Source organism: Alnus glutinosa, chromosome 5 (genome assembly GCF_958979055.1).
Source record: "Alnus glutinosa chromosome 5, dhAlnGlut1.1, whole genome shotgun sequence".
In the NCBI taxonomy this organism is placed as follows: domain Eukaryota; kingdom Viridiplantae; phylum Streptophyta; class Magnoliopsida; order Fagales; family Betulaceae; genus Alnus; species Alnus glutinosa.
In genome coordinates, this window is record NC_084890.1 from 12726704 (window position 1) to 12798792 (window position 72089).

At 35.7% G+C, this 72089-nt stretch overlaps 3 protein-coding genes and 1 pseudogene across 3 annotated transcripts; 1 reads left to right on the forward strand and 3 right to left on the reverse strand.

Moving 5' to 3' along the window:
• The first annotated feature begins 12574 nt into the window (after positions 1–12574).
• On the forward strand, positions 12575–14458 carry LOC133869783 (protein GRAVITROPIC IN THE LIGHT 1). Its single transcript, XM_062306856.1, has one exon. The coding sequence runs from the start codon at positions 12862–12864 to the stop codon at positions 14284–14286; it is 1425 nt and encodes a 474-aa protein (XP_062162840.1). The 5' UTR covers positions 12575–12861; the 3' UTR covers positions 14287–14458.
• An 11823-nt stretch (positions 14459–26281) lies between these two features.
• Positions 26282–28059, reverse strand: LOC133868984 (zinc finger BED domain-containing protein RICESLEEPER 1-like). Its single transcript, XM_062305971.1, has 2 exons — positions 27395–28059; positions 26282–27239 (listed from the first exon to the last, which is right to left on the reverse strand). Exons 1-2 carry the CDS (start codon positions 28057–28059, stop codon positions 26282–26284), a joined length of 1623 nt encoding a protein of 540 aa, XP_062161955.1.
• Positions 28060–40132: 12073 nt separating this feature from the next.
• LOC133869963 (small nucleolar RNA R71) lies at positions 40133–40230 on the reverse strand (annotated as a pseudogene).
• A 19875-nt stretch (positions 40231–60105) lies between these two features.
• Positions 60106–65711, reverse strand: LOC133869390 (probable alpha,alpha-trehalose-phosphate synthase [UDP-forming] 7). The gene is made up of 4 exons (XM_062306367.1): positions 65517–65711; positions 63137–65234; positions 62784–63057; positions 60106–61077 (listed from the first exon to the last, which is right to left on the reverse strand). Exons 2-4 carry the CDS (start codon positions 65116–65118, stop codon positions 60766–60768), a joined length of 2568 nt encoding a protein of 855 aa, XP_062162351.1. The 5' UTR covers positions 65119–65234; positions 65517–65711; the 3' UTR covers positions 60106–60765.
• Positions 65712–72089: the final 6378 nt, after the last annotated feature.

Below are 72089 nucleotides of genomic sequence, written 5' to 3' on the forward strand. Positions count from 1 at the left end.
TTAAAATTTAAATTCTACTCAAATTTTGTTCAATTTTTTTTTTTTTTTTTTTTAAAAAAATTGTTTCATGTTTTTTAAGGGTCTGTTTGGATTTGCAATTTCAAAAAATGCGATTTAAAATAACAATGTTAAAATGTGTGATTTAAAAAAATGGTTTTTAAAAATTAAGTTATTCGTTTGGCAAAATCACAGTTTAGCTTTAAAATCGCAAACTCGTCTTTAAAATTCTGCGTTTTCAAAAAAGCTCATTCTGACATGTGATTTGAAAAGGCAAAAAATCTGCCTTTTCGAATTGCAATTTTTAAAAAAGCAGTTTTCAAACGATTTATATTCTGCGATTTGATTTAAAATCGCACTTATTATCTACAAAATCGGAATTTCAAATACACTCTAAATCATCGAAATATAATTTTAGAATTTACCTTCAATAAGGATGGGCTATAAAACCTTTATTTTACAACATCCAATTATAAGTTAACAACTCATAAAAAAGTAAAAATTACAACAAAAATACTATAAACCTAAAAACACCAAATTCATCACCTTCTTAGCACTCTCACTCTCTAAGAAAACTACCGACCATGTTTCCAGACCAATAGGTCGGAATCCTGCCGGAAGGAAACTCCAGAGCACATTTCCCAGGCCTATTAGCCGGGGAAGGGATCGATCCCAGCCGTTCTAGCTGGGGGAGTGGCCAGATCCAGGCCGATTGGCTGGGATCCATCAGTTTTGGCTGGGGAGGGGCCAAATTCGGGCCGTCCAGGATTCGGCGTTCTGGCAGGGGAACGACCAGATCCTGGCCAGTCGGCTGAGATCTAGCTGTTTTGGATGGAGAACGGGTCACCATGACGTTGCTAGAGGATTGGTTGTCGGCGAAATCTGGCAGTGGGTGGCTGAACAAGTGGTGGTGGGTTTAAAACCGATTGAAGTCTTTGAAAAGGAAAAATATTTGGTACTTTTCATGCATAGTATATTTTAGGTTTTTAATGATGTGTCAACTCTTTAGTGGATGCAGTAAAACATCACTTTCACAACCCTTCCTCGTAGAAGAGACTCTCGTAATTTAAAAAAAATAAAATTTATATTCATAATTTTTTAAAAAAATCGTACCAAAAAACGGGCCCTTAACTTTCACTCATTAAAAAACAAAAAAAGAAAGACCTATCTTCTGCTGCTCATCATAGCCGTTTTAGTCCGATTAGACCTTTGGGCTTTTGCGAAACCAGAAGACAGAAAAGCTGATGGGATCACCATTAAAGTACTCCCAGATGGTCCTCCTGAATCTCGATTGCAAAACTGAAACCGCATATGAGCACCATTAAAGTCCTCCCAAAGGCTCCAACAGACCTTTGGGCCTGTTGGAGCCTTTGGGGGCGGGGGGGCTGTTTCCCTTCGCTCTACAGTACGCCCCACTTGGGCATTGGATACTGTCCTTTCTTCATTTTTATTTTTTATTTTTATTTTAAAATATTGATTAAATAATTAAATTTATCATTAATCTCTCAATTATCAATATTTTTTATAAAGCATTATAAATTAACAAATATCATGCTTTAACCCTTTAAATGGTCAATTTGTTGCAACTTAATCCTTTTTGCCGGTCTTGACCGTTATGTTAAATAATAAATTAAATTTGATCAAAATATTTGAAAATACTCTTATATTGATGATTAAAAAAACCAAAATTACCATTTTTTTTTACTAATTAATAAATAAAAGGAGTAATTTTAATTTTTTAATGGTTAAAATAAGAATACTTTTGAAATATTTTATTTGATTTTAAGACCTAAAAGATATATAATTATATTTTAATATCACTTCTGTTATTTTTATTTAGCTGAGAAATAAAGAATTTAGTTTGAACGTAAACTCTGATATGGAAATGGAATTAATCAAATTAAAAACCAAAAAAATATACGAGTATTATCCTGATTTCTCAGTTTCCTTTGCTTTCTCACTATTTTGTTTGAGTTCACAATTCCACTAGAAAGAATTTGTGTAGTCTAATTTGGATAAATTTTGCATGTTATATAAATATCTATCAAATATTCATCAAATGATAAAATAATTTTTAAAATTATTATTAAGAGTGTAATTAATTAAATAATAAATTTCACCGAATGATAATTTTAAAACTCATTTTATTATTCGACGAAAAGTTAATGTCTATGGCCTTGTTTGGTATGAAAAAGAGAATTGATAGTGGAAGTTAAAAGTAATAGATATAATATTAAGTAAAATGAATTTGTATAGAAAAATAAAAAAAATTTGTATTGTAATAATTTTTTTTTATTTAAATAATAATAAAAAATTATTAATATGATATAAAGTTAAAATATTTTGATTTTAATTATTTTGGAGATAAATGAAGAAGGCGAAAGAAAGAGAATGAGAATGTTATTACTCTCGCCAAACAAGCCCCGATAAGAATTATATGTCTAATACCTCCTTTTCCTCTGCGATTAGACGTTGCATTTATGTCGTACACTCATTGAAAAGATGGTGAAAGGATGACAGCTCATGCTGAGCCTGATTTTTCACCGTACACTATTTTTCAGTATATCACTCTCTTTTGACGAAAGTTGTAAGATTTTTCGGGATTTCTATGAGCAGCTATGATCTATCACGTTCCACGAAAGATGTGCAATCTATCTTTCTATGAATTTGTTTGACAAAACTTGTCAACATCTGTTTGGATTCTATAAATTAAGCAAAAAATACAATTTAGTCCTTCGCACTGTTATTTATTTTTTAATTTTTTTTGGATGATCTCTTAAGTTATCAAGATTTGTACTTGGCAAACTACTAAAATTATTAAAAAAAATGTTATTTTTAAATAATAGTTCAAAAAAAAAAGAAGCTATTTTTAACGAAATATCTTCATAATACCTCAGTCACGTGTCATTTTTTAATTAAAAATAATAAATTCAAAAAATTAATAAAGAAAAATTATTATTTTTTTTTAAAAAAAATAAATAAACTAAAATTTTATTTCTTATTTATTTTTTTTTTTTTTAAAAGATGGGTGTTTGGGGTGGCGTTATTTTCGAATCGTGATTCGATCTTCCTGACACCCCTCAGATCACCGTCCGTTTGCAACGCCGTGATGACCGATTTTATAACCCAGCTCGGCGAGTTTCAATTCGCAATCATCAGCTACCTGATCTTGGTCGAGCTCAAGCTCGCCCCGCTCTGAAAAATATATTTTTTTAAATATTTTCTAAAATTTTTATTTTTTATTATTGAAAAATGACACGTGGCAGGGGTATTATGGGGATATTTCGTAAAAAATGACATTTTTCAATAGTTTTGGTAATTTGGGGAGTCGGCGTGCAAACCTTGGTAATTTGGGAGGCCATCCGAAAAATATATTTTTTTTAAATATTTTCTAAATTTTTTATTTTTTATTATTGAAAAATGACATGTGGCAGGGGTATTATGGGGATATTTTGTAAAAAATGACATTTTTCAATAGTTTTGGTAATTTGGGGAGCCAGCGTGCAAACCTTGGTAATTTGGGAGGCCATCCAAAGAAATTGTGGTAGTTTAGGAAGCTAAATTGTATTTTTTCTATAAATTAACTTTTCTATTGTGAATCCCATTAATAAAACACTTTTAAAAATAATTTTCATATTTATATCACGTTACAACATTTTTTTTAAATTAAAAGTACTGTTCAGTTTTATGTTGTTGGCAAATCCAATGTTAAAATTTGTTGTGGTGTAAGTCTAGGTTTAGCGTTTAAGTCAATCTTCAAATTAGGTTCTAAACTTGGTTCAAATTGAAGATTAAAAGAGCTCGATTGCAAACCCGTTTAAAGGTGTTCAAATGAGAACATGAAAGGCACTTCAAGAACAAGTTCTAGAATAGATCAACGATCACAGGCGGTTCGAACCATGACTTCAAGAAATTAATTTTTAAGTTTCAAAAAAATTAATTTTTAAATTCCAAAAGTTCCATTATTCTTGAACCTAAACAATTTCAAGCATTGTTTTAGTTTCACTCTTACGATTGACACCACAAAAAAGATTACAATCACAAAGGTAATTCTTATAGGAGAAGGCCAAGGGTTCTAAAGCTATTGTAGTTGAGGTGAACTAGTTGTTTGTTAGGATTATAAATTGATCAGTCTTGAGAGTTAAAAAAGGATTTATAAGTAAGATCAATTTGTAATGCAAGTAAGTTTTCTATAATAGATGCCTTTGAGATTAGCTGAACCCTGAAGTAATTTTATTTTTGGGGAAATTATACTTTACCCCCTGATATATCCACCATATGGCGGTTTGGCCTTTAATATTTAAAAATTGTTAGATGGCCCTCTTAATGTTAACAATGTGTGGCACTTAAAACCTTCCGTCCACTTATCCGTCTTTTTGGACGAAAAAAGGCCACGTATATGGTTTTTAAAAGGTCACGTGCAACGTGGCCTTTTTTCCGTCGAAAAAGACAGATAAGTAGACAGAAAGTTTTAAGTGCTACACGTTGTTAACATTAGGAGGGTTATCTACCAATTTTTAAACATTGGAGGCTAAATCGCCGTATGATGAATATATAAAGGTATAAAGTGTAATTTTTCCTTTACTTTTGAAAAAAGTTTTCGCTTTCATCATTGTGCTCATTTAGAAATTAAAGCCGTTGTATATGGTTGCTTTATGAATTCCTTCCTTGAGCAAAGACAGGGATGGATAACATTTTTCGAAAGAGAGGTGTATTCCATACATGCCACGAGGCTTGTTCAAATATCGTGTAAATTTTTTCCAACTCCATGAACTCATTGAATTTGAAAAAGAAAAATCCATTCTTGGTGGAGAGAACATCTCTTAAAGTTTGAGGGAAATTATAGTGAGGGAAATTATAGTGGAAGCAAGCTAGAGGAGAGAAAAGAGAGACAAGAAATTATGGGTGGTTCGATGTTAGACACTTGTGTCAACCACTCTGAATAGTCCTTAAGACTACATTATACTCTCGTTAACATGATTATTTATAATACATAACTTCTTATTTATAATTAATAAGTCGACCTAAAAATTAAATAAATAAAACCCTAATCGACTGATAAAAGTAAACATAATTCGCCTTCTACTAGAAAATATAACTTAATCAATAAACATTAGGGGCCAAGACTGTCCCAAAGTTGATGGCATGCAGCAGCATTAACAGCAGAGTAGGTGGCTTGGAGCCACTAAATTAAAATACCCAACAACAGAGTGGGTGCACTGGGTGGGGGGCTTGGAATCAAATTATTATCGTGTTTAAAAAATTAATTTTAGACCCCCAAGTTGTACGTTAGTGTTACGCAAGAAAAAAGCAATATTATGTGTCACGTAGAAGCTAGTCATGAAATTGCATGTATTTGGCCAGGAAGAAAGCATAATAATTGTACACGTCGATCATGATGCTTTTATAATTATCTGCTTCACATTAGAAAAATTAGTTGTCACGGCTAATAATTTCTGTATATATACCTGGAAATTAGTTGCCATGGTACTTAGCGATTAATTAAACTAGCTAGATAGCTTCAATTCCTTCAGGTAGACGCTTGTTATATATTGTAATTTATGCCAAAATGTAATCAAAGTGTCTTCATTGTCTCTACAGGGAGGCGTATTCCATAAGGATATAATATGCATGGTTGGTGTTAGCAAATAGCAAGAGAAGGGATATTTTATATATATGTTCATTTTGTTTAGGGTAGAAGTTGTAATATTGGTGCTTCTACCATTCTAATTAATTAATTGATGTACGTGATCACTTTTGAATATATATATATATATATAATACAAACAACGATCAAAAGTACCCATAATGGAGTTCGACAAATGGTTTATATAATATATACACCTTTAAGTTGCATGCCAAGAAAGAAAGAAAGAAAGCATAGTTTAGTGTGTGTGTGTGTATATATATATATATAATAAGGAGGAAGTTCCTATAATCATATATATCCTAGACGAATGATTTTAATGCATGATATATATATATATATATATATATATATATATATATATATATATATATGTTCAAGATGTCAACATACAAAACAAACATTATGCTAAAAATCCGCAGTGGAAAACATTTAGAATTACCCCCAATCATATTTGCTCAAACATGTCTTCTAACTTAATTATGTCTATGCCTAATTTGCACGCGCTCTTTAATTTTCAATCAAAATTTCACCTTGTTTATTCCTCATATCGAAGAATAAGAATCATAAGAAAAAAAAAAAAATCTATTTTAATTTTGATTCTACAAATAATTTTTTGTTCCGAAACATATTGAATTTGTAATTAATTAAACTACGTGGCATATGGGCCACAGTTTATTAGAAAATTGCTTACAGAAGAAACAATTAAGCAACATTAATTGGCAGCCATGCATGCATGTAATTAAGATCACCTAACTGAATAGAAAAAAAGAAAACAAAATGTAAGATCAACTAACGATATTAATTACTTCCCATCTACGTTGGAATTAAAAACTTGGGAGGAGATCGATCGATGTTCTTCATGTGGTCCCAAATGAAGAAAATAAGTAGTCGACAGGGCTCTTACTGAAGGCTTACACTCACTTAAATACAGTGCCATAATGTTGAATGCATGTTCACATTCTTATCTCATACTAAAACATGCATTGTCATAATTTTGTATGTCGGACGTGACCAAGACCCCATAATATAATATAATATAATAAATATTTTGTATCCCTTAAACTTGTCCAGAAACAACGACTTAAAGTAACAAATAATATAATAAATTAATAACAGTCCCATAATATATTATATTGAACATACTTAAAGAGATTGTCGATCAATATGCTTGACAGATACCGTGAACGCAATTTAATGCATGTAGGGGTGTAGAAATATATAATAGGATATAGCTAGGAAAGAGAAAAGAAGAAAGAAAGAATGAAATCATTGAGAGAAAGAGACAACGTTAGGGTTATATTTTAAGTATATTGATGAGATTTCGATTCCCTGCAGGTAGCTGGATGAAGGGAGCTAGACCCCTTAACGTCCGGATCGGAGGGCGGGTGCAGAATTGATCGAGGAAGCAATTGGAAAAATTGCTTCAAGATATTGCCTAGCAGTAAGACATAAAATACTGAGCGTTCGAGTGATACGATGTCGTTATCTTTATGTGGATGACTCTTAAGAGATTTTTTACGGGTGTAATTTCAAATGTCATAAAAAGTTTTGATTTTTTTTTGCTGGATACTGATTAATTTTCAAATGAAATAGTCAAAGCTCCAATATCGGACACTAAATTTATGACAAGTGATGAAATCATGAAAATGTAGCAACTGGGGAATATATCAGAATGTTTTGTATTGAGTAACGTGGTTATTTGTTTGTAGGTATAGTAGTAGGTATGTATAGCTTTGCATTGAGTAGTTGATGTTAGTTTGGTGGTCGTTTGTATTGACTATTGAGTGGTTGATGCAGTATGGTGGTAGATGCTTGGTATAATAGCATCGGTTGTTCGTGCTTGTTTGCTGGAGCTATAGAGTATTGTAATTTTGTAATTTGTTGTTCATATATATATATAAAAAAAAAAAACTTGTCATTTGAATATTTGTAAATGACCAAATCATAGAATTTAAAGCCTCCGCGCAAACAAAAGGCAGTTTTTTCGCATTTTTTAATTGTAGGTAAAGATGTAATTTTTTTTTCTTCACAATTTTAAAAGTTAAACTGTAATTTTAAGAACTAAATTAAAATTTTACTAAACGTTAAACTGCGTTTTAAAAATTCATAGTTTTCAAATCGTAAGCATTTTTTTTGAAATCATAAATTCAAAGGAATCCGCGTTGTAGTGATTGATTTTGCTAAGGGTCACATCTTCTGATTTCAATAATTAAGCTACTTTTTGGGTTGGGCCATCGACAGCATGAATAGAGAGATGTTTCACTATTATGGTTAGTGGTCATTGGGCATGATTAGCGGACAGTAATTTTTGAGATCAGCTTATGTTGGGCATGGCCGAGGTTAGCTCGAGCTAAATTGGAAACCATCCAGGATTAAAAGGGTTATTTTGTTTCACAAGTTGAAACCTTGTTGGCCCCGCTTAATTGCTAGTCCACAGATCACGCATGCATGCAGTGTTAAAAGTGTTAACCCAACCACCGTCTAATCATTCTTAACTCTTCCAATTCTGCTTATGATGTTTCTTCAGTTTCTCTTCTTTATTTTTAACGTTCTGTTGAGTTATTATTTGGAGAGATAGAAAAAAAAAAAAAAAAAAACTTGTTTTAATGTTAATTTGGACTTCAAATTAAATTTTTTACAAACTGAGAAGTAGGAGACTCCTGCAATTTGTAACTTCTAAAAGTGACATAGGTTCAGGGTAATCGGCATACTCCAATCAGTGTGAAGGAATCGTTGGCTCTATTGATCGACCATATATGAAATTGGTTCCTTCAATTTTTTTTATTTTTTTTTGGTGCATGTTCTCTTTGCATGTGTAAAGTAACGTACTTCTCATATGTCAAAGGACACATGTTAATTCTAGGATATAAATTGTAAGAATTTTTATAACTTTTGTAAAAAATTTCTGTTCATACTTTAGTGTGTTTTGATTTTTTTTTTTTTTTTTTTTTCAAGAATTGGAAGTAGATAATCCTGAACATTCTTGGATCACATTAGGTTTGTATTACTATGCATATATACCACAAATTTCGCTATATTTTCTGTAATGTAAATAAATAAATAAATAAAAAGGGGGGGCTGGCTGCTGAAATGCATCTTAAAATAAATAAATAAAAAAAACAACTTACTAAAAAACGTGTTTAATTAATAAATTGAAAGTTTTAAAAAGTTTAGTAGACTTATTAGTTCATTGTGGTGTCCCACACCAATGGAATCAAGAGCTGTGTTTCCGTCACCATCTTCTTTCGGCTCTGTCCCTTTTCTAAATTCTAACATTCTTCTCTCCAACGCGCGTCCCATGTTTTTTAGTTATTCCTCAGGTTTTTTTAACAACGCTCTCAGTCTCAGCAGTTTTTTTATTTATTTATTTTTATTTTTTATTCAAATACTAGAAATGCTACGCTTTTTAAAAAATTTCTCTCAAATTTGTTTCCTAAATAATGTATCATAATTCTATGAAATGACAACCAATTTCTCAAAATAATAAATTACAGGAAATAACTTGTAAATTAGATCAACCACAATGAGTACTGATGATGCATTTTTTTTTTAAATTACATGTGATTTTGACACATTACTTGATGAGCAAACGTGAGTGAGAAATTTTGAGAAGCGTAGCATTTCTCTTCAAATACATTTAGCTTCATTATTTTTTTTACAAAATACAAGTTTCCTAGCTACTTACCCTCTCAATTTTACAAATTCCAACACACTCCAATATAATAAAAGGCAAAGAGTTAAAAAAGAATTATTTTTTGTTAAAATAATTGATAAAAAAGCTATAGGAAAGCTAAAGTGTATTTGGCAGCACTATACGTTGTAGAATACCCAATGTTTAGGGAATGTATATGGTATCTATTAAATCACCACTTGTCTTAGAATCTTAAACTGATAGGAAGAGGCAAATTTAATCACTTAATCAATATTTTAACACTCACTCTTACGTGTAGGCTCAGACTTCCTTTTAATAGGTGAGGTCTAACATGTGGTATATTTCATTGAAATAGAAGATAAATGATGGAGTCAAAGTTTGAACTCCAGACCTTGTAGTTAAACACATCCTCTGTATATAAGGCCACTGAATGTGACATCGAAGAAACACTGAAATAAAACGATTTTATTCTCTCCCCAGTTCTTGCCCATGTGAGGTTTTATGTTAATTTTCCTAAAATTTTTCTATATTTAAGGAATGAGACATATTTTATGGAAGCTGCTGAGAATGGAAAATATTTTTTTGTTATAACAATAAAACTGAGAAATTATTAAATACAGAAACAAATGAATAAATAAATCCCCAGAAATTTTCTAATTTGATGCAAGTGCTTATAAGGTCCAATTAATTCAAGAAAAGGAATCTATATATATACATATAATATTTCTTTAATTATTTTAGAGGGCGGTGGATAAGAGAAATAACTCCTGAACAATAGTTATGCATATGTTGTGTACGAGTGTAGATACATGGAGTGAGACTCATATAGTATCTACGGTTATGTACATATTATGCACAACTGTTATGCAAAGATCATTGCTCAGTAAATAATATAAAGTAGAGTTGTGATTGATGCACAACATATATATATATATATATATATATATATATATATATATATATATATATAAATCTTATTTATGTGCCTTATATTATGCATGTGTCGTGTAAATTCGTTGTGAAAAATCTTTTACCTATGGAGTAAAGGCGACACGGAAGGTGCTGACAGTTGTTTTTCTTGTCTGGTAGTGGTGTTGCTTGTAAAAACGAAGTTGAACAAATCTGTAGCTAAACTATTTTGGTTATGACTTGCAGGCTGCATGAGTAAAAACATTGGAAACAGGACTTCGTAGTTATCAAAACATATTCCCCCACCAAGATCCTGACTATCCTTTTAGTTATTATATTTAAAATATTATTTTTACTATTTTTAAAAAGGAGAGAGAACCAGATTGTTTTTTTTTTTTTTTTTTTTTTCCTTAGTTTGTTTTTTTAAAAGCATTGTTGAGTAATAACGCTCAATAAATTTGGATGTTGAATTTTCTTTTAAAAAATATTTTTTGCTAGAAGGTTGCCAAATAATTTTTTAACTATTATGACTAACTTAAATGCAAGTATTTAATTTGCATATGGGCAATTGGCTCATGTTGCCAAACCTGTGGTTAATGCTAGTAGAGAGAATTTAAAAAAAGGATTTACGGGCAATTATTCATTTGAATTGTTAGTAATTTAAACAGATAGTACTTTAGACAAGTAATATGAAAGAATTCATATAAGATTTATTTGTCGAGTAAGCGGTTGAATAGCTCAAAATTCATTTGAGCATATAAAGATCCTATACGAGCTGCTCTCTCATATTTTTTATTCAAATTATTAGCAATTTTGAATAGATAATTGGTTTAGATTCGAATTCAATAATTTATTGAGACGTAGCCAAACAGTAGTTTTTCCTTGTAAATTTTGTAGCAGAAGCATAAATAATTAAACACAGTTTCTTGATCCTAAAGTCACGAGAGCCTATGATGATCAGTTGGAGTCGCAGCCAATTTCCCAACAGTAGATTAACGAAACACGGTCTCATTTCTGGCCCACCGGCCATGACATTCACTGAATCCTAGTCATTGTTCGATTCTAAGAGGCAAGCCCCGTGATGGCTTGGGAATTAGCACGGCGGGTTAGCCGTTGTTGTGGTGCCCCACCACCCACCTAATAAATATATACAGTAAATGTTATAATTTTTTTTTTTTTTTTTGGAAGTTTAACTTGATTTACACGATTCGTGTTTGTGTGTTTGGTTCGAATCATGTCAAGACATAAATATAATATCATATAGGTCAATTCTAACCTGATTCATTTAATTAAACAGATCAAACATTTTTATTTTCGTATTAAATTTGCAGGTTAGGTAAAAAAATGTTTGCCATTATGTCATGTGTCAAGTTCGAGTCATGTTGAAATATGTGTATAAAATTATATAAGTCAAGGACTCAATCCATTGAATTAAACAAGTTAGACTCCTTAAGCTTAGCTCTTTAAATTTGTGAATCGTGTAAAAAAATTGTCAACTCTAACTTCATCGAGAGTTATCGTACTCAATTAAACAAATATGTATGAACAATTAAAAATATTAAATACAATTTGAAGATTTATTTATATTCTAGTTTGAGATATGTTAACTGGACAATTTTTATATAACAATTGCATAACAATGCTTATGTGTAAGTGAATTTTAATTTTATTTTTTAAAACAAAAATGCTAGATAACATTAGGAGAAAGGAAAGCTCATTTACACGTAAGCATTGTTGTATAATTACTGTGTAAAAGTTGTACAACTAACAAATCTCTTCTAATTTACATAAACTCCCGTAATATTTTATAACTACGTTGTAGATAAAATTAGTGGAGCATTGCAGTTCAAAAATGCATAAAATTAACTAATAGAAAGTTAAACTCCTCTCTCCTATTTTTAGAATAATAAAAATAAATAATTAAATAATATTTTAAATTAGATAGTAAAAATGAATAAGTAAAATGGTGATAATTTGAGGAGTATGTATATATATTTTTTTTCTTAAAAAAGAAATATTATCAAATAAAAGTTTTTTTTGTTTTTTTGTTTAAACTTTTATATTATATTAGAGTGTTTTTTGAAAAAATAAAAATAAAAAATAAAAAATCGAATAACAAATACACCCTGCATTTGGCACCACAAATTTTCAGATTCCTAGTCGTTGCAGGGACGTTAATCATGCAGTCAAACAGTCACACACTACGATCTCTAGGCATGGCAATGGCTGTGGAAGGTGGGGTCCACTATTAGATGGTAGCCATCAATCAATTTGCAGAGAAGGACCCACAATCATCATCCCTCTGTATAGCATTACCATTACCCACTGTACAACAAACAAACATCCAACATCGGCCATGGTGTATGAGTTTCATGTCCTACTAGTACTTATTTTCAGTACCTTATACTGTTCACCTTTAATCTTTTACCCTTTTTCTAATCCTTCCCGCGCTTTAAATCCCACTTTTCCCACCTCCATCTCCGGCTTCAATCTGCTTATGGTCAAAGTTTTGTGCCTACTTTTCAGCTTAAAATCTTATCTTTGAGGGACTTTAAGCCCAAAACCCTTTTCTTGGATTTCTTCCTTGGTATCCAAGTTCCCTATCTTCACTGAATACTTTCAAGTTCATGCCGGCTTATTTTTTGCTTCTAAGATGGATGCAGTGAAACCCAAATCATCAGCCTTCAACAATAAGAGCAAGCTAGCGCGTACTTTTCATAAAGTTATCAACCTTCGGGCGGCAACAAGAATTGCCTCAAACAATGGGATTTGCATGCTCACATCGCAAGCAAAAGTGAAGGAGGATTTTTTCACTGATAGAAAGTCGCAGCAATTTGACAAGAATGAAGATACAAGAGGCCGGCAGCAGAGAGCTGTACTGGAAGCTATGGTGGCGAAGCTTTTCGCCGGCATTACTTCGATCAAAGCGGCTTATGCCGAGCTCCAAATGGCTCAGCATCCTTACAACGGCGAAGCCATTCAGGTTGCCGACCAGGCCGTGGTGGACGAGCTGAAAACGATATCCGAGGTCAAGCGCAGCTTCTTGAGAAAAGAACTCGATATTTCTCCCCAGGTCACTCTCATGCTGGCGGAGATTCAAGAGCAGCAGGCCTTGATGAAGACCTACGAGATCACCATCAAGAAACTGGAGGCGGAGGTCGAGCTCAAAGAGTACGACATCGCTTCGCTCCAGAACCAGCTCAACGACGCCGTTGCGTTCAACAAGTTATTAGAAAAGAGGTTAAACTCAAGTGGGCCTTTGTCAATGTTCGACAGTCTTCGGCTAACGAGACTCAACGTGACCCATTTCGTCCAGTTGCTTCACCACGCGCTAAGATCCATTCGTAGCTTCGTCAGGTTGATGATTCGTGATATGGAGTCAGCGAACTGGGATCTTGACGCCGCCGTCAAATTCATCGAGCCCGGCGCCGTTTTAACAAAGCCAAGTCACCGCTTCTTCGCTTTCGAATCTTTTGTGTGCGTAACCATGTTTGAGGGCTTCAATTTCCCTCAATTTGATCAGTCTCAACGACAACCTCTCGACAAACACCGCCACCGCCTCTTCTTCGACAAGTTCAAGAAGCTGACAAACGTAAATCCCAAGCATTTTCTTTCCCAGAACCCAAACTCGTCGTTTGCGAAGTTCGCGAGGTCCAAGTACCTCCGCCTCGTACACGCGAAGATGGAATGCTCTCTCTTCGGCAACTTGAACCAGCGGAAGCTTGTGAACTCCGGGGGAGTCCCTGACTCCGCGTTCTTCGTAGCGTTCGCTGAGATGGTTAAGCGCGTGTGGCTTTTGCATTGCTTGGCATTCTCGTTCGACGAAGAGATTACCGTTTTTCAGGTGAGGAAGAACTGTAGGTTCTCTGAAGTCTACATGGAATGCGTGGCCGAGGAAGCGTTGATCTCTTCCGGTGAAATTGCCGGTGACGATAGCGGTGGCGGTTGCGGTTGCGGTGGCGGTGGCGGTGGCGAGCTCCGCGTGGGTTTCACGGTCGTGCCAGGGTTCAAGATTGGAAAAACCGTGATACAGAGTCAGGTTTATTTGTCTCCGACTACTACTCCGGCGAGTTGCTAAAATTTTTTGTATATTGCTTGTCAAAACGACAATACTCACGCGCTATATCACACGCTCCGCAGTTAGTCTGCTAGTTCTTTTATATAATGGAGTTTTAGATGCATATCATATATAATGTATAATTGTATCAAAATGATTGTAATCAAAGGGCCCGCGTGAGGAAATTGACCCATCGGTGTATCGGAGACACAAAGTCGGTAGCTTTCTTTCTTCTTTTTTTTTTTTTTTTTTTTTTGAGACAAAGTTGGTAGCTTTCGGTGTATATAAAATGTTGCTTAAAATTAAACTACTCCCCCAATGACAACATGTGTTTGGGAGGTTTCAGTATTTCTGGAAAATATGGGGTGGCGCGTGGTTTTTAGGCATTTCATGTTGGGGTATTAGTCTATTAGATAGCTGATATCCTGATACAGTAGGGAACAGGCTGAAATGCATCTGACCCACGTGTCAAGAGATTATATTCTTTATAATTATTTATTTAAATTTGAGAGAATTTTAACATGTGTTTGTAAGAGATATTTATACAACTCACTTATTGAATAAGTGGTTAAATTACTCAATTTTTATTTGATAATGTAAGTTTTATAAATAGAATTCTTGTCCAAAATTTTCTTTTAAATTTAAACAAAGATTGTAAAGAATCATATGATAAAGTCTAAGGTGATTTGGGGAGATATGGTCTGGATTTGGATCGGAGTGACAGGAGCAGAGAGACAGACGGGTGGTCAGGATCAGAAGTTTATGACGTGGAAGGACAAGTTTTAATGTTGTTTTGCAATGTTGTATTTGTCACTGCTATTTGCATAAAGAATCAAAAACATTATACTTTTAGTGCGCGCAACTTGCTCGAATTAAATGAAGTACCATTATACTTCCTAAAAAAAAAAAAAAAATGAAGTACCATTATACATAATCATTACAAGTATGCTTTAAAAGCATCCATTTTTTTTTTTGAGTATATATATATATAAATACAAAGGAATGCCACGTTTTATAAACAAACATGAATCAGGATTTTTTTTTTTTTTTTTAAAAATAATGACTACTAAATCTTGTCACATCAGTCTTATGTAATAATTGTGTAATACATAGTAATACTCATAAATATATCATCATTCAATAAAATGTCTAGCTAGAGGATAGAGAAATTAGGGTATGTTTGTTGAGGTCCTTTTAAATGCTTTTTTTTTAAAAAAAAATTTAAAAGAAAGGGTTTAAAGTAGTGTTTAAAGGTGACAAAAGAAAAGAAAAGAATAGGATAGAGTGGTCATACAACCACCTAAAGGCTGAAGTACATCAAGATAGCCGCTCGGCCAATTCCCGACCAGATCAAAGTGGTGTGTAACCACCCTAATTGAATCAAGGTGGCTGCGAAACCAACCATGACGACCATAGGGGTGGCTACGTGGCCACTCCTCCACTTATGGTGGCCACACACCAATGCGGCCACTCTAATATTTTCATTCTTTTTTTTTTAAAAAAATATATTTTTTTAAAATAAGAAATTAGCTCTTATCTTTATAAAAGTTATATATACACGTGTTTTATCAAAATATTTTTAGAATAACACAAGAAGACAGATGAGTTGTTTTATATTTTGAATTATTTGTTCTACTTATCTTAAGAATAGAAAACAGCCTCTCAAAAAAAAAAGAAAAAAAGAATAGAAAACAGGAAAAAAAAAATAAAATAACAAACATGTTTTCTGATTTGTTTGGTGTCCATATTTGGGTAGACCATTGGGTATACTTCTTCATGGTTGATGCCTCCAAAACCCCACTAAATTTATTTACTGTTGGGTATACTTGTTCTGTTCTTCACAGTTGATGCGTCCAAACCCCACTAAATTTGTTTCCTATAGGGAGATGCGAATGTGTATATATATTTTTTCTGAAGAATACAAAGAAAGGGGAAAAGGGGCAGAGATGCGAATATGTAAATAATAGAGCTTAATTAGCAAATAATGTAGTTTGGGTTGGTTAGGAAAATGGTGTCGGAGAGTGAGGCATCAAGTGAGGCATTTGGCTGTTGGTCGCTAGCGGTGGCAGTACGTCGTAGTACTCTGTCAATTAATCGTCCACAAAGTGCCATACTTCTTTCGGTGAGGCTACGTAGGATTTTGTGTGGAAGAACTCTGAGCGTGGTTCACGTGCTCTGCATCGTATGCCTGATTGAACCTGTTTAACCTTTAGCTAATGTCTCTCTCTCTCCCTCTAGTCTCTACCTTCCAAGCACAATTTACGAGAACTTCCTCCACCATGAGTTGCCTTCCCTCTTTTTGCAACACATTCTCAAACAGTTTGATAGTAATTTGGAGAGTAAATATGAAACAGTTTTTTAGACAGTAAAATTGTTAAAAAAAAATTATCTGTCTGATGTAATATTGCAGTAAGTTCAGTAAAGAAGAAGATATATGAGCATAGCTAGGTTAATTAGTCACATGTGCACCTCCCTCTAGTCTCTACCTTCCAAGCACAATTTACGAGAACTTCCTCCACCATGAGTTGCCTTCCCTCTTTTTACAACACATTCTCAAACAGTTTGATAGTAATTTGGAGAGTAAATATGAAACAGTTTTTTAGACAGTAAAATTGTTAAAAAAAATTTATCTGTCTGATGTAATATTGCAGTAAGTTCAGTAAAGAAGAAGATATATGAGCATAGCTAGGTTAATTAGTCACATGTGCACCTCCCTCTAGTCTCTACCTTCCAAGCACAATTTACGAGAACTTCCTCCACCATGAGTTGCCTTCCCTCTTTTTACAACACATTCTCAAACAGTTTGATAGTAATTTGGAGAGTAAATATGAAACAGTTTTCTAGACAGTAAAATTGTTAAAAAAAATTTATCTGTCTGATGTAATATTGCAGTAAGTTCAGTAAAGAAGAAGATATATGAGCATAGCTAGGTTAATTAGTCACATGTGCACCTCCCTCTAGTCTCTACCTTCCAAGCACAATTTACGAGAACTTCCTCCACCATGAGTTGCCTTCCCTCTTTTTACAACACATTCTCAAACAGTTTGATAGTAAATTGGAGAGTAAATATGAAACAGTTTTTTAGACAGTAAAATTGTTAAAAAAAATTTATCTGTCTGATGTAATATTGCAGTAAGTTCAGTAAAGAAGAAGATATATGAGCATAGCTAGGTTAATTAGTCACATGTGCACATGGGACAAATAATGGACATAGGTTGACACACCCTCGATACTTAAATAATAAATATGGAACAATGATTCGAGTAAAGAGAGCAATCTGGATGCTACTTGTCGATTGCAGGCAATGGGCATCTACCGTCAGATTGAGAAATAAATGTTGTTCTAATCAGCTCTGTCAAGGGCCAAGGCTGGCACCTATGAAGGATGCTGCTTTGGCACTTCTGGTGTGATTTTCAATCTGAGGCAGCCCGGCTCTTTGTTTATTTCTGGGTTAGTTTTTTTTTTCTCTAAAGCACAACTTGTAATCTAGTCACACCAGCTGTTTAGATATGCTGGGCTAAGTCTCTAATCTCAAAATTGACATCGGATTAATAGGTAGATTAGTACTGATTATGCAGTTGATCGCATTATCAGACGCCAATAGACACTTGCGAGAAGGAGTAAGATCTATTGAAAGTTTGCCGGCAGCGTCGGCGGAGAAAATTTTCGAGGAGGATAAGCTAGAATCTTGGTGTTAAGTACAGTTATGTGATTAACGTAGCTGAAGCGATGGCGTATCTTCTCCCAATGTGAAGCATCCCCATAACGGGATATCGCCTTAGGTTTCATGTATTGGGAAGTGTGTCCTAACTCTAATTGTTTTGGTTGACTCATTAGTTCTAATAGAATAAATATGTTTATTCACCGGTTTATTTAAGAACATCGGGCATATATAAGATTTTGATGTGTATTATTAATTGCTTATTATTCTATCTTATATATGTAAGGTCCTTAAGTTACATTAAATATAATTTAAGTGTGATTAATGAGATTATCACCCATAAAATCTAAGTCATAAATCTTGTAGCTTATAAATTGTTGGGATAATTATGTTTTCCTTCTATGAACTACCAACTCGACCAAAATAGAGCATTCAACTATTAAAGTTACTTGTATTCCCCAATTCCGTCAGTCAGAAAGGTTAAATCCAAGGGTCAACACGTCATGTGCAAGTCACGTGCGTTTTTAATGTATTTTCTCACTATTTTACCCTCATCTTCATCGGTCCTCTTCCTCTCTCTTATCTCTTTTTTTTCATTTCTCTCTCAGGCGCACATGCTCGTTTACCTTGAACCCCATGGACTCCGACTCACCCAACCCAACTACTCCGATCTCAACCAGACCAAAAGACTCCTTCATGACACCAGCGTAGGTTGTTGTGTCACCCGAGTGAGTAAACCTCATCAAGAACTCCACCGAGACATCACCCAACAAAGCAATAACCAGGATCAGCAAAAAAGCAGGAATAACATCGAAGACCTTATGCATGGCCGGAATGGACATGATGCCAGCGCCAATTATGCTTGTTGACACGTTGAACACCGCCCCACATACCGATGCATGCCTTAGCGTAGGTTTGTGTTCCGATAGAAGTGGCACGTGTAGTTTGGCTACAGGAGACATGTCGGCGATGAGTTCTCACTTCTCTGGCTAGCTAGAAATAGTTTTGTTTGAGTTTCTAATTGTCTTCATGTACATGATGATGCATTCAATATATAAATAGAGAATGGTGGGGTGGTCCATGTAGTTTGCCAAATGTCATCGTTAAAAGGGAATACAATTGGTTAAAGTAGTTAAAAGGAAGGCTAAGATGGGAATTAATGTTGATAGGGAGAAAATATATTAAAAACGCACGTGACTTGCACATGACGCATTGACCGTTGGATTTAACCCCTCTGATTGATGAAAGGAGGGAAAACGAGTAACTATGGTAGTTGGATGCTCTATTTTAGTCAAGTTGGTAGTTCATGGGAGATTTGTGCAAAAGTTGGCAGTTCATAGGGAGAAAAGGTAATTACCCATAAATTGTTTGTTCATAGTCAAAATGGAACTGGGTATTCCGTTTGATAAGACTATAATACATCAACCATGATGATCTATCTTGATCATGTGAAGTAGAGAATTCGTGTTGATGTGTTGGTCCAGATGCAACGCACTGAACATGCTATTTGAGTCATCATTCTTTTATTACACAGTTTTAAACTCAAATGTGAAATAGAGATTGCTAAAACCCAAGGAACAATTCAACCCCCAACAACAAACGCAATGATAATATATAAGGAAAATAAATTGCAATGATCAATAATAAAACAACACAACCATAAAAAACATTTGCACATTCACAACACAAAGATTTGTTGACGAAGTGGAAAACCCTTTGAATAAATCAAAGGTAAAACATGCAACCAAAATATAAAGCAGAAAAGTAAAGGACATAGATATTTTGGTTATGAAGTGAAAACTCTTTGAATCAAAGAGAAAAACCACTTCAGGGCAGCCAAACTCAAGAAATTCACTATTCAGAAGAAAAAACTAGTTACAAGATAGTAGTACTCACAAACCCTTTTGCAGTAGTCGTACCTTGAACTCTGACACGCACGTATACGTGAACGCCTCTCAACCAGACTTCCTATCTGAAGAGTTCTTCAATGGATTCCTTTAACTTAGAGCTCCTCTCTAAGTTAGACTTCAAACAGTTGAATCAATACAACAAAATAAAACTCTAAGAGAGTTAGCACATCTAACAATTTCTGCCGAAACACTCTCTTAGCACAATGAAAATTTAGCTATGAAATTCTTAAAATTACATAGCCTATGAGCCTCTTTAAATAGGCTTCAGAAATTCTAATTCTACACAAACTCGGATTTGCATAGGCGGCGTCCGCACCTGCAACTAAAACTTCTAGTAATCACTGAAGCGCATATGGACTTGCAACCATAGCGCCCGGACAGTTGCATAAAGTACTTCCATTGTCCACAGTCATCGCATCAGAGTCCGAACCTTCTTGTAGACGGGTGCTCTCTGTGGCTCGCATCTGCTGCACTGTTCAGACCTTCATAGGACTATGAGATTCTGAGCTAGCCGTTCGGATTTTGGCATCTGGGCGTCTGGACGGGCTGTAGGGAAAATCAACTTTTTGAGCTGTAAAGTCTCCAGAATCTTTCCTTGATTAGGAACTTGCCTTCTTAGAGATATTATGTGCAGATTCAAGCCTTGATTAGTCATTTCCATATTTGAATTAATATTCTACAATATTCTTCTGGAAGATTCTGGAAATACGGTGTCCCTGTTATGGAAGCATTTTTGTCAACCAAAATGTAGCCACTTAAAATAAACCAAAAACTCTCAATTTGTCCATTCTGTGACAAAAACGACTTATATCCAAAAATAAAAATTACTCCTCATTTTTGTCTCAAAATGACAAAGGGTAAAATAGAGTAATAAAAAGCCAGTAAAAATAAACCACAAGGTTTTAAATGTAACCAATAAACAACAATGTTTAAAAAGTAGCCCAGAAATAATAAAATAGTATATCAAACAGATGATAAAAATAAAAATAAATGACACGACACACATAATCTTCTTCATTGTTTGATCCCCGACACCGTCGATATGCCTCTACGTTGATGTTGATCTGCTCCACCTTAGCACCTAGCACCTGGAACCACTCGTCAATGGTCTGAAAATGCTCAGTCAAATGGGTATCCATAGAATGGAACTGAGCATCCACAGACTGCAGCTGACTTGTGATCTGCTCTAATGCACTCATGATTGCATCACTGGGAGGGATCGCCTGAAAGGAGGAAGCTGCTGATGACTCTGGCTGGGCACGTGGAGCTGGATGAGCGTGCTCCTCTGGATCCATGTGTGTCTAAAGTTGAGCATTTGACTTCATAACCTATGCTTTTTGAAAGCTCCTTCAAGTGAATCTTCAGGCTTAGATGCAGGAATGTTCTACACAAACCTCAGACAGATTCGAGTCACCGAACTGCCATAGGGTAAACCTATTTGATGTTCCTTCAGCATCTCCATCATTATTAGAACTATGTACTTGCACAGGGAAAAAAGAACTCATCGGATGATGGCTTACAAAAATCTGGCCCTACGAATGGCGATATTGCTATTCTTGGAAAGTGGCCACAGATTTTGCATCATGATGCGAGCTAGTAGCCTGTGAGGAGATTGCAGCTAGCTGGTTGGGATGTTCATGTCTTCATGCCAATCTTAAGCCCCTTGAGGATCAAACAATAATCTCAAGTCTTCAATGGAGGGGGGATCCACAGAATCTGGATACGGAAGTCCAGGAGTAGGAACTAATGGGATATTAGCCACTGTGCCGATAAGAATAGGATCAACAATGATTGTTTGCCCACGCACCTTGTTCTTCAGTATAGGATGAATCTGGCTAATCTGATCAACTTTCAAATTTGCATAGAATTCTCACACCAGTCTAGGATAGATCTTGTTGCAAGTAAACATGCTCTGCCATCCATTTTCTTGAAATATCTGATCAATGAAGCCAAAAGGAGGGACCATGACATCTTGCCTTACAACGGCCCCCTCTATCACTATGGTCTAGCTCTTAATCCTAGCCAATGCAACAACAATCTCTTTATTTATTTATTTATTTCTTCATTTGGCTAGACATAACTGTTAAACAAAAAAAAGAAGAAGCCCAAAACAACATTGAAAATACATGTTACGAGTCAATTATCCCAATAATATGCCAAAAAAGAAAAGAAAAAGAAAAAGAAATGCATTATAACACCTATGAAATACATGCCTTAATAGTATGACCAAAAGTATAAGCATGCAAAATTAATCTAGTCCAAAGAAATTGCACATGCAAAACTAAAATAGGACAAGAAAAAAATTAAAACATACATAGTTAATCTAGTCCAAAGAAATTGCTCATGCAAAACTAATATAGGACAAGAAAAATAAAACATGCATGCATGTGACTAAAAGCCAAAATAAATTACCAATCCCAACAAGCAAACATTAATCTCAGATAAATATCTCAAAGTATTCCAATATTTAGAATCCTTATGTTCTAGAAAATATAAATAATAAAATATTAAGAAAGGGAGTGGGAGGACATACCTGGAATAAGGAAAAAGAAATAAGATAATGCACAAAAGGCCAAAAATACCCAAAAATCTCAAGAGAAATAGAGAGAAAATGAGAAAAATTACAACTCAAGAGAAATATGAAAGGTGCGGCGGCTGGGAGAGAAAGCGACAGGTTTTATAAACCTAGGTTGCGCATCCGAACAGTCAAGTTACCTGTCTGGACGGGCAAAGCTGATTAATGCATTGATCAACGTGTTCAAACTCTAGCCACTGAGGTCCGGACACTTCACACAGAACCTGAAATTTCGGAGAAAAAACACTTATGTATTTAAAACTAATAAACCAGTCAAATAGTAAATCAAAAATATGCAAACATTTAATTGAAAGTTAAATAATTTATGAGTTAAAAATTTATCTACAGATACGAAATTTAAACAATTTACTTAACTCATGCTATGCGTGTTGTGTGTGAAATCTTTCTCAATAAGACATATGTTCATTGATAATGTTTAAAACAACTGAATTTTCTAAAAAGAGAAAATTTATTGTTTGATTAGTCAAAAGTCAAACCTTATCTTACTAGGGCCTAGCCACCTTCATCTGATACACCCCTCTAAGTTATAACACTTTTTCTTTAACTTAGTCCGTTAGTGATCGTCTCTTTTTCTGCAATGAATTGATCACTGACTCTTTCTATAGGGACAAGTATAAGAACAGTTCAACAACACAATTAGCAATGGATTTTTTTATTTATCCATATTTTTTGAAAAATTATTGCTTTTTAACACTTGGTGTTGCAACTTAGAAAAAAATGCTATAATTTATAGGTTCTAGGTTCAACTAGCGAGTTGGTCAATTTGACCATCTAGGAAAAAATTTATCTCTTAATAAGATTTTTAGTATCAAACCAAAAATAAAAGAATTTACCTTAAGGGAGCTTTGAATAGTGCACAAATTCATCGCATGAGAGGAATAAACTATCTAGCTTTAAGATGCAGCAGAGAAACTCAGCAGGTATCAGACTATAAATCTCAACTATATATAAGCAAATTTCATCAATACACAATGGCTGAGATGTCAATTAAAAACACATAAGAGATCTAAAAAACTAAACAAAAAAAAAAAAAAAAAAAATTGTACTACCTTCCCCCCCCCCCCCCCCCCCCCTTTTTGTTGAAAAATAAATATACAAAAAAAAAAAAAAAAAAAAAACAACAACAACAAAACATGCTTTTAGGGAAAAGATGAAATCTAATTCTAGCATGTAAGATAAAAGCAAACGTGTCCTTATAGAGAGGTTTGAGTTTACCAAGACAGAAAAGCAACCGCCCGACGTGCTTTTTCTATCATCCTCATAAATACCTGCAGAAGATTCTCTAAACAATAACAAGAGAAAATATGAGGATAAAAACATAGTTCCACACAAGAATGCAAAGCATAAGTAATATGTGACAATGAAAACAAAATGCAATGCATAATACCTGACATGCTCTACAATTAGGAACCAAGATCCTAGGCATGCCATATACTCACCTACTCGGTGAGTCCACTCCCCCTCAAGGGGTGAATGGTCTCATCCTTCCTTAACCATATCTTCTTGAACCTGGGAGCAGGATTGTGAGCCTTGTCCAACTTGTTCAATATGCTTAGGATATTCTGCATCATGCTTAATAACCCCTCATAGAGATGGTTACTTTTAGGCTCACGGGGCTTTGACTTGAAGCACCTGGATTTGTTGTGACCAATCTTGCCACATTGATGACAGGTTGGAACAAATCTCTGGGGATGTTGCTGCTGATGCCGAGGAGCATGATTAGCCTTGGGAGCTTTAGTGTTTGATTTTGCTTTGTTTGGCTCTTACTTCTTGACCTTGGGCTTCTGAGCATAGATTTGTGGACAATGAGGTCGGATGTGACCGTTGATGCCACACTAATGGCAAATAGGTAGGCTTCTTTTGTTAGAATGTTTCTTGACTGGCTCTGCAGAAATTTTGTTTCCATTCTCACAAAAAACTATGCCCTTACCTTTGTCCATATAGTTATTCTGGGGCTCTGCAATTTCCGGCTTCAAAAACACAATTTTGGAAGAAAAAGCAATGTTAGAAGCAATAGAAATAGAAGCAGTTCTATCAAAACATAAGCCTGTCTTATCAGAAGAGCACTTTTGCCCCATTAGCATCTAGGCTAGCTTATTATCAGTGAACTTCTCTGATTGCAATTGTGCTTCAACCAGTTCATCTTCTAAGCCCTTAATCTTCTGTAGTAATGTGCTTCTCTCTGTCTGCAACATGTTTAGTTCCAGGACATTCTTTTCGTTTACCTCCATTAGCTTCATGAACTTGATGAACAAGGTTTTGTAAACCTCTTTATGATCTTTTTCATCACTACTCTCATAGTAATAAGACTTAGATTCTTCAAGATCATTATATGAAGCAGTAAAAGCTAGAAATTTAGGATCTTTACCTGGAGTCTCTTTTTCCTCTGAATCATCGCTGAGAGAGGTGTTGAGAGCTTTTCCTTTACCCTACTTCAAATTCCCGCAATCTGCCCACACGTGACAGTATCATGATCATTCATAGCATTCGGGACCTCTAGTATCCTTTTTGTTAGTATCATCTTGTTCAACACCTTTGGGATCACCTCTCCAATTGTCAGAAAATTTATTCTTGAATTTCTTGGTCTTCATTAATTTTCTGAAATTTTTGGCAAGGATGGCTATCCCTTCCTCATCATCAGTGTCTTCATATGAAGAAATTCTGCTTTTACCTTTTGCAGCCTTTAGTACAATGGATTTAACCTTCTTGAAAGGGGGCAACGAAAACTCATAGGTTTGAAAGGAACCTACCAGCTTTTCAATTTTCATCATATCCAGATCTTGGATTTCTTCAATGGTAGTCACTTTTATTCTAAACAGCCCAGGCCAAGAATTCAGAATCTTTTTAATGAGTTTTGCATTCGAAATTTTCTTACCAAGACTTACCATAGAATTTCTCAAATCACTAATCTTGATGTAAAACTCATTAAACGATTCATCTTCTATCATCTTAATTCCTTCAAATAAGGGTTGACGCGGGCCGGATTGGGCCAGATTTACATGTTTTCTACAACCCACCCGCAGTGAACGAATTTAAAAATTGGGATCTGCAACCCGTGTATTTAATGGTCAATCCGATGGGCCACGGGTACCACGGATTGGAGGCGGGTTTTGCGGGTTCGGGTATTCTATTTTTTTTTCTTATTATTTTTACAAATATATTTTGGGCCCTAAAGGCCTAAACCATTCCGCAGGATTCAAGAATGGTATGTATGTGGTCCACGTCCATCCTCAATTCCTCAACATTCATCAATGTGAACAAACCTAACAGGCTAGCAATCAGTGTCACACTAGTCCACTGCTAGTCTGCTACTGATGCAAGTCTTCACACAAGGTTACCTAGCAATCACACAAGTAATATATGTTGTTCACTACAGGATGCATCAATAATCAAAACAAATTTTAAATTAATAGCTAAGCTGCCTAAGCATGAACACAAAAGAAAATTAAAAGTTCCAACAAAAAAATAATCATAAACTTGGTCCAATAGAAATTAAAAGTTTACGCTTATTTTCAACTCCCCGAAGTATTTCGTCGCTTACTACGCCATTCCTCGTCTCTGGGTGCCTAGGTATCCACCGTAAGCCTTTCCTCGTTTGAAACGCCCTTAACTTTAGGCTATGCCATCCTAAGGTGCCGCTAAATGGAAGGATCTTATCAACGTCCATGAATGATAAATCATAGATCGAATTGCCGAATCGTTTCAACAAAAAAATTAGAAACTTAGTCCAACTGTCCAACAAATTTAAAGTTCAAAAAAAAAAAAAAAAAAAAAAAAAAAAAAACAGAAACTTAGTACAACAAAAATTAAAAGTCCCAACAAAAGAATAGAATCCGTAATTTAGTAGAATCAATGAACACAAAAAAAATCAATAATTCCATCAATAGCTGAATGCTCTAAACCAAATAGTTCCGATTTGTCATAGTGATCATATAATTTGTCCAAGTGATACCTCAATTTTGTAATCATTCGAGTTGCTTGCTCAACACTAAGAACTTCTTTGAACCAATTATCTAATGAATCCAATTTGGTGCGTGCATCAAGAACAACTGCAACAAACAACATCAAGTTAACCCTATCAAGATCTCCCCAATACTTATTGTACTTCATCTTCATTTTCTCCGCCATGGCTCTTAATACATAATCCCCACTCTCACTAAAAGCCTGTAAATGTGCTTGGATGCCACAAATATCTTGCAAGTACATATTAGATGTCACATTCAAAGAACCCGAAAGTCGCATGGCCACATCATAAAAAAGTTTTAAAAACTTGAGAAAGACCCTAACATTTTCCCAATCCTCAAAAGTAGGAGGTCCCAAACCCCTTCTCCATTGCCCTCCTTCAAACAACGTAGAAACAAAGTATCTATCTTCTTCTTCCATTAGATGTAAAGCATTTCGACATTTTTCAGCGGCTTCTAACATCTTATATGTGGAGTTCCATCTAGTTGGAACATCAAGACACAACAAACCCTTAAACTGAATTTTTTCTATCTCCATACAAGCCTTAAATTTCTCAAATCTTGAAAGTGAAGACTTCACATATTTCACTGCATTTCGAACCTTCACAATAGAGTCACTAACCTCTTTTAAACCATCAGTCACAATAAGATTAAGTATGTGTGCACAACACCTCAAATGCATAAACTCATTATCCAATATGGCGCCCACCTTATCTCTATTTTTCCTCTTTAAGTACTTAATAGCAGTGTCATTGGCACTAGCATTGTCAACCGTGACAGTAAAAATGCTACTAATACCCCACTCAAGCATACAAGACTCTATCTTTTTCCCAATAGTCTCTCTCCTTTGTGATTAGAAATTAAAGAGAAATTTATAATTCTTTTATGTAAATTCCAATCACTATCAATAAAATGACAAGTGACACACATATAATTATGGTTTTGAACTGAAGTCCACGTATCAGTGGTAAGACAAACCCGACCACCAATTGTCAAAAACATTGCCCTAAGCTTTTCCTTCTCAGATATAAAGATCTTCATACAATCCTTTATCACAGTGTAACGAGAATGAATTTTAAACCTAGACTCAACCGTCTTCATGAAATCGTGAAACCCTTCACCCTCCACAAACTTAAAAGGCAACTCATCCACAATTACCATCTTAGCTAATGCCTCCCTTATTTTTTGAACATTATATTTCGCAATGACAAGATTGCCAACAGATCCTTCTCCCACTTGTCCTTCCTTATTAGCATCAAAACTCAGCGTTGACTGTGGCTTATCTAATTTGCCAAACCTACCAGGATATTTCTTGCAACTATTTCTGATATGTGATAACATGGATGAAGTACCTAGCATTCTAGGGTGACAACTAAACAATTTGCTACAATAGTTGCATTTTGATTTAGGATCTTCGGGATCACCCCCCTCTATCTTGGTAAAATGTTCCCATACAATTGATTTTTGCACATTTGGTTTAGGTTTTGGTGGGAGAGCTTCAATTGAATTAGGATTCTGAGTACCAACATCACCAACACTCTCAACATTCTCAGTATTAATGGGAGGCATAGTACTATCTAAAAGACTAGGAGTAGGACTAGGTGAAGCTGAAGCACCAGCAATAGAACCAATATTATTAGCACCACTATTTGCGTTACCAGCCATGAATCTATAATTAGGTTTTTTTTTTTAAAAAAAAAAAAAAATTCATCAACAATTTGTAAAATATTGAACTTCATATATATAAAAAATTCATAACAAACACATATACAATCCATATAATTTGCAAACAAAGAACTCTTTCCCTAAGAATAAAAACATTTACTTGCTTGTGCGTAATAAAGTACTGAAGGCGTATGTCCATAATAACCGTTAACCAAGTTTGCAAAGTAGGGGGACAATGTGCGTTTAATTAGTCACAAAAATAATTCACAAACATGCTAACCCAATTCAGAATTGAAAATCCCAATTGATTCAACTTCACTAACAAATAAGAACAAGAAGAAAGAATCAAAATTACCAACAAACCCAATATCAAAATCAAAACTTTTCCAATAACCCTCCAAACAAAACCAAAATTTTCCCAAACTGATGTAGATGACTGAAAATGCAAAAAGAACAATTGAAACAGCACCAACTAGTTTCTTCAACAATTATTTAACTTCTATTTTTTTAAACTTGATTAATCTAAAATCTTAAAGATTCTTTTTTTAAACTGGCATCTTTGAATGATCATCTTTCAGATTTTGGTGCTTAAACTGGCATCTTTAAACTAGTTTCTACTAGGATTTTTCATAGTTTAAAATCCTTTGATAACCATGGTTTTCACACTCAAACAGTCTAGGTGATGAACTTATTGCTATTGAAGACAATTTGAACCTTAATTGAAAAAAAATATACACGGATTAAAATAAAAAAAACCACATCAAGATCAGATTCTGTTATCTGTTGAGACTATGAGACTGAAAGAATGAGGTTTAATTGGGGCGAAATCAATTGAAAAAAAAAAAATTATTGTTAGAAATCAGAATCATCAATAATCCTCCAGCCTGCTTTAGTATTTCTCCAAATATACAACATGCATGAAGCATCTAAAACTTAAAAATTATTTTTTGGTTAGTACATCAAAACTGAAAACAGGATTTGGTATCTGCCTTGAACCACACTTTTTCTATAGATCAACATGCTATTGGTTAGTTATTCATCAGCATGCAAATATACAAGCTCTTTTTTTCAACAATATGAGCTCGGTAGGTGTCGTTTTTGAGAGAGAGAGAGAGAGAGAGAGAGAGAGAGAGAGAGAGAGAGATTGAACTACCTATACCAACGTTCGGCGGTGGAAGTTGAAGAGTGAAGATTTCTTCAGCAGAATCAGCACAAAGGAGTCGATGCACAAATTGTGTGGAAGATGAGTGATGGCCGACGAACATAGTTTTAAAGAGTGAAGATGAAGAACGGGAACCCATTTGATTTCAAACCCGAAATCCTATAAAAATCAAATTGTTGGCCAAAATTGGAAAGAATCAGTGATTCCTTGATCTTTGGAGCGCCGCTCTAGTTTGAATCGTGCAGATTAAGGTTTCTTCCTTCTACTTGTGAGTCGCTGAAGACAGGAGATTTGGGCGAAACGGGAAATCTCAAAATACTGTGTATAGATTGAAGATGTACGTGGGGCGGGGCGGGTCTGCTGGTGGGAGAAATATAAATTCCGCAACCTGCCCCAAAAATCACGGTTTGAATGGCTTAGGATCCGCGATTTCAAACGGATGCCTTATATCCATTTTTCACGAGGCGGGTCGATGCGGACCGGGTCGGTTTCACGGGTTCGGGTGAGTTCTACCCACCCCTACCTTCAAACTGGAAAACCAACATTTGAAGTTTGTCAGATTTGACAATTTTTGTACCTTCATATGTGGTTTCAAATATTTCCCATGCTTCCCATGCAGTTTCACAATATGAGATTTGTAAGAACTCAGATGGTGAAAGAGCTTGACAAAGGGCATTTAAAGCTTTATCATTCGAAAGACGAGAAGTAGGTTGAATGATAGTTCATTCAGCAGTTGTTGCATCCGGTGGGGTTCATCCAGATTCAACAATATGCTAAAAGTCCATAGATTTTAAAAAGAATCTCATTCTTGCTTTCCAATAGCCATAATTTGTGCCATCAAAGGCAAGAACAAAATTAAGATTTAGAGACATGAGAAAAAAAATAAAGGAGTTTAAGGATAACACACAATAATTTAATCTAAACACGAGTGAATCCGCTCTGATACCAATTGAAAAATAATTATGACTCCTAACAGATTAAATCAAATGTAAAACATGCAACCAAAATATAAAGTGGAAAAGTAAAGGACACAATATTTTGGTTACGAAGTGAAAACTCTTTGTACAAAGAGAAAAACCACTCAAAGGTAGCCAAACCCAGGAAATCTACTATTTAGAAGAAAAAGCTAATTACAAGATAGTAGTATTCACAAACTCTTTTGCAATAGTCGTACCTTGAAAGTACTCACAAACCCTTTTGCAATAGTCGTACCTTGAACTTTTACACGTACCTATATGTGAACGCTTATCAACTAGACCTCATGTCTGAAGAGTTCTTCAATGGATTCCTTTAACTTAGAACTCCTCTCTAAGTTAGACTTCAAACGGTTCAATCAATACAACAAAATAAAACTCTAAGAGAGTTAGCACATCTAACAATTTCTGTCGAAATACCTTCTCTTGACACAATGAGAATTCAGCTATGGAATTTTTAAAATTATACGGCCTATAAGCCTCTTTAAATAGGTTTCAGAAATCCTAATTCTACTCAAAATCAAATTTGCATAGGCGACATCCGGAGCTGGAACTAAAACTTCGAGTAATCACTGAAGCGCGTCTGGACTTGCAACCCTAGTGTCCAGACGGTTGCATAAAGTACTTCCACTATCCGTAGTCATTGCATCAGCATTCGAACCTTCTTGCAGATGGGTGCTCTTGATGGCTCGCATTTACAGGGCCATTCGGACTTCTTGCAAACGGATTCTCTCTGTAGCTTGTGTCTGCTACGACGTTTGGACCTTCATAGGCTTTGAGATTCAGAGCTAGCCATCCAGATTCTGGCATCTGGGCGTCCAGACAAGCTTTAGGAAAAACCTACTTTCCGAGCTGTAAAGTCTCTAGAATCTTTCATTCAACAAGAACTTGCATTCTTAGAGATATTCTTGTAGATTCAAGCCTTGATCAGGCCTTTCCATATTGGAATTAATATTCTGCAATATTCTTCTGGAAGACTCTGGAAATACGGTGTACATATTATGGAAGTCCCTGATATGGAAGCGTTTTTGTCAATTAGAATGTAGCAAATTAAAATAAACCAACAAAAGGGAAAACCCACTACAGGGTAGCAAACCTGGAAAATCACTATCACGAATCTTAGTATATGATTGGCTACGTTCTGTTTGACAAAATCACTTTTATGTAATGTTGCCATTTTATTAGGGATGCCATTTATTTGAGAGTCTTCATTTCAGAAATGTGCATTAAGAAGTTCAAACAAGATTCTGTGCAAATTCCAAGTCAGAGAAGTCAGGTCCCAAGCCTCCGCCCGGACGGCCCAGTCATGTATTTGGACCCCCATTAGTGTCCAGAAGTTTTGAACTGTTCAAGGTTGCATCCGTCCGAACGTTTCAGCAACACGTCCGGACGCTTGTCAGTGTTCAACAAGAAATCAGATTTCCTTCCCAGACAGAGATATGGGAAGACAACTGCATTCGTCCTGACGCTATCCTTAATAAGGCAAGATGTGGAGAAGAATTGCAACCATTCGGACGTCAAGGCAACACCGTCCAGACGCCAATCCTTAGTATAAAAATTACATGAAGTAGAAGTGCAACTGTCCAAACACTAAGGCAACATCGTCTGGATGCGGCCCTGATATGGTATTATGTGAAGCGCGTTATGAAAAGCCGGTTGCATAGTTGTCCATTCGGACGCTCTCAGCTATCGTCTGGACGCTACCTAGAGAAATATGTTTTAGACTTGTTTTAAGTCTGCCGAGCCTATAAATAAAGGCCTCTAGGCATTTACAATTTATAGAATTTGATATTGAATTCTTCATAGCTTAGAAAATATATTTTAAGGAGAAATTGTAAAGATTTGCTAGCTCTCAAGCCTTTGTTGTTGTGTACTCATTATTGAAGTCTATCTTAGGAAGGAGTCCTAAGGTAAAAGAATCCATAGAAGATCCCTTCAAGTAGGAGACTTGGTTGGGAGGCGCTTATGTTGGGTTACGTGTCAAAGTGTTAGATACAATCGCTGTATCGGGTATGTGAGTGTTACTATGTACTAACTTTGTCTTCTGATAGTGGATTTCCTGGGTTTAGCTGCCCCGGAGTAGTTTTTCTCTTAATTGAGTTTCTACTTCGTCAACAAAATATTTGTATTATTTAAATTTCGCATTTACAATTGTAAGCTTTTGTGTTGGCTGCATTCTGTTGACAAAATCACTATTATGTATTGTTGCTGTTTTCACAGGGATGCCATATATTTTAGGGAGTCTTCAGATATTCAGAATTTTTTTTTATCTGACATGGAAAGAGCCTTATTATGACAAGTTGTAGTGTCATAAGCTTCAAGAAGGCTATTTCATAAATTTCATGAAGATTCAGTGCAGATTCCAACTCAGAAAAGTCAGATCCTTTGTTTCCGTCCGGACGGCCAAGTAAAGCGTTCGGACGCTCATCAGTCAAAAACATCCGTTCGGACGACATGAGAATATCATTCAGACTGCCATCAGTGTCGAGAAGCTTCGAATAGTTCAAGCTTGCATCCGTCCGGATGTCGCTGTAACAAGTTCGAACGCTCTTTAGAGTTCGAGAAGAATCCAGTGTTCAAAGTGCATCCGTCCGGACGACGTGGCAATACTGTCCGGACGCCAGTTAGTGTTCGACAAGTAGAAGGATTTCCTTCGCAGATACAAATAGGGGAAGACAGCTGCGATCGTCCAGATGCTATCCTTGATAAAGCAAGACGTGTGGAAGAATTGCAACCGTCCGGACGTCAGGGAAACATTGTCCGGATGCCAGTCATTATTATGGAAATTGCGTGCAGTTGAAGTGCAATTGTCTGGAAACTAGGGCAACACCGTCCGAACGCGGCCTTATTCAGGAAAGAAAATCAGCACTTTTTGGAAAGCCGGTTGCACAGCTAACCATCTGGACGCCGCCTAGAGAAAACTGAATCAAAGTCGATTTAGGTCTTCTGTAGCCTATAAATAGAGGCCTCTAGGGATGTATTATTTAGAGAAATCGGTATTGAATTCTCTATAGCTTAAGAGGGTGTTTTAGGGAGATTTGAAGATCTATTAACTCTCTAGCTTTTGCTACTGTGTGATTTGATCAGCTGTGAAGTCTGTCTTAGGGAGAAGCCCTAAGGTAAAAGATTCCAATGAAGACCTCTTCAGGTAGGAGACTTGGTTGAGAGGCGTCATGTATAGATACACGCCAGAGTTCAAGGTACGACCACAACATCAGAGGTATATAAGTGCTACTACTTTGTAAACTAGCTTTGTCTTCTGAATAGTGAAAATTCTGGGTTTGGCTACCCCGGAGTGGTTATTCTCTTAATTGAGTTTCCACTTCGTCAACAAAATATTTGTCTCATTTAAGTTCCGCATTTAATATTTTGTTGCACACTGTTCACACACACACGGTTAATTAGAAGTCTCTTTAATTTTTAACAATATTTTGTTACACATTGTGCAGACACAAACGACTATTTAGAAGTCATTTAATTTTGAACGTAGAAGATCAAATGTGCATACAAAGAAATTTACAAAATCTCCTTTGTAAGTCTAAGATTTCATACGACAACAAGCTTCCTACTTGCCTCCAAGCTAGCCAATCTTCTTCAAGTGTATTCCTCATTGACTCCTTCGGTAGACTCTTTGATGGACAATGAAGGTATATGTTGTGATTTGAAAAAAACAAGAACAAAGCCCCAAGTGGTAGAAAAGCTTCAATCTTTTGGAAATATTCATTTGGGTTTAAAAGGATGAAGGAAAGCACACATCTAGAAAGATTCTAGGATCAAGGATCTCTCTATCTTCCTCATAAAAAATGTTTAAACCTTGTTTGAGAACTATGGGATAGAGATGAGCCAAATGAGCCAAAGATCTTATTTTTATTGCACAAGAACTCCTCTTCGCAACATGATGGGGTCATTTCACGTGAACACGTGGCGGGTAGGTTTTCATTGCTAACTCTTTGACATTTGGTAGATTTTTCACAATTGCGTCATGACGGGCTTTGAACGTGGCAAGATAGAGACTTCTTTATGGCTGTGCGTTACGTCCCCATCAAGTAGGGTTTTGAACGGAAGTACGTCAAGACTTCTTTGAGGCTCTATGTCACGTCTACGTTAGGACCGGCTTTGAACGAGAAACTAAAAAACCTTAATGACCAATTTTTTCACCTCAAACACTTGTGAAATGAAACACATTACATGTAATATTTTGCACACCGAATGAGACCAATTTCTAAAACCTAACAGTGATCACGTTGATACATTTAAGAGTGAGACCCTTATTATAGTCAATATTCTTGGTGCATTATGTGATCACATGTCATTGTGAAAACACCATCATCAAGAAAGAATCAAGATCCTTTGATTAAATCAAAAGGATAAGGAATATTCTCTTGGAGATAGATTTAATGGGATTGATTATTCTTAATCTCATGCCTGAGTTTTTTAATAAGAGTTACAAAAACTTTAATGTACAAAGTGAAATGAGATTTCATGGGTACAAAGAATAAACAAATGATTAAATTGGGCACTCAAGGAGAAGAGGTATTGAATTAAAGTGACAGTCTTTTATGAATTTAATTCGGCTACAGAATATTCTATGGAGAGGTCAAATGTAATACATAAGTATAGTCTGTAGGATTAATTGATTAAATCAAAAATATAAATTATAATGCAACTATAACTATTTAGTGGAATCAATTGTATTTAATAGTAATTTATGACAAGTCATCATATGATATGTACCATAAGCTTATTGGAGCTAGTTTTTATTTTCTTTTCATGATATAATTTGACCAAAGTGCAAAACCTTCTAATATTTATTTGGGAAATCTTAATTTTAAAATATGGGCTTGGAATTTAATTCCTAGGTGGCCATTTTTTTTAAGAGACATGGGCTAAAATCCTAGCCCAAGGCCAGTTCTATGAGATAGAGGGCTTGGGGTCTCAACCCTAACCCTAGCTGTGTTTTGGAGACAGTAGGCAAGGGGAATTAATGCCCCATTGGCCGTTTGTCTTTAGTGGAGGCTATGGTTTTTTCTTTCTCTCCAAGTAAACCTAAGCCTATAAATAAAAGGAGCCTAAGGAACATTACTTTCTTTCTTTTTTTCCTTATCTCTTTTTTTTTTTTTTTTTTTTAATTTTTTTTAAAAAAAAGGTGTAGCACTGAGTGAGACACTCTAAATTGAGAGCCTACTCTCTTAGTCATCTTCAAACATTGAAGAGAAGACTTGAAGGTTCAAAAAATCTCCATACCAACCGTGCATTACATAAAGGAAAAGAGAAAATCAAAATTGCCGAATTTTTTTTTTTTTTTTTTTTTTTTTCAAATGCATGATATAGCCATGTATTCATGAAGAGATCATGGGATTCTTCCATTGTGCATGTGATGCATATGATCCCAACATCATGTGCTAATGGGGTATGACTCTAACTAGGTGTGGCGTCGAATTATGACTTGCTGGCAGGTTGTCACTGTGACTTGATGTTGAGCCGGATTTTACATTCTCCCGCAGTTAAGACAAGCTCGAGAGCGGTTGTTCTTAGTTCCCCACTCCCTATGCTCTTAATGCAATTGTTGAGCTGGCACATCGGCTTCCTTGGCTTGATCGGGGTATGTGGCTTGGGCTTGATCAATCCAGCCTAAACAGTGGGTTTCTGGGCTCGCAGTTTCGACCTAGACTAGCCGAGTGGATATCAATTTCCCACCATTCCTATGTCGAACTTGTTCATTTGATCAGGCATTGGGAATCTTCTTGATTACTCGACCCCTCTTTCTTTTGAATTATGGTGGTTTTTGCTTTAAAAGTTGCACGAGCGACATGAAACGTCTAATAGCAATCGCGAGTCGTGCAATGTCCCTGCCACTTCATTTGCTAGGTTGCACAAAATGATCCTAATTGTCAATCGATTTGAATATCAAGGGTTGGGGCCTTAAATTTTTTAAGGACTCATAAAGGGGCAGTTTCTTCTTTCTTTTTCACTTTTTCGCCAACCAATCTCTTGTTTTTCTCTTGTCTCATCCCCTAATATGTCTTCTCCTCTCACCATTGTCCCCGTTGGATCTGCTAGACTCCCTCTTGTTCTTCTTTGTTAGGTTATGCTATTTTGGTGCGTATTTTGGTTGCCTTAGATCTTGAATCTTCTATTGGCGTGAATTTTCTCTTGTTGTCAGTGTAGCTAAAACTATATCCTTTTGTAGAGCCTATTCTCTCGATTATTAGGGCATTAGCATTTTTTGAGTACCCTAGGATGGCTGGTAAGAGAAACCCTCTCCACTCAAAGTCTTTGGGCTTTGAGGAGGAACAATCTATTATGGCTCCTGCGATGATGGTCGCCCAGTCAAAACCTTATCTTGCGAAAGGGTGGTCACCCGCTGTAACACCCCGCCTAAATGCGTGGTATATGTATATTTTTTTTCAAATAATAATAATAATTTACCAAACCCAGGCAGACTTGGCAATTCGGGTTTACGAGTTAGGTTCGGGTCAACTCGACTGACCCAATTACGTAAACGGGTCCAACATGAACTCGACCCGATTATTAATCGGGTTGGAACCCGTGACCAGAACATGGTCTAATTAATAATCGGGTAACCCGAAAATGACCCGATAAACACGATTACTTAACGGATTGTGTCAACCTGACACGACCCGATTTTTTTGAAAGGACTTTTTGAATGCTGTTTGAGGCTTTGAGCTACATCATTTTAATTTGGCATATCAATTCTGCCAAGCCATTTTGAGCTGCGGCATTTGGGAACAATATGGTCTATGGAGATGATGCTGATTTAGTACATAGTTACTATTTGTTTCATTTTTTTATTATTATTATGTTAAGTTAGGAGATCTTCAATGGAATTCATTTCTTGTGGATTGTTTTTTTTTTTTTTTTTTGAATTGTAGTTCCCCCTTGTGCATGTATGATCTGTTCTGGTTGCAGGGTCTGCTATTACTGGGCCAATTGGAAATGAGTGTGCTTTGATCAAAGTATGAACAAAAAACTTACTACTGAAGTGAACAAGAACATCTTTGGATAATTTGCAATACCAAGAAATTTCCAACCTAATATCTAATTTATTTTCTCTATGCTTATTGATAAGTCTTGAATTATTCGATTCAAGACCCCTTAATTTGCATTTGTTAGACCTAGTTCTTGTTGTATATATAACGTTTTGTTGTAGTTTTGTGTTTTATGTCTTATTTTCAGGTCTTAGTTGAAATCTAATTCAAAACACTTGAATTAGACCTAAAAATACATCAAGGGTATTTTAGTCATTTCTAGAGTTCGAGATTCTTCCTGTTAGTTGAAGAATTGACCAAGGCAATTTGATCGATCGACTTTATAATCAATTGATTGAAGTTCATCAGTCGAAGAAAAGTCGATTAAGCGAAACCCGATCGATCGAACCAGGACAAGCCCAACTGCGATCGAGCGAAATGCGATCGATCGACTTTATAATCGATCGATCGAATTCTTCGTCTTCCAGAAAATCAGATATTTCAAGATCTTTTGAATTCTTTATGCAATTCAAATCATAAGTTGGATTTTGTGGACTGAAATGGACGCCGACCAGCTCTGAATACTTCGCTAGAATTAATTCTTGATGGTCTTTTGTATATCCAATTCTCTATATATATGAGATGAGGGATTTAGGTTTAGACATGCATCTTTTGGGAATTTCGGATTTGCTCTGGTGTATCAACTTTAATTTCTTGTGTTTTAGTTTACTTTGATGCTACTATCTGGACCGAAATCTAGAGAGCTTATTTCCTTTGCTTTTTCCTCTTTGTTCTTCAAGTTTTAGTTTAGTTTTTCCATTTTTTTTATGTAATCCGAATTTCCTTAGTTTAATAATAGTGTTGTTCTTCACTTTTCTAGCTTAATCTTTACTGTTTTCATTAATTTTCATGCATAGATTAGATTCAATTATGCATAGCTAATTTAGTTCTTAGGGTTTGATCAAAATCCTCTCCAAAATCCATGTAGTGTTCTTGAAGTTCTTAGGATTTTCTAGATATGTTTGATAATTGTTAAAGGCTAGAGGATCTCAAAACTTATGCTAAAAGGTTTTGTTTTCAAGATTCCAATCTAATTATTCATGAAAAAGAGTTAAACTTGTCTATGAGTTTTATTAGATTTCTTGAGTAAAACCAACGTTCTTGGAAACAAGAACGATGTCTTTTGCAATGGTTCTTTTTGACATGATATGTGTTTACTTATTAGAGTTACCTTATAGGGTATGCTAGGGAGCAACGGTCATTTCATACCTTTAATAGTGTAAAATGTCTTTCCATTGTAGTTTAATATTTACATGGAATAAACCGGTGTGAAACTAGATACCTTATCATTGTGACCTAATTAGGGTTTTCATGTATTGTGTATGCTTATTAGGATGTGTTATAGAGTAGTAAGCTAGGGAGCATTAATCACTTCACACCTTTGGTAGAGTAAACGTTTTCCAATTGTAGTTTAAATCTTTACGTGGAGTTGTTTAATGTAAAACTAGGTGCTTTATGATTACATCTTGACTAAAGTGTTTTCATGTCAAGGTCGTCGTAATGGTTGACGCCCATTACGCGCTCATATCATGCATATTAGGAAGATCCATATAGACTTTAAGCATCTCATTGGTTGAGGATTAGACAAGATCAATACCCTAAGTTTTCTTTAAGTTGTTTTCAATTTCCGTTTTCATTTATTCACCTTATTGTTGTAGCTTCAATTCTACAACCTTTACTTTTATTTTTACTCTTAAGTTAAGTTAGATACATTCCTTTAGATTTCCTGTTACACAAAACAACCCATAATCTCTGTGGTTCGATCACCCTTACTATAGTACAATCGATACATACTATTGCTAGTGGTAAACTTATAAATTTAAAATTCACGTAGCCAGTTAGATCGCTACCAATTTTTGGCGCCGTTGCCGGGTATTTACGGTTTTTTATAGGATATTTAGGATTGTATTTAGTTTGACTTAGTACATATTGTAAATTCTGTCCATAAGCTGTTTTTAGTTCTGTATAAAAACTGTTTCTAGTGTTTTCGGTGTTTTAATTCGGTTTTGTCTGTTTTCTACAGAATTCTATTTCTGCAGAAAATTTGATCGATTGACTTTCTGTGACCTAAATTTTTGATCGATCGACATAAAATTAGATCGATCGATTTTTGTTTTAAGCAACACTATTTTTCTGCTAACTCTGGACCGAACCTACATTTAGTTTCTTACTGTCATGTGCATATTTAGACTTTAGTTTAGTTTTAGATTTATTTTCTACATTTTTCTTTCCTGTAGAGAATCAATCGATCTAGCGAATTTTCCTACAGTAGCACTCCAGCTGCACTGCACTGTCTCATTGCAGAACTGGTTAGTTTTTCTTCCTTCTTCATTTTATTTCTTTTCTGTACCTTGTATATATAGATTAGTTTTTGTTGATGTATGTTTGGTCGTCGTTCATTATCATTGCCTGTTTTTCCATACGACCCAAACTTAGAGCGGATTTCTAGTCGAAGTAGATCCAAACGGAACTCACGTCTAAGAGCCCATTCTAAATCACCTATGGCTGAAGAACCAAAGCCTGTGCTGTTGAGGGACCACTATGTTCCCTCGACATACACACCTACTTCAAGCCTTCAGTTGCCGGACATTACGGTAGCTCATTTTGAAATTAAGTTCGGATTCATTCAAATGCTTCCATTATTTTACGGACTTAGTACTGAAGACCCTTATAAGCATTTAGATGAGTTTATTGAAATCTGCTCCACCATAAGGTTGCAGAATTTTACAGAGGATGCTTTAAGGATGCGTTTGTTTCCGTTCTCTTTAAAAGAAAAAGCTAAGTATTAGTTGACTTCCTTAGAGACTAACTCCATTACTTCTTGGGCTCAGATGCAACACGAGTTCCTTAAGAAGTACTTTACCATAGGAAAGACCAATCATATACGAAAAGCCATAACTGGTTTTTCACAGATAAAGGGAGAACCTTTTCATGAAACTTGGGAGAGGATGAAAGACCTTTTACGAAAGTTTCCACATCATGCTATTCCCAAGTGACAGTTAGTACAAAGCTTCTATGATGGCTTGACTAAGCCTCATAGGCAGATGGTAGATGCCTCATGTGGGGATACTTTTATGTTGAAAAGTGAGGATGATGCGAGGACACTTTTTGAAAATCTGTCTGAAAACTCTTTACACCATTCATCATCTGGTCGTAGGACAAATGCTAAGAGCCAAACTCTTTATGAGGTATCCCAACCTTTGGACTTGAATGCCAAAGTGGATGCCTTCTCTAGAAAGTTAAATCAATTGTTAGCATCTGGTTTTGTTCCTGCGACTGCATCTCATATACACTTACCACATGATGCATGTTCATTTTGCTTTGACCCATCACATCAAGCCGGAAATTGTCCTATTGTTGGACAGTCTTCTGAGCCTCCTATTGAGCAGATGAACGCAGTTTACTCTAGACCGGTTAATGATCATTTTAATAATTCTTATAACCTGGCCTTGAGAAACAATAGTAGTATGTGGCGGCCTAATGTTCCACAGTGCAATGGACTACAAAACCAAGCATATCAGCAATCCAACAATCAAATTTACCAGCCGCCACCTAATAGTCGTCCTCCCAACCCACAATAGCAATCAACCCTTCCACCTCCTAGTAATTCTACATTTGAGGAAAAGGTGTTGACTAGTCTTAGTAAATTTGAGTCTTAGACTCAGCTTCTGAATTCCCATTCTCAGTCTATAGCAAAGCTAGAAGTCCAACTTGGACAACTAGCTAAGTCTTTTAATGAGAGAGAGATGGGGAAGTGTTCTAGTCAGCCGGTTACTAATCCTAGGAGTGGAGGGGTAGTCATTAATTCAAAGGTGGGAGAGACAAAGACTGAACCAATAGGGCAATTAAAAAAGACAAAACTTGCCAAGGGTAAGGGAGTGTTTATCGAAGCACCACACTCCACCACACAATTCCTTTAGGCACATTTTAAACCTGAAGTGCCTTATCCTCTAAGTCTCAAGGATCCGAATGGGCACGAAACGATAAATTTTGCTCAACCACTGCCAGACACAAATCCATTCATTAGCAGTGAGTTTTGATGAGTCTGGCTTAAGACGTTAAACTTAGCGCTCCTGTGAAGCACCCCATTCATTTTGTTTGAGTGTTTATACTTCATACTTGTTATTTTTATGCTTTTTATTGATCTGCTTCATTCAAAGGGGTTTCGATCGATCTATTTTTGTTTCGATCGATCGAGTTTTGTTACATCGATCGATATTCGATCGATCGATTATTAAGTTGATCGATTGACATCACCCAGTAGGCCACATGCTCAGTTTTTAAACACCCGTGTGCCTAATTTTTTTGTTTTTTTTTATTATCTTGTATATTACTCTTTCTTTTTAGTTTTCTTTTTCAGGTTAAGTGTTCTTACCTCTAAGTTTGAGGGTATGCTATGAGCCATACCTCCCCATTCAGGTTTTCTTTATCCCTTGACCATGCTTTCATTTTGTACACATTGGGGACAATGTGTTATTTTAAGTTTAGGGGTAAAGAAGTACACTTAGTCTGAATTTTGTACAAATTTTTCAAATTTCTTTGTGAATATCTATGTTGATTTGTAGAAATTAGTTGATTTATAATTGTGATTTGCTTTTCATTGACAATTTTAAAATTTTGAACACATGACCACACAATTAGAGTCTAAGTCTGCTTAATTACTTTTGGCTATGAGATTCACATGTAAAAATTTGAAAAATCATGACATACATTGACATATTGTTTGTGGGGTATGTACTTAAATTAATACCTTGCATATGGTTTTTAGTGTCTCGAAAAACCAAGATTACTTGTTAGATGGATGACGTGGGCATATATAGCATATATAAAAAATAAACAAAAAAAAAAAAAAAAACTTCATTGAGTAACCGAACCTCTTGCCTCATTAAGCATTGAGTGTTCGCGTCAAAAGATGTAAGTTAATAATAAAGGTTAGTTTGACTTCGTAGTTCTTTTTGACATGAGTTATTAAGCCTTTAGGGATGTTGTACATCTAGTGCCCTAAAGCCATCTGGTTTGGGAGTCATTGGCCTAACACTTGGTACATAGGTCATTTCGAAGCTTAAAGGAGTTGAACATTGCACAACCATAATAAATAATCTAAATAATATTAAAGTATGCCTATGCCTTAGTTATTTCATCTAACGAGAGATATAAGGAATTTTGAGACACTAGAGCATGTATGTAGGTTATATTCTTTGAAAGCCTCATAATTGTATGTTAATATCAAACTGCATCATTTCTAACATGTGAGATCTTAGCCGGCCATTTGCAAGTGAGTAAACTATGATTTTCTGAACTATGTGAAGATGGAGTTTATTAGTTTAAAGTTGCTTATGAATTATGAACCATTGTTTTGATGATACTTCTTTCTATTATATAATATGTATATTTTGTAAAGATAATGTTTGTAGGTAGCATTTCTGCTAAACCTTCACGAGACTTCACTCGTCCACTAGGGTAGCCTAGGGGTTTAAAAGGCTTGTTGCATGTGCTAAATGCAATCGCGTTTCCCACGAAAGAGGATGTAGATTAGTTGTTTAAATTTTAATTTCTAGTTGTAATGCTAGGGATTAGCATTATGTAAGTTTGGGCGTGTGATAAGTCTTGAATTATTCGATTCAAGACCCATTAATTTGCATTTGTTAGACCTAGTTCTTGTTGTAGTTTTGTGTTTTATGTCTTATTTTCAGGTCTTAGTTGAAATCTAATTCAAGACACTTGAATTAGACCTGAAAATACATCAAGGGTATTTTAGTTATTTCCAGAGTTCGAGATTGTTCCTATTAGTTGAAGAATTGACCAAGGCAATTCGATCGATCGATCAACTTTATAATCGATCGATCGAAGTTCATCAGTCAAAGAAAAGTCGATCGAGCGAAACTCAATCGATAGAACGAGGACAAGCCCGACTGCGATTGAGCGAAATGCGATCGATCGACTTTATAATTGATCGATCGAATTCTCCGTCTTCCAGAAAATCAGATATTTCAAGATCTTTTGAATTCTTTATGCAATTCAAATCATAAGTTGGATTTTGTGGATAGAAATGGACGCCGACCAGCTTTGAATACTTGGCTAGAATTAATTCTTGATGGTCTTTTGTAAATCCAATTCTCTATATATATGAGATGAGGAATTTAGGTTTAGACATGCGTCTTTTGGGGATTTCGGATTTGGTCAGGTGTATCAACTTTAATTTCTTGTGTTTTAATTTACTTTGATGCTACTCTCTGGACCGAAATCCAGAGAGCTTATTTCCTTTTCTTTTTCCTCTTTTTTCTTCAAGTTTTAGTTTAGTTTTTCCTCTTTTTTTTTTTTTTTATGTAATCTGAATTTCCTTAGTTTAATAATAGTGTTGTTCTTCACTTTTCTAGCTTAATCTTTATTGTTTTCATTAATTTTCATGCATAGATTAGATTCAATTATGCATAGCTAATTTAGTTCCTAGGGATTGATCAAAATCCTCTCCAAAAACCATGTAGTGTTCTTGAACTTCTTAGGATTTTCTAGATATGTTTGATAATTGTTAAAGGCTAGAGGATCTCAAACTCATGCCAAAAGGTTTTGTTTTCAAGATTCCAATCTAATTATTCATGAAAAAGAGTTAAACTTGTCTATGAGTTTTCTTAGATTTCTTAAGTAAAACCAACGTTCTTGGAAACAAGAACGATGTCTTTTGCAATGGTTCTTTTTGACATGATATGTGTTTACTTATTAGAGTTACCTTATAGGGTATGCTAGGGAGCACCGGTCATTTCATACCTTTAGTAGTGTAAAATGTATTTCCATTGTAGTTTAATCTTTATATGGAATAGACCGGTGTGAAACTAGATACCTTATAATTGTGACCTAATTAGGGTTTTCATGTATTGTGTATGCTTATTAGGATGTGTTATAGAGTAGTAAGCTAGGGAGCATTAATCACTCCACACCTTTGGTAGAGTAGACATTTTTCAATTGTAGTTCAAATCTTTACGTAGAGTTGTTTAATGTAAAACTAGGTGCTTTATGATTACGTCTTAACTAAAGTATTTTCATGTCGAGGTCGTCGTAATGGTTGACACCCATTACGCGCTCATATCATGCATATTAGGAAGATCTATATAGACTTTAAGCATCTCATTGGTTGAGGATTGGACAAGATCAATACCCTAAGTTTTCTTTAAGTTGTTTTCAATTTCCGCTTTCATTTATTCACCTTATTGTTGTAGCTTCAATTCTACAACCTTTACTTTTATTTTTACTCTTAAGTTAAGTTAGATATGTTCCTTTAGATATCCTGTTACGCAAAACAACCCATAATCTCTGTGGTTCGATCACCCTTACTATAGTACAATCGATACTTCTATTGCGAGTGGTAAACTTATAAATTTAAAATCCACGTAGCCGGTTAGACCGCTACCACATATAAAAAACAAAAGCAATACCAAAATGTCATCAACAAGTCAGCAAGTATCATGTTGCATGCATCTCCAAGAAGTGGCACCCCCATTCTCTATTCATGCCTTTACACAAATGAGAGGACACAAAAAATTGAACAAGGAGTTTACCAGCATTTCAACCAATTACTTTTGAGACAACCCTTGCACCCACTGTTCTACCACCTTCTCTGAAAGCAAATATTTTTCATGTTAAGCCAACAACTTAAACATTGCTTCACAGACCACCCCTCACGCAGTGGATTAAACCAAAACATTGCTTCATAGGCATAAAGAGTTTTTAATCCTAGCTCTAAAACTTAGACAATCAAGGTTGGATTGTTAGTGATCTTCCAAAATGCAACCATTAACTCAACATCACTTTACAGACAATATTTAACTATCAATATTCTGTTAAAATTTGAGAGGAATACAAAAAGATAAATGCTAAGCTATTCCTCTCAAATTAAACTTAAGTTAATTAAACATAACTAAAAAATTTACAACTAGTAAGGGCAAAACAGAATTCAGTTTCAATCAACTAGTAAGGGCAAAACAAACCCCATAATTAACAACCAAGAGTATAGTAAAAAGTTCTACATAAAAAGAACTCATCCACATATAAGCCAATGTCAAGGAATATTAATAGAATTTGCTCCTGATGAACTTGGAATATCATTGGAATTGAAATTCAAAGTCAAAATATCATCTTCAGGCTCATCAAACTTCATTTGTGTCAATTTTACATCAAAAGATAAGATGAATTAGTGTAATAAAAAAATAGGGGAAAAGACACTTTGCCCCCCTGATTTATCTATGTTGTGGCAATATACCCCCAATGCACCAAAATTTAGACATGACCTCCCCGAACTTGCCAACGCGTGGCAAAAAATACAATCTGTCGATTCGCCCATCTGTTTAGACGAAAAATCGGTCACATGCGTTGCACGTGACCATTGAATTGAAAAACATTCCCAAAATACCCCTGTCCCCATCAGCCTTTATACCCGGTTCAAACCCACCAAATACCCGGTTCAAACCCCCGGAATATAAATAACCTGAAATGCTTCATACCCACCAAGGACAGCACCCTCAAGTCACGTGTTTCGCCACACCAGGCCCTAGGTTGTCCAAGAACCAGGAGTCCACATCCCACTGGGTCCAATTTTGCGTCGACGAGACGTGCGGGTCGTCGGTCGTGGTCGATTTTCTCCACGGCAATGTTCTCCGTTGGCGTGGTGATACTTGCCACACCAGGTCCTCAGCTTCAGTTGAAACCCATCACGTATGGCTCCCACTCGTACTTCTAGTCGTAGGCCTTTTCCAGCACGGTCTGGAGCACCTTGCATCTGGTAATGACCAGAAGAAACGCCACGTCCGTGGCAGTCAAGTACGTGCCATAGTAGGTTCTCAAGCGTATAGCGTGGCTTTAATGAGTACTCGCAAGGGCACGAATCGTTTGCAATATAGTGTGTGCAAGTGCGAGGTCGAATCCACAGGGAAATGGTCAAATTTTGGTGTCTTGTTTAATCAACTTCATTTTAACCTAGTTCCAAAGGTTTGATGATTGATTCAAGAGTAAAAGACTAAACAAAAGAGATGAAATGAAATATGCAAATTAAAAGGAACTAAGGCTAAGGAATCCACCAAACCAAATCCAACAACTCACACTTCTTGGTTTCTACTTGAACACCCAAAGAATATTAAGTTTAGGATGTCATTCAAGTTTCTTAACCACATACTCTAGAACCATTAAATTAATCCAACTCAAAGATAAATCACAAAAAGTACTCATTTGAAATCAAATCATCCAATGTATCCATTCAATGAACAAATCACAATGGATATCATCATTCAATCCGATAAAACAATGTATCCATCGGTTGAAACACATTAAATGTCCTATATCTACCAACAACCACATTCATTGCAAAAGATAAAGCATTTAAATGAATGGAACTTGAATAACAAATATGATATATCATCAAATGTGCAAGTATTATAACAAGAGTGTGAGTGTCATCAATGGAAATGTTTTATCCTCAACCTTAGTTGAGGTTACTAGCCTTCCATGACTAAGAACACCACAAGAAAATGAAGAACAACCATGTAAATAAAAGAAAAGCTTTACAAAAAGAAAGTGTCTAAGAACAAAAGCTACTGAAATACACTATGAAATGAACGAAATTAAACCTAGCTACTGTTCTCTGAACTCTCCCAACAAGGAGGTATTGCTATGGCTTTTATAGAACGAAATTAGGGCTAGAAACCCATGTAAAATGACTCCTCTAACCCCCTCTAGGGTTCCTCTCTTGCTAGAGACAACCAAGGTCATGCAACCAACGTGTTCTGCTGTGAAAATCAGAGGGAGAACTGCTTTTTGTCATGGAGAAGCTCCTAATTGGGTGTTCTGGCCCACTTCGGGCAAAATTCGATCGATCGACTTTTAAGTTCGATCGATCGAGTTCTTCAGAACTTCCGAATTTTCCAAGCAATTCCACATGAATTTTTCCATTCCTCACTTATTAACCTACAAAACATAAAAACACAAAAACTAACCAAAGCATTAGAAAATAACAAGGCTAAAGGTCTAACTTATGTAAATCAAGGGTCCAAATACACAATATTTGGCACTCATCATGGGTTAGAGGGTCTGCGACTAGGGTTCTAGTGTTCTACTACTCACTTTTCCGTTCACGAATCACTAAATCATTTTCTTTTTCTTTTTCTTTTTTTAAGTAACCGTGTCACAGTCGTGTTCACAGGTCAACCCGCGGGTTGACCCTCGAAACACGATTATAACTGGGTCATAATCGGGTTGACCCAATTATGACCTGAACCCAAATATGCTAAACCCAAACCCGAATTTTTCGTGTCGTGTTCGTGCCGAGTTTGCGTGTCATGTCAAAAATTGCCAAGCCTCAACCTAGAGCCCTTAATTATTATTTAAGTTGAAAGAAATTCCAACAAAAGTACATGAAATATCCATATTCCAAAAGTGTGTTAAAAAATATTTTCAAAGTAATAATAAATAGTAATAATATAAAAATAAAATTAGCGTTGAACAATCGATACAACCTGGAATGATCAATGGACAACTATCATCCATCAATTGAGACAACTTTGAATGTTCGACAGTAACTAAAATTCGAACAATCGACCCTCAAGGATGAATGTTCGATGACAATCTAGAAGCATCTTAATTTTGACACATCAGCCCTATTTTGCATGCATGGGGCCTCTATTTAAGCATCCTTATGTCTAGAACAACCATTTTTGTCACCCATTACCTCTAAAAAACCCTAAAGCAAGGGAGGGAGGGAGTTTTAGAGAGAGAAAGAGATTCTTGGAACCTTATCTTCAATGAGAGCAGTGGCGGAGCCAGGATTTTGGTTTAGGGGGGGCAAGTTTTTTTTTTTTTTCTGATAAATGAAAAAAAAAAACTAAAGTTAATAAAAATTTAATTAAAATTATATAAAAAAAAAAATATAGCTAATGCAATATTGTAAACCCCAACATGGTTTTGAAACTTTTCTTTCTTTTTCCAATTTTTAAACCCTTCAGTAACAAACGAGTCTCCTCCTGCTTGATGTTCAGTATCTAGTTTGAAAAGATAAGAATATAGGCAATATGCAACATCTTCTAAAATGTTGTATTCCAATTGATTAGCATATTCTGTGAACCATGTTGAATTAAAATGACGACATATTTTTCTATATTATGTTTTTGGAAAATCATGATCAATTGGTTAACAAGGTCTTTTTTGTAGATATGTTATTCATATTTGATTTCTATCACTAAGATGGTAATCAATTTTTTTTTTCTTAAACAATGATTTGCTCACAAATTTACTAGATCTACCTCGACACGAGCTTGTTTAGAATTTGATTAGAGTTCAATAAAATTATTGTTGTTCTCCGTAATCACATGCAACTATAATTATATATTTCATTAAATCAAAATATGTAAAAAAATTATATATATATATATATATATAATTAATTTTTAAAAAGTAGGTGTACCTGGGTGGATTAAGCCTTGATGAGTTGATGTTCAGAATTTTTTTAAAAATAAAAAAAAAAAAAAAAAAATGGCCTCTCAATAACAAAGAGACTCACGTACACTTTAATGATCAATTTATTTTTTTACTCGACTCTTCACTCTTTCACCGTACGAGTCATGATAGACTCAAATCAGTTTAATAATAAAAAACAAAAAACAAAAGTTGACCGTTTGACGAAATGCAACTCTTCCACACGCAAGTCGCAACGCTGCGTTTTAGTATTAAATGAAACGATGTGTTTTGAATCAAAACTTTTGTTTTGCAAACTCTTCCACACGCAACACTGCGTTTTGCAATTAAATGTACTGTTCATCTTCTTCAACCTTGGTCTTTCTTCTGAACATATTACACCTGAGCGACCTAATTTTAAAAAAACGTAATAAATCTTTGCGTTAAATGGCTTGAGTCATAAATCACAGTAATTCTGAAAAATAATTTGCCCCTTAATGAGTGGTTGAGGGTGGGCAACAAGGGTATTAAAAAAAAATCACAAGGAGTAAAAAAAAAAAATTGGGAAGTGAGGGGGGGCACTTACCCCCTCTCGACCCCCCTGGCTCCGCCCCTGAATGAGAGGTAATTCTTTAGCTTTTTAATATTGTTTTCGTCACTGTTACAAGCATGTTACAAGCATGTTTAGTTACTGCTTAGTCACATTATCATAGGGTTATCATATAGACATTATGATCTAGACTTCTAGGTTTACTATATTGGGATTTTATGTTGGTTGGTGCATGGGTAGGCTTTGATTATAATTAAGCATGTGATTCCTTCTTGTTCTTGCATGATTAATCTACTATTTGGATGCATTAGATGTAGACACATGGGTTATTTTTAGAGACTATGTTCAAGTTGATAATGGGTTAGGTATTATGTCAAATTGATGATGTTTGCTTGTGTTTTACATGTTACTTCATGATGTATGATAATTGTTAGACCTTATAGAACTATTAGGAGTCATGGCTAAGCTTGAGAATAGGTTTGGATATGAGTTTTTAGCATTTTATGGGTTCTGGTTAAATCGAACGGTCGACACCATGCAGGTCAGAAATCCGTTATTATGGTTTTTCATGCATGATTAGGGTTTAATTCGCATGATTAAGATTCCATAAGTAAGTTTAGGTATTCCAATGTAGTATATACCTAATATTAGAATGTGATTTGCAGTGTTTATGAGCGTGGTGTTTCTAACAAATGTTTGTAAATGCATCGAAACGAATATTTGCTTATTAAATGATTTATGAAATTTATAAGTGAGAATCGTCATATACGGATGGCGAGCAAATATGTATAAGGGCTTGACCCTTTGGTCAAAACATTTATGTTTATGTTTGGCCTTTGATCCAATGGGTGTATAGTGTGATCGGCACAACCATGTTTGATTGGTGGTTATTATTGATGGACATCATTAGTAAAGTAAGAAAACCCTTTGAACAAAATCAAAGGAAAAAAACATTGCGAGGTAGCCAAACCTAAAAAATCAGTATCACGAAGAAGATCCAAAGTACAAATTTTTTTTTTTACAAAACCACTGTTAGGCTCTGTAATTTAGCATCGAAACAGAGCCATACCAATAACTTCTACATCTCTTCGGCCACAAATTTTGCGAAATTTTTTACATACTTGCATGGCCACAAGTGTTTTAAGAAGGTATTGAAGTGACATGATCAAACACCGATACTCAACATTGTCCATTATCGTAGCCATTTTGGAGTCTTTTATGAATTTGTTAAGAGTTCGAGCGTGAGAACACTCTAAGTAAACTTCGCCAGGGCAGCTTGCTCTTTTCGATTACTGCCACTTTCCATACACGTTTCTTAGTTTTGGTGAAAACTGAAGCATTTGGCAGACAAAAAGAGAAAAAAGGCCCTTCACGAGCTGCTCAGAGAAGCAACTCCTCGGTTTGGAGCTACGTAAGCAACATGGATTTGCACCTCATCATGGCAACAACTACTCGTAAATGAGTTCCCTAAGATGCTCAAAAATGAACTCCCTCTACCTTGGCAACTTGTCAATCGCAAATGGAGTTGCTAGGTTGTTAGTTGGGCTGGCCTCACCACAAGAAGCTTGCAAAGGGCAAATTCTGAGGCGAAAGAAGAACAGGCAGAAGATCAACGTGAAGAAGGTTAAAAAGGTGAAGTAGTGTGTTCAAGGGGTAAGAGGCCTAGGAAGGTGGTGTCGTCTTATCCAAAGAGCGAGTCGCCGGCGAATATGTTAATGTTCCAACGACTGATACTGTGCACGGTGGAAGGGAAGGTGAGGGAGAGCTTTGTGATGGCGAAGAAGTCGAAAGACCCTGTAATGTCCCAAAAATTAAATAATTGTATTTACTTAACTTGGAGAGTTATTGGTGATTCCTCCATACCAATTAATTAGTAATTGACTAGTAGAATTACCCACAAACTTATCAGAGTAAAAAAAAAAATGCAGAAATCATGAAATGAGATTACTAAGTTTAATCATCCATTAACATATCATCAGTTGCAGACTTAGAGCTTCCAATATCATCCTGGAACAAGACTTAAATCAATTAAACTTGCTACTGGGAGCCATTCACTTGGTGTCTTCACCCTAACGAATCTTTCGCTCTAAATATTGGCAACCTACTAAACCGTAAAAACACCGAGGTGATCGACAGGGGAAATGAAAGTAACTACATAAGTTTATGACTTAGTAAATAAATTATTACAAAACTAGTTACGCAATATGCCTTAGGTGACATTTAATAAGTCTGGAACTATAAATGTAGGTTTTCACAAAATGATATGTGTTGCCTATGTTATTATGCTTAATAAAAAGTAGTTTATTTCAAGAATTGATGAGGCATAATTCCGGTAACAAACACTAATATTTTAATGCAGAAAGAACATGTTATGTGTGTGTGTGTGTGTGTGTGTGTGTGTGTGTGTGTGTGTGTGTGTGTGTGTACATAGGTCATAGCTATTCTCTATAAGGTTTACCCAGGATATTAACCCATTCTCGGCTAGATTATTTTTATGATTAATTGGGTCTTAATTAGAAATTTGACCTTTTTTACTTTTTACGTTGACCGACCATTCGGAGTTCCCACCGAGAACGTTTGATGATGTGTTCTAATGTGAGTCAGAAGGCACATCCCACGCCTTTGGCATGTGTGTCAGATCATACACCGAACGATCAAGATCGTACAATGAACAGTCATCTAACCCTAGATTGTACATGAACGTTTGAGCCTAACTTGGCGAACGTTCGCTAGCTGGCAGATCAGATGATCCTTATCCACCTATGACATTTACCCAATAAATACCTAAACCCCTCCATTTTATTTCATTTATTTTGACCCTTGGAGTTGATCTTACTCTGATGAGAGCGGGTGAGGTCGTTTCGATGTAAGGGAAACGTTTTCGTGTTAAGGATAGTGGCGGAGCCAGGATTTTGGTTTAGGGGGGGCAAGTTTTTTTTTTCTGATAAATAAAAAAAAAAAAAAAAAAAAAAAAAAAAAAAAACTAAAGTTAATAAAAATTTAATTAAAATTATGAAAAAAAAAAAAAATATAGCTAATGCAATATTGTAAACCCTAACATGGTTCTGAAACTTTTCTTTCTTTTTCCAATTTTTAAACCCTTCAGTAACAAATGAGTCTCCTCCTGCTTGATGTTCAGTATCTAGTTTGAAAAGATAAGAATATAGGCAATATGCAACATCTTCTAAAATGTTGTATTCCAATTGATTAGCATATTCTGTGAACCATGTTAAATTAAAATGACGACATATTTTTCTATATTATGTTTTTGGAAAATCATGATCAATTGGTTAACAAGGTCTTTTTTGTAGATATGTTATTCATATTTGATTTCTATCACTAAGATGGTAATCAATTTTTTTTTTTTCTTAAACAATGATTTGCTCACAAATTTACTAGATCTATCTCGACACAAGCTTGTTTAGAATTTGATTAGAGTTCAATAAATTATTGTTGTTTTCCGTAATCACATGCAACTATAATTATATATATATATATATATATATATATATAATTTTTAAAAGTAGGTGTACCTGGGTGGATTAAGCCTTGTTGAGTTGATGTTCAGAATTTTTTTAAAAAATAAAAATAAAAAAAATGGCCTCTCAATAACAAAGAGACTCACGTACACTTTAATGATCAATTTATTTTTTTACTCGACTCTTCACTCTTTCACCGTACGAGTCATGATAGACTCAAATCAGTTTAATAATAAAAAACAAAAAACAAAAGTTGACCGTTTGACGAAATGCAACTCTTCCACACGCAAGTCGCAACGCTGCGTTTTAGAATTAAATGAAACGATGCGTTTTGAATCAAAACTTTTGTTTTGCAAACTCTTCCACACGCAACACTGCGTTTTGCAATTAAATGTACTATTCATCTTCTTCAACCTTGGTCTTTCTTCTGAACATATTACACCTGAGCGACCTAATTTTAAAAAAACGCAATAAATCGTTGCGTTAAATGGCTTGAGTCATAAATCACAGTAATTCTGAAAAATAATTTGCCCCTTAATGAGTGGTTGAGGGTGGACAACAAGGATATTAAAAAAAATACAAGGAGTAAAAAAAAAAAATTGGGAAGTGAGGGGGGGCACTTGCCCCCTCTCGACCCCCCCTGGCTCTGCCCCTGGTTAAGGAGGTAATGCCTGTACCTTAAACTTGTACTTTTGTAGCCGCTTTGCTGTCGATTTATCTTTATAAGCTTTAATCAAAATTTTAATCATTTCATTGTTGTTTTGATTTAAATACTAGCTCGATGTTAGATATAGCCTTTTGCTGCTTTAGATGTCGCAACTCTTGCATGGGGAGTTGTTATGGCTTAGGACCATATTAGTAGTGTCGTTAAGACCATAGGATTTGCTAAGAAGTAGTTCGGTTGAGTTTTGGTTCGAAATGGGTTTCTGTCATAATCAAACGTTCGAATCCTTTGGCCGAACATTCGATCTTTGTGCTTCAAACGATCATTCCCCGTAGTACGAACGTTTGAGTATCGTATCCCAAATGTTCGATCCTATGTCCTGAACGTTCATGGGTCAGGCAAAATACATACTTTGGACCTATTATAGCTTAGAATTAGTTTTAGCTCGAGATTATTACTGATGATAGATTTTTCTTAGATTTCGAGGTTGTGGAGTTTCAAGAGAAATTTTTGAAGGAATCTTGCAATACAAGTGAGTAAAAATGCACATGGATACTTGTTATTATTTTTCCTGCATAGTATTATTATTTTGTGTACCAAATATGAATGTTTACAACTCACATGAAATACCTTTTTGATAAACTGTGAACTCTACTTTTGAAAATGAGTGATGAATAATAAGATAATGAAAATGATTAGTTTATAAAAAGCATGCATGTAAAAGACGGTGAATATTAAATTGCATTATATGACACGGTACACCGGTACGTGCGGAATAACGATTATGAGCTTACTATACAGGTTAACCCTATTGTCAATGATTTATTTCTTTTATGTTTTGCCATGGATCCAATGGTTATTTTGTGATTGGGGCACCATGCTTGAATGAGAGTCCTAGTTACGGACGTTATTAGTAGCGTGGGCCACCCAAGGTTGGACTTGGTCGGGCTACTAATGATGGACAGTAGCATACATATCCGGGGCACCAATGTTGTATTACAGGTCCCTCGGGACAGCATCAACCCTTCCGGCAATGGGTTAAAATCTTGGGTAGACCATATGGTATTGAGCTATGATATGATTCTCTTATTACATCATGTATTATATCTAGATTCCATGTATGATGACATTGTCAGAGGATAAATTGTAACATTGCATTTTTGTATGTGATTTATAAATAACTTAGTTCATTACATAATAACCTATCACCATGTGTATTGTTACTCTCTAAGTCGTGAACTTATGCTTGTATCTTTTCTACCTATAAAACATGTATTGTTTTATAGTTGGACTACCTTTAGATGTTGGATTCGAGATGGAGCTCGTAACAGTTGCAGTAGTTTGGCATAGTGATATCGATCTAGTTATGCTTGAGGACTTGATTGTAGGCTTAGGATTTCAAGCTTGATTGTGTGTTAAGGTTTAATATTGATCTTTTATATCGATGATATGTATAGTGTGGTTCCAATTAATCTAATGACTTTTGGTAGATGTTCCGGTTGTAATTAATGTTGATAGAATATCTTCTATTTCTGCTACGTAGTATTATCTTTTCGATGAGTGAAGATCCCTAAGTCTTATCCCGTATAGAATGGGACTGTGAGATGAGCAATGAAGTTAATTACTAGTTAATTAATTTCTCAAGGCGTTACATTGGAGCTGCCTCGAGAGACCTATAATACATCGGTTCCCTGGATAATGTACGCATACTGCCATATACTAGCAGCCCGATCGAGTTCAACCTTGGATGGCCCTAGTATATAACCATGGCCCTCATTCAAACATGGTGCGCTGGTCCCAAAACAACCATTGGATCCAAGGCACATCATAACATCATCATAAATCTCTTTGACCATAGAGTCAAGTTTGTATAGTAAGCCCATGTCATCCTACCGCACGTACCAATGTACCATGTCATCCAAGTATTGTTCATTTATCATTATCATAACATAAGTAATAATTATTTCGAATCAGTTATAAAAATAATAGGCTCATGCCATATAATTATAAAGAATAAAGCATGCTCAATCTGCTGATATATTGCACATTAAAGTGTGACACTTTTGTAAGTATTTACTCACCTCAAATGTTCATCCATAGGCTTGGACATCTTGAACTCCCACTATTGCAAAACATATCCTAACATTAAACGTAATACAACAAGGGTTCTAACTTACGCATGCAAAAATCCTAAATACAACCTTTGCACTCTAACCGATCATTAAAACCCTAATTAACCATTTATGTCCACTATTGAATGTTCGGTATCGGGGTTGAGCGTTCAATCAACAAGGGTCAACCATTCAGTCAAATGCAGCGAACATTCGAGGGGTCTAACCAATGCTCACCATAGCTTTATAAAAACATGTTAAACAATGTTAATGTAAGAGCTTATGAAAAATGAGATTAAGTTTTCAACTTTTTAGAAAACTACTTATTTTTAATAGAGATAAATTATTTATTGTTCATAGCATGTTCAAAACTCATAAAAACATAATAAATCACATGAACAAAATACTAACAACATGAAAAACGAGTTTAAAGTTCAAAGTTTACCTTAATGAAAATTAGACAAAACCAAGACCACCTCCTTCTCTCCCTAGGATCTCTCTCTCTCTCTCTCTCTCTCTCGAAATGGGGTGGCTAAGATGCATGGAGGAGTAGGAAAGTCTTAAAGGCGTGTAAGGGTGACTTAAATATGCGTGGGTTGATGAGCAAGAAAAGGGGTCCACTTCAAACGTTATAAAAATGCTTCGAACGTTCCAGATGGACCCCTACTCTAACGTTCTAGAGACTCGTCAAACCTTCAGGAAAGGGTTAAAAATTATTATTATTATTTATTATATTTTTAAGAAAATTATTTTAGGACACTTAAATGAATGAATTAGCAATATGAGTATATAATAGTTATTTATTTGTTATCTTTATTTTATTATTTTGGGATATTACATTACCACATAAACTTTTTACATGAAAATTATTTCTAAAACACAATCGCATCTCTGATTTATGTTAGTTTTTCAGTTTCTTTGTCGACTTGAGACTCAACAGCATCTTCCACGGTTATCTATTTCACATCTTCATCTTTCTTCTTCGCTTCTTCCTTGGACTCTTCAACACCATCTTCCATGGTCGTTAGGGGTGGTCCTTTCCAATCCGTTGCGTGGTCGCACCACCTTGAGTAAAGACCACCCCCGATAGCACCAGGGGTGGTGCGACCACCCTAGAGTTCTATTATAGGTGGGCCCACCCATAGATTTCATTCTATTTTAGTCTAGTTTAGTTTTATTTTTAAAGAAAATTGGGTATTTTAGTAGTTTTCGTTATGGGTGACAATTTGCGTTTGCATGTTGGGTTCGAGTCATGTCAAGACATGAGTATAAGACTATATAGGTCAACCATAACCTGATTCATTTAATTAAATGGGTCAAACCCCTTAACCCTAAACCTCTAATTTTGTATTGGGTTCATATCGGGTTCGCAAGTCATATAAAAAATTGTCTGCCATTATGTCGAGTGGCGGGTTGAGTTCGTATCAAAGCATGGGTATAAGACTATATAGGTCAACCCTAACCCGATCCATTTAATTAAACGAATCAGACTCCTCAACCCTAACCCTTTAATTTCGTGTTGGGTTCATTTCGGGTTCGCAGGTCGTGTCAAAAATTGACAGCCCTAATTTTCATTTCATTCCTGAAAATTATTTCTAAAACACAATCGCATCTCTGATTTATGTTAGTTTTTCAGTTTCTTTGTCGACTTGAGACTCAACAGCATCTTCCACGGTTATCTATTTCACATCTTCATCTTTCTTCTTCGCTTCTTCCTTGGACTCTTCAACAACATCTTCCATGGTCGTCAGGGGTGGTCCTTTCCAATCCGTTGCGTGGTCGCACCACCTTGAGTAAAGACCACCCCCGATAGCACTAGGGGTGGTGCGACCACCCTAGAGTTCTATTATAGGTGGGCCCACCCATAGATTTCATTCTATTTTAGTCTAGTTTAGTTTTATTTTTAAAGAAAATTGGGTATTTTAGTAGTTTTCGTTATGGGTGACAATTTGCGTTTGCATGTTGGGTTCGAGTCATGTCAAGACATGAGTACAAGACTATATAGGTCAACCATAACCTGATTCATTTAATTAAATGGGTCAAACCCCTCAACCCTAAACCTCTAATTTTGTATTGGGTTCATATCGGGTTCGCAAGTCATATAAAAAATTGTCTGCCATTATGTCTAGTGGCGGGTTGAGTTCGTATCAAAGCATGGGTATAAGACTATATAGGTCAACCCTAACCCGATCCATTTAATTAAACGAATCAGACTCCTCAACCCTAACCCTTTAATTTCGTGTTGGATTCATTTCGGGTTCGCAGGTAGTGTAAAAAATTGACAGCCCTAATTTTCATTTCATTCCAATGAGACCATATATGTTGTCACCAAACTAAGAAATAAGAATAGCTATTTCATTCTATATTCTCAATTCCCAGTAATAACTATTTATTTGCCCATGCAATAGTCATTCTACATATCATACGCCTAGTAACTCTAACTATTGATTCCTCATTGAAACTTCAAACATTGACCCTCTAAATGGTTTGAAATGGTTTAATTTGTCTGATTCTGCAATTCTAATTGTTCTAAATGTTTTAAGATTATGCTTAGGGTCTTCTTTAGAATGACTTTGATTTGTTTTTGGAACCCACGACCTTTCCCAAAAATATTAAGTTTTTCTTGTGTCTGTGTCAAAAGTTTGACATACCCTCACCTTCCCTTTGAGCTTCTAAAAAGTTGGGTTAGGGCACGGTCTGCCTTTTCTTACCCTAATCACTTGGGTCCAAGGGACAAGGCTCATATGAGTCTATTGGGCTAATCCAAATCTATCCCAATCGACTTAGTTTGATTCAATGTTGGTTTGGGTTGGCCTCTCCCTTGAAAGTCTGATTCTCATCTCACTTGATTACATATTCAAGTCTAACAAGTGTCCTCTCTCACTTTGGGTCTCCTAATGGGTTGGTTGTGAAAAAAACGAAGGATCGGGTCCAACTCCAAATTAACAACACAAGAATTATCAACAAAATTTTGTTGATAAAGTGAAAACATCAAAACGAAAAATCACTTCAAGGTAACTAAACTTGAGAAATCACTATTACAAAGACGATACAAAATATAGACATAGACACTTACAACCCTTTATAAAAAATCACTTCAAGGTGACTAAACTTGAGAAATCACTATTACGAAGACGATACAAAATAGACATAGACACTTACAACCCTTTATAAAGCTAAGACTATGTATGACAACAAGCTCCCAACTTGCCTTAGCTCTAGCTCTCCACTAGCTATTCTTCTTCTAGTATATTTCCTTACCAACACACCGGTAGACTTCTTTTATAATTGAAGGATGTGCATGGGTTTGGTTTGAAGAAATAATTCAAAACTTCAAGAGATGGAAAGCTTAAAGCTTTGTACAAATCCTCTATTGGAATCAAGGTCAATGAAGCCAAGCTTACCTCTAGAAGGTCTCTTAAGGTATTTCTCAATATACTTGCTTAAGAAACTTAAAGATAGCAGCATTAACTAATTATATGAGGTCTAAGAAAACGCTCAAAAAGCTTTCATATTAGTGCAGTTCAAACGTCGAGACGGGAGAATTGGCATAAAGATGGCAACTAAGGCTTTATTGCTTAGTTTCTGACATTTTGTGACTTCTGGAGCAATCGAGCCATGGTTCTTACTGCAACAATTGAACTACTCATTAATAAATATAAACTCATTAACGTTGATAATGAGTAAACAACAACAATATCTCATTGTTACTCATAATTCGTTATCAGTGATGACCTCGTCACTAATAACATAAAATTAACAAAGACATGTCGGTTTAAGTTTTTACACTATCTACAACGACCTCAAATATTAATAATGATAACAGAAATCGTCACTGATATGTCATTATCGACAACGTCACTAAAGTCATCGTTGATAAACTTTCTCAACGGCTTATTACTGACAATCGGTTGTCCCTAAAATTTCTTGTAATTTAGGAAGAGTTCTTATTACAAAATTAAATTAATACTAAAAAAATAAAAAAGTCATAAGAATTTATAAGAGCTTAATACGAGTCAATGCGAGTTTATACGAATATGGCTCATTTAATAATCAAACATAATTAGTTGACTCATTTATTAAATGAATCAAGATCGAGCCGAATTTATTCGAACTAAGCTCAAGCCTACTTGTGAGCAACTGTATTCGTTTACAACCCTAGTGCAACATGTGTTGGAAATAGGCTTTACAAACTACATTTTGTTCCCCACCTCCCCCCCACCACCAAAAAAAAAAAAAAAAAGAGAGAGAGAGAGAGAGAGAGAGAGGGGAAGAAGAAATTGGTAACCTACCAGGCTAGAAAAGTCAGCAGAGAAAATCCCACATACTTGTTAATTTTCTTTTTTAAAAAAATCTTTGGGGTACTAGACGCTTACAGATGACAATCGGACTGAGGAGATCGGCTGTGTAAAAGCTAAAAACCTAACAATCATTTTTTCCTTACAGAAGGAACTTATACAGGGTACCATATGTTTCAAGATGATTCCTGTCTTACTAAAGCATCATCTTATTGCCCCCATTATACCAAGCCGCAAGCACACAGGAAAGACCATTTCAGGCCATAAAACCTCGGTGTAAATTACTTTTTTGTACGTTGTCCATGTCAAACACACGAGACTGGAGGTTGAGCATATAAAACTAAATTGCAAATTTTGCTATAGAATTTACAGACTTAATATGCAAAACAAATAATCCGAGTAACAATGGCGAAAGAAATTCACTCAAAATTTAAAAGGGGGAAAAAAGAAGAGAAAAAAGACACCAGTGTACCGTTTCATCTAATGGGCCATCTACTTCAGCTGAAACATGTTTCTGTTATCCCTTGCACATCTTTTCCCAAAATCAAAAGTTACTTATCCCTGCTAGGATGCAAGAAGATGCACCTGGACTAACCTGATCAGTATGATAATTGCATTAGGAAGGCTGGACAGCCTTTATGTGTATGTGCAGCGATTATTTAGACATTTCTACCCATGAACAGATATGGTAGGACCTGTCAATCCTTCAGGCGGCTGAGCTGATGCAAAAAAAATTCTGCTTTCCAAGTAAAACCCATACAGTCGACACTTCTCTTTCATGTTTATGTCCAAAAAAAAAAATCCAAGCTGTTGATGTTTCCAAAATGGCCACCACATGATCAGAAAGAAGTCATATAAAGTTTCTCCCACCAAGTTACTTCAAAGAGAGATGAAAATCATCACCACCTTTAATCATAGACCAGCATGATATTCTTCCTGATTGGCTTAAAGCAGAAGACACTGAAGTCAGAAAAGCCATGGAGGATTCAAGGGGAATTTTCATCTTCATCACTCGGGGAGGATGTTGGGTCTGAAGCCTCTGCAAGAGCTTCAAGCATGTTTATGACCTCTGTTGTGTCATCCAAATAGTACTTGGCTTTACTTGGCTTCTGTCCAACAGTGCACGCAAATACGGATGTATTAGAAGAGAGGACACCACTATTAATTGCATTGCCAATGATCTCAAACATGTCCTCATCAGATCGGTCATCACCGATACAGAGTACAAAATCAGCCTGCTTGCCTCTCTCCATCATTGCTGTGAAAATCTTTTCTGCAACCAAACCTTTACTGACTCCCTAAAAGCCACGCTATATGTTAGATTCAAATATCATGTTTTCTAAGCAGTAAATGTTCCAATTTTTTACTAGAAAGAAGTATAATCAAAGCACCGAGACTGGCAAAACTATTCTACAGGGAATTTATTGTGAAAGAAAAAACATCTAACACCATAATTATAAAGCAAGGCCAATTTCAAGTAATCCAAAAAGAAAGTAAAGCACTATATATATATATATATATATATATATATATATATATATATATAAAAAAAGTAAAGCACTGGATAAATCTCCATGCAAGGATAGGCAACCATACAAGATTTCTCTTGCCGTCCCTGTCAAGAACTCAATAAAGTGGATTAATCAGGAAGGTTTACCAAGATCATAGATTTATTTATGTTTCTTCTATTTTACAACATAGTTTGCTTGTAAGAACCCTGGATTGGGGTTAATGTAAAAGATACAGGGCAATATTATTTGAATTCTCGCAGCATGGGATAAAGATCAATTCTATTGCTTCCTTGGCTTAATCTTGTGGCTCCAACAAGTGATGATGCTGCTGTCCACTTCTAGACAACCTAACGCCTATCCATATCTTATCAATCCAACACTTTACCCAATCTGCAAGCAAATTTTCAGTCTAAACCTATTATACGAGTTTAACAATAATTAATATGTTAGTAATGGTAACATACACTAACATGTCACTAGTTCCACTGCTCTCTATGGTCCTAAAATTCTGCAATCTTTCCTCTGAGGCTTAATTTTAAGTAGAAAGACCTTGTAAATAAAAGCAAAGCATGCCACTGTGAGGAAGGCATATGTCCTTAGCCTTTTACGCCAATTTGACACCAATTTATTTACATGGAACAACAAAAGGGCCACTATAATTTACAGGAACCAACAGTGGTGCCCCTTTGGCCAAATTGATACATAAACTCCGTAGGTCAAGCGCTAACCGAGTCTACTATGCCAATGTCAAACGGCTTATCTTCAATGTGATAGAGAAGATAAGGTTGCTGTGATCCAATTCTAGCACACCCCTCTCATATTGCATTTTAATTTGCGCGCAATCATGGGTACCTGATGCCATAAACTAGCACTTTAACTTTATCAAAGACATATAAGCATCGCACCACTTTTGGCAACCAATAAATTACAAGTTCTTAGAATTTTATAATCTTCCTGGGCTTGTTCATATTCTAAGTAGGCAATGGATGGATTATGTTGAAGGAACTGTGTTTTTAGATCTACCGAATAATTGTTATGCTTTTATATTAATCCTTGGCTGAGTCAACATAAACCACTGAATCTTCATCACAGTTTATCACACTTCAATAATGATCTCATGTTACATTATTGAACTGGAAATGCATCCAATTGTTTCTTGCTTTGTTCATCATTAAATTCACATAATAAAATTGTGAAAGTGTTGGATGGAAAAATGAAGGCAATACTCCATAACCGCATCTGACATGTGTTCCAACATAATGGACGAGTCGAACAACTTTATATTTTTTAAAGGCTGGAAGAACATGGTTTAAAGTTTATTCTACCAGCAGTCATGAAAGAGGAATAGACATGGGGTTTCACACAGAAAACTACCAAAATTAGTTTTTACATAAACTTGTAAAAATTTGGCCAATCATAAGATATTATAATGGACAGGAATTCACATTCATATTTGAAGTCCATTAAATCTAAACTAGAGTTGAGATATCTACCTGTGGCTTCACTTCAACAATGTACTGACCACTTTTAACAGCAACGGGTTCATTTGCTAGGACACTTTCTAGATGGTCCAACATCTCCTTAGCCTGGCCGGATCCAAAACCAGGGTCTGCATCCCGATGGTGCCAAACCAAGGCACTCTCCTTAGTTTCAATATAAGAACCATCAGTGGATTCAGTATACAGTTTCATAACAGGCTCAGCCATATGTGTCCACCCAAAATCATTGCTCTGTCCGCAGGTTTCCCAACCCTCTTCCCCAGGCCACCTAATAGACCATGCAATTTAGACACAAAAGGTAACAGCAAACAAGCGTTAATGTATCGGAGAAATAAAAATTAGCATACCTCATGAAGTAACCATGTTCAGCAGCAATTCCAAGTTTCTTGCAAGGAGAAAACCACTTGCCTAAACTCTCTCTTCCTCTTCCACTGACAACAAACACATTGTTTTTAACATCACTACAAAGCATGTTTATGATTGAGATAACCTGTTGACTTGGGGTCTTGTTGATGGAAGTTTGGGGCATTACGGTACCGTCATAATCCAAAAGTATAGCCCTATTTCTGGACCTTGAATATGCAGACACAATGGAATCAATAGACAACTTTCTGAAACTAGGATCCAGTGCCACAACCCTGAAACCAAAGCTCAAACCAATTCCCCAACAACGTCTTCTGAAATGGTCCTTGCAAGTCCTTTCCATATCGTGGAAAAAGCTCCTTGCCCAGAATGCCACATCATGTGTGCTCACATACCTATAATGCTTCTCATGGCGCAACTGCTTCTCGGCATCAACCATTGAAATTGACTCATTCATTGCCTCAGCAGTTGCTTCAACGTTCCATGGGTTGACCCGAATTGCACCACTCAGTGAAGGTGAACAGCCAATGAACTCTGATACTACTAGCATGCTCTTCTTGGGCGCACTCAATTCTGAACTTGACTCAGACCCAGAAACACCCTGCCTGCAAACAATGTACTCATAAGGTATAAGATTCATTCCATCCCTCACAGCTGTGACCACAACGCACTCGGCAATAGTGTAATATGCCACTCGTTCACTGAGAGAAATTGGTCTGTCAATGAAGACAATCGGTTCATACCCAGGTTGGCCAAAATTTTTGTTAATCCTCTTGCAACTTGCCTGTATTTCAGCCTGTATTTCCTCAAGATCTTTCCCTCTTCCCCTAGCAGGGTTTGCAATCTGTACTAAAACTGCCCTTCCTTGCCACTTCGGGTGCTGCTTCAACATCTGTTCCATTGCCAGCAGTTTCAAATTGACACCTTTAAATATGTCCATATCATCAACCCCAAGAAGTACAGTTTTTCCTTCAAACTGTTGTTTGAGCTCCCCCACCCTCCACTCCTTATCTGCAAGTTTCAAAACAGATTCAATCTGCCCCATGTGAATCCCAACCGGCATGATTTTTATCCCCACAGTCCTTCCATAATATTCCAAACCAATATAACCCCTTTTCGACTGATACTCCAAACCCAACATTCGGCTACAACAAGACAGGAAATGCCGAGCATAATCAAAAGTGTGGAAACCAATTAGATCCGAATTCAGAAGTGCCTTGAGGATCTCTTCCCTCACAGGCAGAGTCCTATATATCTCTGATGAAGGAAATGGACTGTGGAGAAAAAACCCCATTCTCAGCCTATTGAACCTCCTCCTCAAGAAGGTAGGCAGCACCATCAAATGGTAATCATGAATCCAAACATAGTCATCTTCAGGGTTTATAACCTCGATCACCCTTTGCGAGAAAATCTTATTTGCTGCCACATATGCCTCCCACAAAGATCGATCAAACCGCCCACCATGATTCGCCGAGAAGGGAAGCATGTAATGAAAAAGCGGCCACAAATGCTGTTTACAAAACCCATGGTAAAACTTTAACAAAATGTCAGGCGGTAAAAAAGCTGGGACACACTTAAACCTATCCAGCAAAACCTGCGACACATCATCTTGTTCACTGTAATCAACATCAATCCTCAAAGACCCTACATACAGAACCTCCATATCTTCAGGTAAACCATCCTTCAGCTGTAATAACAATGAGTCCTCGTCCCAACTAAAACTCCACCCTTTATTATCAGGTCTACGCTTAGCTTTCACAGGGAGCTGATTAGCGACAATAATAATACGGTCCTGAGCAAGCGAGGATGGAACGTCTGATGATACACTATTGGCCTGATCGTCATCAAGCTCAGAAATAACCCCTGGAACCGTCATTACACGCGGAAGGCGCTTTTTTTCACGACCCATTACCGGAAAGTTCCCAGAAGCTAGATCTAAAAGATTGGTATACGATCTAGACATCATCTTTTAACCAATTCTATGGTATACCCTCAATCCAAATATATATTTCACAAGATCGCAAACTTCTAAACAAAACCCACAACTGCTTTTGTCCGAAAACGACTATAACTGGGCACGATCTGTCATGAGTATCACATAAGTAGCATCATTACAAATACTAACAATTAATTTCATAGAAACAAAATAAAGCAGGTTCTCTATAATCAACCGTTAACACAAACTAGTGAATGACATTGAAACATAGCAAAAGATCTATCAACGCAATCCCTACACATTAAAGTTCCATATTCGCAATCCGAAGGATAAAATTCAACCAAAACATGAGCAAAAGATTCCAATAAATTGCAAATTACACATCAAATATACTCAAAAACGAAAAAGAATGAAACTTCTATACTTACCACAGCTCCGAAACAAGAAAAATTGGATCCGAGGATCAAAATAAAGAAAGCAATTTGCCACTTGCAGCAGCAAGAAATCTAGGGTTTCTTTTGGTTCGGTTTGGCCCTTTCTTTTCTCCCAAGAGTCACCTTCCAATCCCTCTCTCTCTCTCTCTCTCTCTCTACCATATGCAATGCTTCTTTCCTTAGGAGGAAAAAGAAATAGTTGCTAAATTTTAAGAAATTAAAAAACAAAAATATATTAAACAAAAAAAAAAAAAAAAAAAAAAAAAAAAAAAGGAAGAGGATAAGGTCGGCCAGTACACTACCCAGTAATGCCAACTGGCATTGACGAGTCCTTCCCTCACGCGCCCTTACTCCCTCCAACTAGGGCAGCTGTACACGTGTGGATCTCTGAGTTCGCCACGTCTTCAAACTCTCAGCACGTTTGAATTAGAAACTGGGGTCCCAATGCCGTGTCTGCCTCGTATAGGCTCTGGCCCACACGTCATTGTTTATCCATTTAAAAACCACAATCACATCCGCTACGTTCCACGGCAAAGCCTCCTAACAACTAACCACTTCTCGCCACGTAAACATGGTTAGCTGTGGGGGAAACTGTACGGTGGTCCATGGTGTACCTGAATATGCCCTTGGGCCCAGCTGCTGCGAGTCTCTGTTCACGATCTCGCCACGAGGCCGAAGACGATAGGAAACCCGCGGATAAGGTGTACCAGGCGATGACCTGCCTAACGCGATGACGTCATCCATAACGTTATGTGAAGACGTGGCACCACATGTCTAAAATATAATATTATATTTGTTGGGCTATATATATATATAGATCCGTCGTAGCATTATAGATGATTGTGAATGACACTTCTGGTTGGGGGGGAAGGAGAAAGGTGAGCAGTGAAATGTCCTTTTCATCCTCGTCGGTTTGCCTTTATGCCCACTTGGTTATTGCTGGTTTCCTTCGGAATAATTCAAAAAAAAAAAAGAAAAAAAAAAAGGGTACAACACTTCTTTGCATTTAAATAAACACAAGTCAGAGCATATTTTGTGTGTTTTTTTGACCCTTTGCTGTCTTCTACCTAATTTTCCAGGTTTGGGAAGCAAGTGATTGTTTTCTTTGTAAGCATGTTGTTGGAGAAAATTTCTTTCTTTTTTTTCCTTTTGTGAGTAGAAAATTTCTAATCCTCAAATTATATGGATAGGTTTCCAGCTGTGTTTTCCTCGGTCTATCTGTCAAGATTTAAATCCAAACACCACTCATTTTCATACTTATCTCTATGAAATCAAGGCAATTTTTGTACAGCTTTCACTGTATCAGTACTATCTTTCTATCTATTTCTCTGGTAAAAAGCTTGGGGATAATGTTGTAAGAGTATAAGAATCTTTTTTTTTTGTCCTCTCAAATTTTTTTAAAATCGTCATTTAATTTGAGATAATCATTATTGGATTTTGACCCAATAATAATTTTAAAAGTCACGTGATATTTGAGAGGAACACAAATAAGACTAGTCCTACTTATAGAATCACTCAAAAACTTGACATGTTTTCGGTATTTAAAAATACACATGTTTAATATGTGTATAGCTCCCATATTAGTTGGGGGTTGGAACAGCACACAATAAACAGGTGAGAGTTAAGCATTCTCGCTACTGGCCAAGATGCAAAAATGGGATGAAAATAAACTGAATCCGATTCAACAAAATGTTCAATATCTAGTGAGCTACTATAATACTCATCAAATTTGTGAACACTATTTACTCATCAAATGTGAAAAAAAAAAAATATATATATATATATATATATATATAAAAAAAAAAATCTCTAATATTCTCTCTTATCTCAAAAATTAAATAATTAATTATTTAAAAATAAATATTTAAATAATATAATAAAAGTGAATAGCTAAAATAGATAGGCGGATGTAGATACTTTAAAAATGGATCACAGGGATTTTGCACTAACTATAGGGCCCTCAATGCCGTCACGGTTAAGGATCGCTTTCTGATTCCCATTGTTGATGATAAGATTGATCAATTACATAGGTCTTAGTATTTCGCTAAACTTGACTTGAGGCCAAGCTATCACTAAATTTGGGTCCGTCATGACAATATTCATAAAACGGCTTTTTGAACTCATAGTGGCCACTATGAGTATTTAGTCATGCCTTTTGGTCTATGTAACACTCCCTCTATATTTCAAGATGCCATGAATGTTATCTTTATGCCTTATTTATGTCAATTTATATTATTATTTTTTGTACGATATTATGATATATAGCTCTGATTGGGACCATCGTTTGGCCCATATCCGGCGATGGACATAAATTTTCTGTACTTTTACAAACCAGCCTTTAAAAACAATATAAGTCCTTTAAGTCATAGACAGTGATTTCCTCCAAACTGGGCTGGAGGAAATTCCTAAGGAACACATGTCATTTTTATAGACTGAGTTTGAGGAACTTCCTCCAACCTAATCAAGAGGAAATCTTTGTTCGTAAAAAGGCACGTGAGAAACAAATTCTATTAAAAAAACATGTGGTTCTCAAATGTTAAGTGTACATATCACTTTTAGAGACTAGTTTATAAAAAATTCCTAAAACCCAATTTTTAAGAAATTTGTGTTCACTTTTGATAGCATTTTTCTCTTTTTTCCAATTTTGAAAGCCTGTCCATTTTCCTAGCTGATATATATATATAGAAACCTGTATCATGGTTTGCAGTGGTGGGATGGCACCTTCATCTTTTGTTTCTGTATCTAGCTGTAAAAGCAGGATGGCTTCATAAAAGCACCAAAAATCTCCAACTTCCATATTTTCTCTCATTTAAACCCTTACATTAATTATATGATTTTCCCCACCCATTTGTTGGATCATTACCAGTGTGCATGACCTTTAGTTAATTTAATGCCTTTAAAATATACAGGCATGCTTGCTTGACTTCAAACCTCCACCAACAAAGTACTCATTTTTCTGTGGACAATTTTTTTTTTTTTTTTACAAATTCGACCGTATAAAATTTCTTAAAAACCAGTCTTTCAAAATAATGGGTAAACATATTTTTTAGTAGCACAGACCTTTCATATACTTTTTCAATACAATTAATAAATAAATAAATAAAAAATACATGTTTCTCATTTGCTTAAAAATATATATATTATTTTTAAAGACTGATTTATAAAAAACCTCATAACTCTAATTTATAAGAAATTTAAGTCCATTTGCATATCAGATTTGAATAACTGAATGCCCCTCATTCCAGCCTTCGATGGCACCGTACATCCATTGGCATATTCCTGGATATGTCGGTTCCCACTGCCGGTTGGAGTTGGAGATCGAGTTATACGCGCATTAAAGTACTGTAAAAGTAGGCAATTAATTAAGGCTGAATTAGACGTAATCCTAATTATCTGCCTAACAATTCATAACCATGGTTAGATGAATTGTATGTAGGATTCTGAGGAAGAGCAAGGTGTACGTGGACAGGTTCTTCCAACTTTGGGAGAGCTGTTAATACTTGACGGCAATGTTTGAGATTCTGCACGTTTATATTTTTTAATTGCCAAGTCAATTCTCAAAAGTCTAAAAACTTCTCTCATGAAAAAGAGAAAATATTTCATGATTTTTTTTTTTTTTTTTTTTTTTAACCTATACGATCATTTACTTAATGATTTTTTTTTTTTAATTAAAAAAAAAAAAAAAAAAAAAAAAAAAAAAAACTCGGTCATTTACCGGTAACTCCTCATAAATTCGGGTGGTTTCACCTAATGCATCTACGTACATTACGTAAACCCATTAGCATCAATTGTCAGTCCTGCAGTAAGAAGAAGGCGAACTTGACTGTTCATTGTTCAATTGTTCATCATATAAGGCCAAAAGGAATGTCCGGCTTATTTAAGCCTTACATGTATCTAGGATTCTAGGGCCGAGTTTTGACTTAGAGCTATAACAATAGACATAATAGATTATTCCCTTATATGTATATATATATAAAAGAACAATCTTAAAAAAATCATAAAAAAAATCACACACATCAATTTTTCTATATAATTTTGATCTAGTGATAATTTTTGAGAGATAAGAAGATCTCCAACAGAATAGTCAAATGCATGATAATAGTTAAATTTGACTATTTTGAGATAAATTCCATCTTCAACACAATAAGTAATTCATTTCCAATAGAATTGGCAAATAGCTCATAATAGTCATATTTGACTATTATAAGTCATTTTTTGTCACTAGCAAAATAGCCAGAATAGAATTTTTCTTTCTAACTAGTGTGACTAGTAAATAGGCAAAAGAGCATATTCACTATTCACATTACAAATAGTTTTTAGGGTTAAATACCTATTTGCCCCCTGTGCTTTACGACCTTTTTTTTTGCCCCCTCAGTTTCACTTTTTATCAAATTTGATACCGGAGGTATATGAAAAGACGGAAATAGTACCTCCGTCTAATTTCCCATCCAAAACTAACGTCCAGCTACGTCATCCTACAGGTGTCGGCGTGCATGCGCGACACCTGTCCCCGTGATACAGTTCAGCGCTGACGTGGCTATCATTTTTCTTTATTATTATTTTAATGATTTCTTTTATATAAATAAATAAAAAAAAAAAAAAAAAAATTTCTGCGGGGTGGCTGAGCCACCCCTTTGGGCCACATGGGGGTGGCCGAACCACCCCCATGGCCCTTGGGGGTGGTTCGGCCAGCCCCAAGGGCCAAAATGGGGGTGGCCGAAACCACCCCCATTTGGCTTGGGGGTGGCTCAGCCACCCCCATTAGGCCTGGGGGTGGCCGAACCACCCTCATGGGCCATGAGGGTGGTTCGGCCACCCCTAAGGGCCAAAATGGGGGTGGCCGAAACCACCCCATTTGGCTTGGGGTGGCCGACCCACCACCGTGGCCCATGGGGGTGGTTCGGCCACCCCCAAGGGCTAAGGTTTTTCTCACTTTGGCCCTTGGGGGTGACCGAACCACCCCCATGGGCCACGGGGGTGGTTCAGCCACCCCCATGGGCCACGGGGGTGGTTCAGCCACCCCCAGGCCAAATGGGGGTGGCGACCGTCCCATGTGGCCTAAAGGGGTGGCTCGGCCACCCCAATAAATTTTTTTTTTTTTTTATTAAAAAAAAAATCTTTAAAATAATATATATATATATGGTACAAAATATATTGATTTTATTTTATTTTATTTTTTGACATATCCGCACAAGAAGAGGAGGGGGGATTCAAACTAGTAACCTCCATTTCATGTGATGTGGTCTCCAACCGATTGAGCTATTCCTTGGGAACAAAAATATATTCATTGCGTACAAAGTACCATGTGTGATATATTTATAAAACCAAGGTACCATTTCTGGTAATTATTTAAACTACAAGGGACACATCATGAAATATATAAAACCACAGGGGTATACATTGGGAAAAAAAATTGTATTTAAGTAACAAACATTTGGTCATTTTTTGGGTTATATCAATTGGCCACGCAGATTATTTTGTGTTTCCAATTGTTACACAGAACTGATAGCATTTATTTATTTATTTATTTATTTTTATGAAGGGTTCAATTCTTGGCAACATATTATTTTCATACACGACAGGCATATAGGTTACTTTTGGTTCAAAACAGGTATACCAAATATACCAAATATTGTTTGTGTACAAAGTACCATTTGCAGTATAATTACAAAAACAAAGTATTATTTTCGGTACTTATTAAAACCACATGGAGCACATTGTGAAATTTATAAAACTATAGAGGTATCTATTGGGAAAAAAAAATGTGGTTCTTAATTTTAAGGCTTTAAAAAAAAATAAAAAATTATGGGAAAATATATAGGGGTGGCTCAGCCACCTCCATTTGGCTTGGAGGTGGGTCAGCCACCCCCATTAGGCCTGGGGGTGGTCGATCGGCTGATCGGCCGGTTTGGGGGTGGCCAAACCACCCTTGTGGCCGGTCACTCCCATAAGCCACCCCCATAGTTTTTTTTTCCTTAAAATTAAGAACCATAATTTTTTTTTTTACAATAGATACCCTTGTAGTTTTATAAATTTCACGATATGCCCCATGTGGTTTTAATAAGTACCGAAAATAATACTTTGTTTTTGTAATTATATCACAAATGGTACTTTGTACACAAACAATATTTGGTATATTTGGTATGCCTGTTTTGAACCAAAAGTAACCTATATATTAAAATAATTTGTTGACAAGAATTGAACCCTTCATAAAATTAAAAAAAAAAAAAAAAAAAAAATGCTATCAGTCCTGTGTAACAATTGGAAACACAAAATAATCTGCGTGGCCAATTGATATAACCCAAAAAATGACCAAATGTTTGTTACTTAAACACAAGTTTTTTTCCCCAATGTATACCCCTGTGGTTTTATATATTTCATGATGTGCCCCCTGTAGTTTAAATAATTACCAGAAACGGTACATTGGTTTTATAAATATATCACACATGGTACTTTGTACACAATTAATATATTTTTGTTCCCAAGGAATAGCTCAATCGGCTGGAGACCACGCCACATGAAATTGAGGTACTAGTTTGAATCTCCTTCCTCTTTTTGTGCGGATAT

Excerpts from the sequence above, each read along its gene's own strand:
- LOC133869783 (XM_062306856.1), top strand. The coding sequence starts at position 12,862 with ATGGATGCAGTGAAACCCAAATCATCAGCCTTCAACAATAAGAGCAAG.
- LOC133868984 (XM_062305971.1), bottom strand. The coding sequence starts at position 28,059 with ATGGCTGGTAACGCAAATAGTGGTGCTAATAATATTGGTTCTATTGCT. Across the intron at positions 27,240-27,394 it reads AAGGAAAAGCTTAGGGCAAT|GAGAGAGACTATTGGGAAAA; the intron begins GTTTTTGACAAT and ends CTAATCACAAAG.
- LOC133869390 (XM_062306367.1), bottom strand. The coding sequence starts at position 65,118 with ATGATGTCTAGATCGTATACCAATCTTTTAGATCTAGCTTCTGGGAAC. Across the intron at positions 63,058-63,136 it reads GAACATGGTTACTTCATGAG|GTGGCCTGGGGAAGAGGGTT; the intron begins GTATGCTAATTT and ends ATGGTCTATTAG. Across the intron at positions 61,078-62,783 it reads TTGTTGAAGTGAAGCCACAG|GGAGTCAGTAAAGGTTTGGT; the intron begins GTAGATATCTCA and ends CGTGGCTTTTAG.